The sequence below is a fragment of the Neopelma chrysocephalum genome, unplaced genomic scaffold, assembly GCF_003984885.1.
Source record: "Neopelma chrysocephalum unplaced genomic scaffold, ASM398488v2 Primary Assembly neopelma1_69, whole genome shotgun sequence".
In the NCBI taxonomy this organism is placed as follows: domain Eukaryota; kingdom Metazoa; phylum Chordata; class Aves; order Passeriformes; family Pipridae; genus Neopelma; species Neopelma chrysocephalum.
Window position 1 is genome coordinate 2,500,434 of NW_020897729.1, and position 69,880 is coordinate 2,570,313.

At 48.7% G+C, this 69,880-nt stretch overlaps 3 protein-coding genes across 3 annotated transcripts in view; 2 read left to right on the top strand and 1 right to left on the bottom strand.

Annotated features, from left to right (window-relative positions):
• Nucleotides 1–3,741: 3,741 nt before the first annotated feature.
• PTMA (prothymosin alpha) lies at nt 3,742–12,751 on the top strand. The gene is made up of 5 exons (XM_027685802.1): nt 3,742–3,875; nt 7,934–8,005; nt 8,695–8,788; nt 11,333–11,406; nt 11,870–12,751. The coding sequence occupies exons 1-5, from the start codon at nt 3,831–3,833 to the stop codon at nt 11,915–11,917; spliced, it is 333 nt and encodes a 110-aa protein (XP_027541603.1). The 5' UTR covers nt 3,742–3,830; the 3' UTR covers nt 11,918–12,751.
• A 10,789-nt stretch (nt 12,752–23,540) lies between these two features.
• On the bottom strand, nt 23,541–57,034 carry PDE6D (phosphodiesterase 6D). Its single transcript, XM_027685799.1, has 5 exons — nt 56,893–57,034; nt 30,744–30,832; nt 27,444–27,569; nt 26,525–26,630; nt 23,541–24,166 (listed from the first exon to the last, which is right to left on the bottom strand). Exons 1-5 carry the CDS (start codon nt 56,940–56,942, stop codon nt 24,085–24,087), a joined length of 453 nt encoding a protein of 150 aa, XP_027541600.1. The 5' UTR covers nt 56,943–57,034; the 3' UTR covers nt 23,541–24,084.
• Nucleotides 57,035–61,939: 4,905 nt separating this feature from the next.
• COPS7B (COP9 signalosome subunit 7B) overlaps nt 61,940–69,880 on the top strand; it is an 18,410-nt gene continuing 10,469 nt past the window's right edge. The window contains exons 1-6 of the mRNA XM_027685789.1: nt 61,940–62,002; nt 63,887–64,062; nt 65,266–65,341; nt 66,885–66,973; nt 67,556–67,758; nt 68,913–69,018. Of these exons, the coding sequence (XP_027541590.1) occupies nt 63,901–64,062; nt 65,266–65,341; nt 66,885–66,973; nt 67,556–67,758; nt 68,913–69,018 (636 nt within the window). The 5' untranslated portion in view covers nt 61,940–62,002; nt 63,887–63,900. The remainder of the gene's footprint in view (nt 62,003–63,886; nt 64,063–65,265; nt 65,342–66,884; nt 66,974–67,555; nt 67,759–68,912; nt 69,019–69,880) is intronic.

The following is a 69,880-nucleotide window of genomic DNA, read 5'->3' on the forward strand; positions in this document are numbered from 1 at the left end:
TCGGAGCAGGGACGGCCGTGAGCTGCAGTGCGGGGCCCGCCTGGGCCTTTTGCAATCTTCTGGGGAAAGGCGAAGTCGATGTCTCCATCCCTTAATTAAAGTGCACCACAGGGCCCCGTTCCTGCCTGTTTACGTGGTTCGTGGGCATGGATGGAGGAGCAGCAGCCCGGGACATGGGGAGGAGGGTGGCCTCCTCAGCCTTTCCCTGGGCTGGGGCGGCTGGTGCTCTCCAAGCGCAGTCTCTGCCTCCTGCAGTGAGGTCTCAGCTTTGGCCCCACAGCCTCACAAAGATGGGTTTTGGGCCCATGAACCGGCTCTAGTTCTCTACACACCTCTACTCCCTCCTATGAGCACACATGAAGCTCCTTCCCACCTCCCCTCCAGCCCCCCCAGCAGTGCTCCTCCAGAGCCAACATCCACCAAGCCCCGGCCCCGTCGTGCAACCCTTGCCCATCGAGGAACAGAAGGTGACACAGCCAGGATGTCATCTCTGACGGTTTCATGTCCCGCATCACCAGCCTGACCTAGAAACACTACCACGTCTCATGCGCCGGAGCCCGGGGATGCTGCAGGCTCATCCCTCTGTTTCTTCCAGAGCAGCTGAGTGACAGTCGCCCCTCCCTTGCCTCTCCGAAGAGCGTAATGAGAATTTCCTCCGAGGAGCAGCTTGCCGCGATGAAATAATCGCCCGAGCAGCATGATCTTCGCCGGGGATTAGAGAGGCTGCTACTTGCTGAGCCAGGGAAACGGCCAGCGAGGAGGGAAAACTCCTACTGCCTCCTCCAGCACCTCGGCTGCTTTGCCAAAGTGATCGCCTGCCGCAGACGGAGTGAAGTCCCAGGCAGAGCTCAGCCCTGGAAACTCTTGTCCCCGATGATCGGGCACTTTCGCAAAGTCCCCTTCCACCCTCCTTCTCCTCTCTCCGCTCCCTGCGGAGTCGCTGCCCAGCCCCGGCCACCGAGAGGGGTGGAGAAGAGGTAAAGCAGCAGCTGCCTTTTAGAGGCAACAGTTTTTGTTGTTGTTGTTTCTTTTTGGACTGCTGAGGCATAAAGCGCCGAGCTGAGCCTGCTTCTCCCTGCCTTACGCGCAGGGGCACTCGCCAGCCGGGTTATCCCTCTGCTCAGAGGGACGGCAGAGAGGGCTATACATGGATTTCCGACGCGAAGTGGTTTAAGGCAGTTTTGCTTCCACTCCAAGCTTGGTTGTTTTTTTTCTCTCCCCTCCTTCCCCCTCCCCCCTCCCGCCCCCTGTCCTCTGTGAGATCCTGGTGTGACCATCCCTTGAGGATTCCTAGATTCCAAATTTTCTTCCTGAAATATCCCACATCTCATTTTCTTTTTTTAACTCTTCCTGAAACGTGGGAACCCCAAGCTCAAAGAAACATCCCCAGTTTGAGGAGAAGGCACGAATTAAAGCCAAGTTATAGCAGAAGTGCTTTTTTTTCGGGCTGGGCTTGGGTGGGTTTTTTTCCTTTCCTCTTTCGGACGCATTTCGAGACTCACCGCCCGCCAGCCCCGGCTGGGCTGTGGCAGAGGGCGCTCTTGACTCCAGCCCTGCGAGCAACCTGCCCCAAACCCATAGAGTTCTGTCTCCGGGAATAGCAGCTGCCCTTGTCTCGAACACTCCAAGCGAGAGGCGTAGCCAGCAGCGACCAGAAATCCCGGTTTCCACAGCCCTCTCCTTCCCCTGAGCGCATGGAGAGGCTCTCGCCCTGCTCCCGCCCAGGTCAGAGCGGGACATCCAACGTGAGAAATCCGTCGTCCCCAAAAGGTCCCAGCGTGAGAAATCCATCATCCCCAGAAGATCCCAAAGTGGGAAACCCATCATTCCTAAAATGTCCCTCCTGGAAAAAACACAGGCGGTGCCCCTCAGCCGTGAGTGGGGCAGGGCTGTGCCGACCCATCCAAGGCCAGAGTTGCTCGTGGGCTCGCAGCCCCTGGAGCCGGGAGACGGCGGGGGCAGGGGCCGGGGTCAGCCCAAGGGTCAGCGGGCGCCACAAGGGCTCAGCCACCGCGGTGCTTCCCGCTCCCGCCACCGCCCCGCGGCCCTCGCAACCCCCGCGCCGCCATCCCCTCAGGGCTGCTCCCACATGGGGCGGGACGCGAAGGCTGAGGGGAAAAGCGCTCCGTGGCGTGCCCTGGCAAAAACCAGCCCGTTTGCGGTGCTACTGTGCTTCGTGGGAGGGACATTTTGCCCTGGGAGCGGGGCCCCCTCTCTGTGTCCCCCCCGCCGCGTGCACGTGGGGACGGGGCAAGAGATGGCGGAGCCATGACGCCTCGTGCCGCGACGCCCACTGCCAGGCCGTGCAGGGGCTGCCATGGTTCCTCCGCAGCTTTCCTGAAGTTTTGCGGGATCGACACCGGGGCCGCCCGGCTTCCCCCAACCGGGACCACCACAACCCTGCCCCCGGCAGCCGCCCCGGAGCCCCAACCAGACAACCCCCAACTCCGCTCCAGCGCTCCGCCTCCGGGTTTTCAAAACCGCTTCGCCGTGGACAGACAGGCACCTCAGCCAATAAGAAGCCGCAAAGCGTCAGCACAGCGTTCGCCCGGCGCTGCCGGCCAATCCGCACCGCCCGATCGCTATATCCCGCCCTCCGAGGACAAGATCGGCCTCGCCCCGGCGGCCATGTTGAGTGTGGCAGCCGCGCTGCTCCGTCCGGGGGGCGCTTTTTCGCACCCTTTGGCCCCTTCCTTCGCGCTTTCCGCACCGGAGGACGTTCACTCGCGGCGTTACCTCGCCCGCGGGGCCGTTGCGGGTGGCGGAGCGGCTGCCGGGGGGTGGCACAACCGTGTGGTTGCCCCACGAAGGGCTGTCGGCGCCATCTTGAGTGTGGCAGAACTCCCTCACTCGCGGCGCCAATGCCCCGTTACCCCGCGGTGGGGGGGGTTCGGGGGCAGAAGCTGCCCCGGTGACTGCGGGCGGTGGGAGCACGGCCGTGTTTTAACGGGTGCTTGCGGAAGGGGGGGGGGGGGAAGGTCCTGGTGCGCCTTAAGCTCTGAGCTGGCACATGGCGGTGGCAGTTGAGGCAGCTTGGATGCGTGGGTTTTTTTTCCTTTTTTTTTTTTTTTTACTGTAAAATAAGCAAACGGGTGGGAATCCCGCATTTCTGCGCGGCGGGCTGGGCAGGCCGCCCCTCCCCGCTCCCCCCGGGAGCGGCCGTCGTTGTTGTTGTGCCCAAAGTTTCCGCGGGGCCGAAAACACGGCGCGGTGAGGCTGGGGAGGGGGGGGTGGTTAGCGGGGTACCGAGGAGACAGGGCTGCCCTGCCACCACCGGCAGCCCCGGGGAAGCGGGGTGGGGGGGCGCGCAGCGCCGGTTCTCCCGCATTACTGTTATTCTTATTTTTAACTCTTGTTATTTCCCCCCGCACCCCTCCGCAGGCGGCGGGCGGGAGTGAGGGGAGGGGCAGGGAGGGGGGGGTGCTCCCGCCGCCTCACACGGCGGGAGGGGCGGGGCGGAGGCGGCGGGGGCGGGGGCAGCTCGCGGGGAGGGGGGCGTGGCCTGCGCGCTCGCCGGCGCCCCGCGCCTCGCCCACACGGCTGAGGCCGGGCCCCAACTCATCGCCGCAGTGGCGCCGCCGCCGCCGGGCTCCTTTAAGCGGCCGTGCCCCATTGTTTGCGCCGCGGCCAATGGGCGCCCGGCGGCCGCGGCGCGCGCGGCCAATGGGGCGCGGCGCGGGGCAGCGCGCGCGCCGCCCCCCGGCTCTATAAGAGGGGCCGGCGGCGCCGCGTGAGTCCCCACTGGCTCGCGCAAAGCCATCTTGGCATTGTTCTGCCCGCCCGCCCGCGCCGCCGCAGCCCCGCGCGACACAGCCCCGCACGCCCCCGCCATGTCCGACGCGGCCGTGGACACCAGCGCCGAGATCTCCGCCAAGGTGAGCGACCCGTCGCCGCCTCGCATCCCATGGCTTTTTTTTGTTTTGGTTTTTTCCTTTCCCCCCCGTTTAAATTTTTCTTTCCGAGGGATTTTTGGCGATTTCTCTCCTCTTTTCTTTTTTTTTTCTTTTTTTTTTTGCTAATTTTTTTTTTTTGCCCCCTGCCCGTCCCGCCCCCTCCTCTCCCCCCTTCCCCCTCCGTCCCCCGCGTTGAAGTTGGCGGCGCGGCGCGGTGTGGAGCCGGCGCCGCCGTGCTCGCCGTGCGGGGCTGCCAGCGCCGTTCCTTTGTCTACAGCGTGCGGGAAACGTGCTCGCCGCCCTCGCCGGTACTGCTGAGCCCCTCCGCGCCGCGTCCCGCTCCCTCCAGCCTTCGCGGGGAATAGCAGCCGGCCGTCCCGCCGCGGAGGGACTTGGGGAGCCCGGGGGGGGGACACGCACGGCTGTGCCCCGGCACTCGGCAGCGCTCGCTCATTCAATCTGCGGTACGGGAGCTTGACAGCCCCGTCAAACTTGGGTCCCGCTCGGCCCCGTCCCTGCGGGGGGGCGCGGGGGGAAGCGCTCCGGAACACGCACTGGAGGGTTGGGGGGGCGGTCACTGTTGTGGAGTTGCTGCCGAAAAGGGGGGTGGGGGGTGGTTGCTATTTCGGAGTTGCACCCGGTTGATGCTGGAGGGGCGATTGCGGTGTCGGTGTTACCCCTCGGGGAAGGAGAACAGTTGCTATTTCGGCGTTGCCCCCCCCGGAAGGGGGGGGGGGCAGTTGCTGTATTGGGACTGCCCCTAATGGGGGGTTGCTATTTCGGAGTCGCCCTCCGAGGTGGGGCGGGTGGAGGGTGTGCGCCGGAGCTGCCCGAGGGGTCCGTTGCTATTTTCGGAGTTGCCCCGACGGGGGCACCCCCACGGTGGAGATGCGGTGGGGCTGGGGGCTCCGGCCCGAGCTCCTCGCAGCGGGATAACTTTGCGGCTCGGTGCCGGAGGTGAGGGGAAGCGGGTGGGGAGCGCCGGTACCGGGCGGGAGAGGCTCTCCCGGGAGTCCCCGCTGCGGCTCCCGGCGCACGCCTTTGTCTGCGAGGGGCGGCGGAGCGTCCCCCGGGGGGACCGTGATCCCCGAGCGGTCGCCGTGCGCCCCGCCGAGTCCGGGGCCCCGGACGGGAAAGTTGCGGGGGGACCCGACCCGGGCCGGTGCGTGGGAAAGCGGCGGGAGACGTGCCCGGTGGCCTCCTCACCCCGCGTCCCGGCCGGCTGCGGGTCGCGCCGCTCCCGGGGGAAGCGCAGTTGAAGGGAGAAAAAAACAATACAACGGGGGGGATGGCTCATAAGAAACAGCCAACAAAACGCCGATTTCGTTTTCACTTCTGTTTCCCGCTCCCGCAGCCGTGCCCCCATCCCGCCTGCCCTGTCTCCGCTCCGGGGCCGCCGCTCGGTCTCTGCCGCCTCCGGCTCTCCCGCTGCCGGGAAGCGGCGAGGCGGGTCGATCCCCATCCCTCCCTGGGGGGAACCGGGCCAAGTTCGCCGTTAACCTTCCCCTGCCCTTTACCGCGTGCGGGAAGGGGGCCTTGTCCCTGGCTCGCCCTCCCGGCAGCGGACGGGGGTCCGCGCCGCAGAGCGGGCGGGCGGAGGCGCGCACGGCGGCAAGGTGACCCCCCCCTCCTTCTTCCCCGAGAGGCGCGGAGTCACCGAGGCCGTTCGCCCTCGTCCCGCCTCGTCGTCCGGAGCGCTCCCGGGAGGCGGGGATGGGGCCGGGGGGTCCTGCCCCGCCCCGGCGCCGCCCCCGGCCGGTGCCGCGGGGCGCCCACCACGTGCGGCCCTGGGAGCCGGAGTCCGCCCCCGCTGGGACTACAGCTCCCGGCAGCCCGCGGGGCGCCGCGCTGGCCGCCGGCCAATCAGCGGGGCGCGCAGAGTGGCGCGCGGTTTGAACGGCGGCCGAGCGCGTGGCGGCGCGGGGGTGCCCCCTGCCGGCGGGAGGCGCGGCAGGTCCCGACTGCGGCAGGTCCCGGCTCCCGCCCTTCCCACCGGGATCCTGCCGGGAGCAGGGCCGGGGAGAAGGTGCAGCTCCCCAGAGCGGCAGTGTGCGGCTCCACAGCGCTGCTATTCCGTAGACAAACAGCCTCACCACACCTATAATTAGAGGCTGTGTCCCAGTCTTGGCGCTGAAGCAGCCCTGCTGCTGTACCGGCTCCCGGTCTGGAGGCTCCTGCTCACGTCTGTTTGTGTTGGACTTGGACTGGGAAAGGGAGAAGCTGTGGTGCTCTCTGCAACACTGTTGCTAGCACAAACTTCATGACCTGGCATCGTGATGGTGGTTAAACTGAGAGGGTTTTCAGTGGTGCGGGAAAGGTCAGGGCTGGAGATCTGTCCAGCTAAAATGTCCAAGAGTGAATTGTTCCCTCACTGGGAGAATTGCTTACATTCTGTGAACAACTCCTTTTAAAAAGAACCATCGGGTACAGATGTGGAAACTCTGACTGCTTGATTTGCTGTGTTTAACTTGGGAAATGCTTTACCTCCCTTGTGCCCGCGTGCCTGGTGTGAGGCAGCGGTTGCAGTGCAACGGTGCTTGAGAGGCAAAATGGTTGTGACCAGGCTTGGGGGAATAGGGAAGCTGGAGCTACTGACAGTGTAAAACTGATGGAGCTGGGTAGCATGGAGGAGATGGCCTGGGATTTGTATCTGAGCAGTGAAAAGAGGAGGGAGCTTTTGTGTTTGTTTTACCCCAGACTCCTGGGTTGGTTTGCTTAGGTGAGGTTTGATCAACAAGTGTTGTCACCCCAAAGCTTTCTTCCAGAGAAAGTCTTTCCTCAGCTGGCAGCCTGGCTGTCTCTGGTAACAGCATCTGTGCATTTAAGTACCCTGGTGGTACTTAAAACACCTGTACTGCCTTCCCTGAGCAGCCTGCAGGGGAGTAGAAACCCTCCCAGAACGGAGTAACGTTCGCAGTAGTGCCAGGGCCGTGCTCTTCCCTGCCGATGTTCCCACGAGACAGTGGCTCCACGGGAGTGAAAGTGCTCGCTCGCCCTCCGTGGGCGGCACGGCCGCAGCAAAGGGCAGGCGGGAGGGGGCGAAGCCACCACAGCGGAGCCGGGAGCTCCCAGCAACTTTTAAACACCTCGTGGCCGCTGCCGGAGCTGGCAGTGGCTGTGCCACTGGCACTGGGGAAGGGCCTCTGCTTTCCTTGGCTAGGGTAGTGTTCCTTTGAAGCATCTCGCTCCAGCTGATGAAGGAACAGAAGGGGAGGAGGATGCAAGCAGAGATGCCAGTGTTAAATCCAAGTGTTCTTTATGCGGGAACATAAAGTTGGATCCTCTCAGCCTGTTTGCTGAGCGACTTGGCATGACATTTTGACAGTGATCAATAGCGAAAACACACAAGCTCCTGCTCTCCTCTCTCTGCTCGCTGTGGAGGTTTGAACCGAACTAGCCAGGCACGGCTCTTGGAGCGGTGTAAAAATAGACTTCTTCCCCCACCCCATCCTGTTACACTTCGAGCTGCAAGCTAGATGCCGGAGCCTCCTCTCTGCCACTGTGAGAAAGACCAGGCGTGTAATATTTACTGTGTGCTTTTCCCCAGGCAGGGCAGAGACCACAGCCCCTGCTAATGAGTCCCTGGGATTTGTTCCTGGGGCGAAGGTACCGAGCAGCCATGGCCGCCCGCAGCCCCGGGGCGGCGGAGCCTGTCCCTTGGACAGGGCTGCCGGCTCTCCATGGCATTGCAGGAGCTTGCGTGGACTGTGCTAAGATGGGCAATCAGCCAGCTCTGCTGCTGTTGAGCATATGCAGGCGGCCAGCTCTGTCTGTTTGGGAGCTCAGAGGTGAAACAGAGCAGTCTCTTTTTTAGATAGCTGCTCTCTGGCAAGGCTCACTTGGATTGAGATTCGCCCCCATGTTTTCCCGTTCCCAAGGAGGAGCCAGAACGTGGCGACCAAATCACAGAACAAATCGGTGTGAAGAGAAACCAGCTCCTGCACTCGCTCTCAGACTGTGTTTTTCACACCTGATCTGCAGCTTCTCTGACCCAGGCAACTGGAATTGGGGTGACTTCTCTGCTTTTCTGCTCCTTCCAGGATCTAAAAGAGAAGAAGGAAGTTGTTGAAGAAACAGAAAATGGCAGAGATGCACCGGCCAACGGCAATGCTGTGAGTATGGCTGCAATCTGCAGGGAGAGGCAGCCTTTACACCAATGCCTGTTTGTTTTCCTCTCTCTTCCTACTTTTGCTGCAAGCTTGTCCCCAGCCCTGCTCATGAGACCCCTTCAAATGGCAGCGCTGAGCCCTGCAGAGCCCTCGAACCTTAGGCGCTTCATGTTACACAGATACTCCCCAACCTGTGGGGAGTTCATGTGTGTGCAGAAGGGAAGGGCTGGGCTTGGATCTCCTCCCTGACAGCCCTGTGAGGCTGTCCAGTGCCACCTCCTCCCTAGGGACTGAAAAAAGAGGAAAAAGAAAATAAAAGAACGCCTTGGATTTACAATGTTACTACCAGTTGAGCAGGGAAACACATTGTGTACAAGTAAACCCCTTGGTTTTCTATTTTTAACATGCCAGGGGAAATTCAGTGAACCACATTTCAGTGTGTCACAAGACCCTCTGCAGTCTTTATCTCAAAACTGCAGCCCCAAGTTTTACTATAGGCTTGATCCTTCATGCCTGGGCTGTCTGGGTCAAGTGGAGGCAGGCAGGAAGTGGGACACGCGCCCAGGGCTCCGGTGGGCTGGTGCTTTGCTTTCAGCAGGAAAGATGGGAACACGCACTTGTGCTGAACATCTCTTCCCCCTTCTCCCTTCCCCGGTGCGTTTTTTTAAGTGATGTTTTGTCTTGCCAAGGAGAATGAGGAAAATGGAGAGCAGGAGGCTGACAACGAAGTAGACGAAGAGGAAGAGGAAGGTGGTGAGGAAGAGGACGAGGAGGAAGAGGGTGATGGTAACTTTTCTTTGTTCCTCCCACCCCCATCCCATGGCTGTGTCCTGCCCTGGACAGCGGGCTCCCAGGGAGCAGCATCTCCCCCTCGCGGCTGCGGCCAGACGGCTCCTGCCAGCCAGGCTCGCTCCTTCCTCACTCGCCCAGAGTGCTGGGAGTGAAGTCAGCCTTGAATCCCTTCCAGCAGGTTGAGGGCAGATTCCTTCCTCCCTCCCTCCCTCCCTCTGGCCAGACGGCACCGCACCGCGGCGCTGAATAAGCGCATTAGCCCTTCCGTGCGAGTAGTAAAATCTGCCCTTGACTCTGGTGATCGCAGCGGCTGCTGCAGGTGCGAGCCCCGGCCAGTGGGACAGGGACAGCCCTAGGTGGCCGTACCTTGCCCAGGCACAGAGGATGGCTCACCACCCTTGTTTGTGGAGCAGCGTGCTGAGAGGCTTATGTGGTCCCCTCTCCCAGCCCTTTTCTGGGCTATATGGAAACTGACAGAGGAACCTGTGGCTCTTCCCTGCTCCTCCAACGGGAGTAGACAGGCTTGCTTTGAACCTTCCCTGTCTGCAATGTCCTATGTCTCCCTGCCCTCCCCTGCTTCCTGACCTAACCCAGCCTGGAAGTGGGTTTTGGCAGCAGCGACCAGAAATCCAGCAGTGACTTGCCGAATCACTTCTCACCCTCCCTGCTATTATTTTTTTCCCAAGATCTGCTTGGATGAATAACGTTGTTTATTTTTATCGCTCGTTAAGGCTGTGAGAAAACCATTCTTGTTATGCTGAAATGTACTTGGGGCCCCTGATTAGCTGTTACTAGGTTAATCCCCTGTGAATTTTTGGTTTACGTGCTGACCTACTAACCTGATGGTTAGTTTTAGGAGACAGGGACAGGGCTAGAAATTCAATGACCATTAGACCAGTGACTATTCAAACAGTATGAGTAGGGAAAGCTACCTCCTTTGGAATGGCACTCTCACAGCAGGCTGCTGCGCGCTTTGGTAGGAATTGGCTCACTGGGAAAAACTGGGAATTGTGACCCTCTTCACACTTGAGGTGTTAACCATTGGGGACAGAGTGCAGTGCTGTTATGTGCTGTTGAGCCCATTTACCCTCAGCTCTGCTTTGGGGGTGGAAGAGATGGGGAATACTTACCTCTCCCCACTCCCCTTGGGCAGGAGCAGGGAGGATGCGTGTGCTGCAGGCGCATGTGTGGGGTGGAAGTGTTGCTTGGATACTGCTGTGACAAGCTTGGGGAGCTTCGGTCCCGCAGTGCCAGCCCTGCTCTTCCCAGCTCACCGAGCACAGGCATGATTTGGCACAGAGTGCCTGGAGGTGCTGATGCCTTGCAGGGATCCGGCACGGGCTCTGACCGCTGGCATGGGCTCTGTCTGTCCACGCTTGCTGCCCTCGGGCGATCCCTGCCTGAGAACTGCACCTGAGCGCTGCAGGAGAGAGATTTAAAGGCAGCAAGTACAGCTTGCATCAGCTTTTTTAGCCAAGACTTGCAGCCAAACTCCTGGAGTTTGACAGCAGAGGAGAGCTTGAGGGTATATTTTCCTCACCCATCTCTCCATCCCATCTCATTATTTGCTTTGCTTAAAGCAGCTCAAAGAACTAAAAATGCTCCCAATCAGCTTGGCACTGTCACCTGACCTGCTGGCTGGCCCCATGCATGTGATGGCTGCTGGGGTGTTGATCCATTGCTGGGAGCTAATCTTGGCCCTTCCCGCCACATGGGCCACGCCACGGCTGGGCACACGCCGGGGAGAGGAGAGGGGAAGGGAGGATGGGCTGACCTTAATCCCCCCGGCTGTCCATACGTGTGGCTCGTGGCAGTGATTTAAAGCCAGCTTACTGGCCTTAACGCTCTAAGTTTTAGTAGGGTCTCCTGTTACACAAGAGACTCGTCTCTGCAGCTGAGAAGCTGTTCTGCCTCTGGTCTTGCTCCAGAGCCCCCAAAACTGGCCTAAGGTGACTGACTCAGTCGTTCTGATCCACTGGCCTATTTGAGCTCAAAGTGGGTCAAAGCCCAGAGCTCACTGCTCATCCTCCTGGCTGGCTGTAAGATAAGTTGGAAGCATTTGTTTGCTGTTCTGATAATTAGAAAGTGTTCTGACTCAGAACTAATGCGTTCTGGCTCTCTTAACTCATTAAAGATGGACTAATAGCTGCGAAGGGAAGCAGAAGTAATCTGGAGTGGTTAGGCAGAGCAGCCACTAGAAAGTTTTTTCCTCTCCCTTTTTTCCCCCCTTTTTTGCCGTGATTTCGGTGCTCATGGTAGGTGGTGGTTTTGCCATCCCATTGTCTGTGTTACAAACACAGTGTGAGCCAGACTCGATGCTGCCAATTTCTTATCTCCCCTTTGGTGGGTCACGTAATTTGGGGGATGCCAGGAAAGCCACTGTGTCCTCTCCTGTCCTGAGCAGAGGTTGTGCCAGCTGGGGAGATGGGACATGGCATTGCAGTGTGGGCCTGAGCCAGGATTAAACCCAGATGGGAGGTGCACGGTACTGGAACTCTCCCAGAGGATCTCACATTCCTCCCTTTCTCCTCCGTGCAGGTGAGGAAGAGGACGGTGATGATGACGACGAAGCTGAGGGAGCCACAGGCAAACGGGCAGCTGAGGATGATGAGGTAGGAAGAGCAGGCAACCCCTCAGAGCCACCCATGTCCCTAGAGGGCTTAAAGGGTGTCAGTGGGGCTGGAGAGGCCAGGCTGGCTCCGGGGCTGGGATGCCCTGCCTGTGCACTCTGTGTCTCTCTGGGGACACAGCCCAATTCCACGTATTTATACACTGGCCTGGTTAGTGGGGTGTCTACTCCCACTGAGTGGAGCTGCTGGTCCTCGGTTGGGGAGCCCCTGGGTGCTCATGGCAGGCTGGGACAGGGGTGGGTGTTCAGGGGCTCCCCAAGCTGGCTGTGAGAGAGGATGTTGCCTGAGGGGGGAGAAACACTTGTGTTGCTCTGACCTTGTCCCTGGGGCAGGAGGGGGACCCAAAACCCTCCCTTGCCTCACTCCCTGCCTTTATGTGGCTCTCACCAGCCCCTAGCACCCCCTCACCCTGTCCCCTCTCCTGATGGCTTTGCTTTCCCCTCAGGATGACGACGTCGATCCCAAGAAGCAGAAAACCGACGAAGATGACTAGGCAGCAAATTATTATTATTTTTTTTTTTAAATAAGGAGGAAAACAAACCAACAAAAAAAGGCCAGCGCGTCCTCTTCACCCTCGGGTCCCCCCCTTGGGACTCCTGTTGCAACCCCCCTTTTCCCACACACGCCCCCCCTTCCTCCCCCCTCCGCCGTGGTCATCCTCACCAAGTAGAGTGAACCCCGTTCCCGGCCCCCCGGCGCGGCGCTGCCACTCAACGAACATGAAATGATTCGCCCGTTAGCGGGGAGAGAAAAACCCCCCTTCCCCCCACAGAACCCCTCCCCCCCAAGCACCAAAACTTCAAGGCCCTGCTTTCTTTCTTAAAAGTACTTTAAAGGAGAATTTGTTTGTATTTTTTATTTACATTTTATATTTTTGTACATATTGTTAGGAGGTCCGCCATTTTTAAGTGATCTCGGATTGACCAAAAGGGGGGCTTTGAAGTGTATATCTCTCTTGTTACCTATCTCTGACTTTACTTGTGGTGTGACCAGGCCCAAACCATTATCTCAAAGGAGAATAAAACAAAACCTTGTAAAAAAAAAAATTAAAAAAAAAAGACAAAAATGCAAAAAAAAAAATTTACAATCTTATTCTGAGCATTCCAGTAACTTTTTTTGTGTATGTACTTTAGCTGTACCATAGATCGTGGTTTGTATGAGGTGGCAAGGCCAAAGATAAAAAGGTTTTCTTTTTTTTTTTTTCTGTCTATGAAGTTGCTGTTTATTTTTATTTTTTTCTTTTTTTTTTTGGCCTGTTTGATGTATGTGTGAAACAATGTTGTCCAACAATAAACCGGAATTTTATTTTGCTGAGTTGTCCTAACAAGGCTGCCTCCCAACTGCTGCTTTTTGTTTTGGTTTTCATTTGTTTTAGTTTATTTCTTTCTCCCCTTTTCTCTCCTTTCTTTCTTTGCTTTGGACTTGGGTTGGGAAGAGAGAGAGAGGATAGAGGGGTGCAGGGTGTTGATGGGGAGAGCCTGGGGGCTGTGCTGTCCTCCTGCTGCTGTTGGGACAGGAGAGGCAGCGTGTTTTCATGGCTGTATTCCCGTGGAGAGCTGCAATTGAGTCTCCAGCATGGCCTCTGCATGATCCCGCATGGTCTGGCTGCCCTGGGCAAGCAGTAGGGATGGGTCAGACAGGGAAACCATCAGGGATACAGGCAGTGAGCTGGGGGGTGTGGGAATGGGCTGCTCAGTGATTGTCCCTCTGCAACCAAACTTGTTGGGGATTGTTTGGCTTGTGCAGTGGGGATGAGAAACCCACCCCAAAAATCCTTCCTTGCAGTGTCTGCTGCAGGTGAGTGACCCCCAGGTGTGGTGTGGTGTGGTGAGTGCTCTGGCCGAGCAAATGCCTTCCCTCCCTGGGGGCTTGTTTACAGCATCACTGGCAAACAGGGTAGGATGCAAGTGCTGAAGGAGGCAGCAGGGATTGGATTCAGCCAGAACTGATCCCAGAGGGATATTCCAGCCTGCACTAGGCAACCCAGCAACTTGTGGAGTGCTAGGGTAGAGGTTTGGTGGTGGGACCCCGGGAAGGCAGCTGGGGTTTGTCTGTCTGCTTTAATCAAAGCAAAATGCTGTAACTTAGACTAAGCCTCTGCTGCTTTGCTCCTAATCTTCCTCCAATTCATTTTTCCTCCTTCCTCTAGGGCATTGGAGCTTGGAAAAGCTCAAGCCTGCTCTGCCAGGGGTGTGGAGACCAGGAACCTGCCTTGTATCTGCTCCCAAACCCTCGCCCGGGCTCCAGGGAGTTCCCTTTCCCTGCTGATCCAGGCTGTGCCAAAGCCTGACCAGATGGTCTCGTTTCCTCCTCTCACGCTGCAATCCTGGCAGTCAAGTGTTCAGATGCTGGGAGATGATTCCTATTTTACTTTTTTTCAAAAAAAAAAAGAGGAACCAACTGCATTTAATGCAGTGGCTGGGAGGGTCACAGACCCTCCTGATCCCTGGGAGCAGCCAGGTCACTTACCCTGTACTTACACCTGTGGCAAATAAGCTCAAAATCTGGCTTTTTGTCCTTAATTGTCCCACTAGTTGTGGTGCTGGCTGTGTGTTACTGGGTGATGGGGAGCTCCTGGCAGGGCCGGGGGCAGGTTTGGTTATCCAGTGCTCCGATGTCCGCCATGGGATCTGACATCATGGGAGTGGCTGAGTGTCACCATGCTGCTGGGTGGTGCTTTGTAGTGCAGTGCTGGGAGTTGTGTCTGTGCCCTCACCACAGCTGCCACAGGCACAGCTCCTGCAACCTCGATGGGATGGGATCCCATGGGATGGGCTTCACCGGTGCAAGATTCAAGTTGGTACTTGCAGATTTGCAAGACAAATTATTCAAATAAGTTTCTGCAGCCGAGTAGACAAGAGCTGGCTCCAAGAGTCGCTGAAATGTGAGGACGCCACACGCACAGGATTGAGGCTCCAGTGGGCAGATTTTGGGGAAGCAGTGGCCCCACTGCCACTATTGCAGAGCAAGACCTGTCCTATGCCCTGTAGCCCCCAAAACCTGAGGGCATTGGATAGTAGGGTCCACTTTGGTGTGGGGTGGGGTAAAACTGCAGGCTGCCCCTGGCCTTGCAGCTGGACAGGCTGATGATGGGTAGGGCATGGAGCAGCTGGGGGTGAGGAGAGGATAGGTTGGAGGAGACCCTCAGCCCCACAGCTCCTGGTCTCCACCCGGCTGCTGTGAGCCCCCTGTGGCCACTGGTGATGGAGAGGGCAAACCCCAATCCCTCACCTCCATCTGCCCCGGTGTTTCTATGCCCAATTTCTACTCCCTTGTGGCTCAGTCCCAGGGAGCCTGGCAGGCCCTGCCACCCTGTGACCCCCGGATGTGCTTCCACCGGGAGGGGCTGGGCTGGTCCCAGCTCTGGGGCTGAGTCCGGACCCAGCTCAGTGCATGAGGCACTGCAGGGTCCTGCCCAGCCACTCCCCGCACAGGGCACTGCCAGGCAGCCAATCCCGCACTGCCACCTGTCCCTCCCTCCCTCCCTCCACCAATCACAGTCAAGCAGCACACAGGCCCAGCCAATCAGGTCCTGCCACCCATCTCTCCTCCACAGCCAACCACGTGCTGCCACTTGTCCATGCTCATGTGCTCCCTGTGCACAGAGCCCACCAATCACAGCATGAGGGGCACTGCTCCGAGCCAATCCGGAGCTGCTGCCTGCTGGCTGTCCTGGCCAATCAGGGGTGGCCACACCCTGCCAAGGGGTATAAAGGCCCCTCAGTGCTGGGCCCTGCATTTGCGGTTGGTTGTCCTGGAGTAGAGGGTGGTGGTCCTTTGGAAGAGCCTCCTGCCTGTGGCTCACAGAGGGGATGCAGGTTGGGGTGTGGCACTTTGTCTCGTCTGGTGCCCGATGCCACAGAGGGTGTCTGGGTGAATCCAAAATGCTGCGGGGAATGCTCACCTGGATGATGTCTTGGGGCAAGGGACCAGGAGCAGCAGGTCCTGCTTAGCAGGAGACGGCTTGCAGTGCCAGCTGAAGGCACCTCTGAGGATCTTGGAGATGGTCTCCCTGGTGAGCTGACTTCATGCCAGGGGCTGCCCAGGGTGACCCTGGGGAGTCCCACCTGCTTCTGGTGTGCAGGAGATGATCCAACCACTGCCTGGCAACCAGAGCTGGGCCCTGTGGGGGCTGATGCCATGGGACTGGAGGTGAAGAGCATGAGCCCTCGTGTGCCTTCAGGCATGGTGAGGTGCTGGGCCCTCGCCCAGAAGAGCAGAAGAGCTGCCTGTGCTGCCCCTCACCTGCAGAAACCATGCATCTTGAGGGATCCGAATCCTTCCTGGACTGCTGATCCTGCTGGTTCTGGAGGCCATGGAGGCAGATGGCTGAAGCTGCTCTGGGGTGTGCCAGCTGGCTGCTGGCCACTGAAGGTAGCCAAGGTAGCTCCCAAAAGTGACCATCAGGAGAGCTGCAGGGTGCCTCGTACGAGCCTGGAGGGACTTGGGCTGTGCCGATGTGCACTGGTGGCCTCTTTGGCCAAGGGCAGCCCTTCCCAAGGATTCTGCTGTGCCTGAACCTCAGCTGGAGCCACCTATGTGTGGCTGAACATCCAGGTGAACTGAAAGCAGCCTCCACGTGGTTGGCCTGAAACTCAGCACACCAGTGGAGCTGCTGCCAGGGGTCAAAGCCAGCGAGACCAGTGGAGCTGAGCCCATACCCTGAGGACAACTTGGACTGAGCCTGGACCAGCAGACCTGTCTCCAGTCCTGACCTGCCCATAGTGGGTTAGGACCTGTTGCATCAGCACAAGCTTGTCCTGCACCAGCTGTAGCTTTCAGTTAGCCTCATCCAAAAATTCTTGTTGCATCTTGACAACCTTCATGAAATTTGGAGCACCTTGGGGGCTCGGTGAAGAACCTGCCTGTGGGGAATGCAGGTCTTGGACTGCACTTAGACACAGGCTGGTGTTACTGGTACAGTGTCTGGGCAAACAATTGGCTTAAAGAGTCTGATGAGTGGAACTGCCTTCCAGGCATGACTTCTCAAGATCACAAACCCAGAAGCACTTTTGGATGGTTGCTGTCGAAAATAGACACAAAGAGCTGATCCTCTGGCAGAGCAATTGCCACCTGGCTCAGGGTGCGAGGTGTCCCAGAGGAGCAGACCCCTCGGGGGTAGGCTACGGAAGCCCAGGGTCCTCGGCCAGTCTTGGCTCAACCCACATAACAAAGATGTGCCTCCTAAATGGAGCAGGGACATCAGTGAGCATGGCCTGAGAGCTGCCTGGTGTGGGCAGGAGAGCCCAGCCCAGGCTGAAGAGCAGATGTAAGACATCTAGTTCCTTGTCCTTGGCTGCCACATCCCCCTCGGTGAGCCAGGGCAGGCCTGGGCCTGGGCCCTGACTTGGCAGTCCTCAGCCCAGTGGAGATCCCCGAGCTCTGAAACCCAGGTGGATGTTAGTCCCTGCTGCCAGGTCTGCTTGGGGCCACCACCCCAATCCTTCCCCACTATCAGGTGGGAGCCTTGGAGAGGGAGCAGAGCTGGGGTGCCTGGGGCTCCTCCTGCACAGAGTCCTGTGCTGATGCTGCTCCAGTTTGTCTGGCTGAGCTGATCCTCTCCAAAGACCCAGAGATCAGGAGGAAGGGCTGTGGGGGACCCTCAGCTTTGCTTACCCCAGTGAGGGCTGTGCCTCCTGTTCACAGCTGGCTGGGGAGCCCCAGAGGGAGGGGTGGTGGACTGAGAGGCCACTCTGCACTTGGCTGTGCTACGTGTGGCCCAGGAAGAGACCTGGGAGGAAGTGTTTAGTGCTGCCCTTCAGAGCAGATGGGGACCTGGAGAGGCTCTTGCATTCCTTTCGTAAGAAAGCACAATGCAAGGGGGGCAGCTGGGGGATGAGAAAGCTCAGCTCAATTAGCCCTTGGAGTCTCCACAGGAGTAGAGACATTGGGTTGTAAATCCACAGGGATGGGATCTTCGCATGTGTCCTTTCCTGCCCGGGAGGGAGGCCTGAAGGTGAGGGGCTGTGCCTCTCCTGAGTGCCAACTGTGTGTTGGGTGGGGGTGTAGGTCCTCCAGCATGCTTTGGGCACGGGGGTGCCTTTACTCTGTGGGCATCTCCCTGGGTTCCTCTCCTGTGCTGCAGGCAGAACAGGCTCCTGGCCCTGCTCCTTCAGGGAACTGGAAACCAGCACCCCTCTGTCAGGGCTCAGGGCAGGAGGTGGGAGTGCTGCAGCTTGTGCCCAAAGCCGGAGACCTGAATGCTCAGGGACCCCTGAGCCACGCTGAGGAGGACGACGACCCACAGTGTGTGAAAAGTACCTGCTCCCTGGGCACTGCCAGACTCCGGATCCACAGGCAGAGAAGGGATATTGCTCCCAATTTCCCAGCTGAAGTGGCAGAGAGTATGGTCCTGCATGGAGCTGGGGATCCTGACCAGGGTTGTCTCTGCCACCAAGTGAGGCCCCAAAGGCACACAAGGGCTCAGAGCAGCTGCCATGGGGTGCACCCACCCTGCAGGGATGGGTGCAGAGCCAAACTCCAACAACTGCAGGGACTGGCTTTTTATTCTGGGGCAAACCCCCTCAGCCCTGTTTATCACCCCCAAGGTGAGGATGTGCTGCCTCCCTGGGGACATCCCCCCAGTGCAAAGCTCCATCCCTGGGATGGACTGTGGGACAAGGCTGCAGCTCTGGGGTGATGTCCTGGGAGGTAAGAAGTGGGCAGGAGTGGAAGATGGGACTCTGCTGTGGGAAGGGATGAGCATGAGACACCTGCCCTCAAAGAGGCGCTGAAGCTGGTGCTCCTTGCACCCTGTGCTGCCCCATGAGGTGACCAGGGGCCCTCCACAGAGCGGGCCTCCACACAGCTCCCCAGTAATGGCTGGGAGCTGCGTTTGGCCATGGGGAGCCCCACTGGGCTGTTTGCCGTGGCCTTGGGCTCGAGGGACTTGTGCATCCCCGGTTTGGCAAGGGTAGGGTCGAAAGGATGAAGGCAGGCATGAGGCACGGGGAGGTGCCGGTGCCCGTGGAGTTGCCGGGACACTTCACCCCGCGGCAGGAGCAGACCCAGCGCTCACCGTGTGCCCGCTGGCATCCCCGAGGGCTCGGCGCTGGGGTGTCCAGCCCAGCGCAAGGGCCGCTCCTCCCTTGGGGTAGAGCTGGTGGTATGTCCCATCCCGGATGACCCGCCAGCCTGTCAGGTCACCGAGGCGGTGACCACAACCAGCGCCCTCCCGCTCGCCACCCGCGCCGTGCAGCCCGCGCAGCCGAGGCACCAGCGCTGTCTTGCAGCACCATCTAGTGCTGCGGGATGGGGAAACCCAGCACTCCCCCCGAGAGCCACAGCAGCACCGTGGGGACAGGCCATGGCTGTCCCGTGTCCCTGGGTCCTGCTGCCAAGGCCGACCTGCCAGGGAAGCGAGCCAGGCTGTTGGGGATGGGGATGAACAGGCGGCACAGCGCGGCTGCTGGCCTGGGGCAGCCGGAACTACCTCCCCCGTGCTCCTGCTCTGTGCCAGGGAATTTCCTGCAAGGATTCTGGGAAACATCAAGGGGTGCAGACGTTCCCAGTTCCTGAGTCAAATGTATCTGGCTGCTGGTTTTGCCTCCTCCCCCGATGGAAATTGGGCCTCTGCCCTCTCCTTGGAATACTTTTGCTTTTCCATCAGCCAGGTGACTCCAGCTCTTGTCAGTCCTTTGCCCTCTGGGTCTTCACATCACTCTTGTGGTTTCTTCCTGCATTCCCAGATTAGCTGGTGTGAGCAGGACCCCTTCCCACAATTTGTCACTGTCCCCCTTTTTCACACTTGAGGCAATGTCAGACCTCTCCAGCCTGACTTTGGGGACACCAGGACCATTACACTGTCCTCTCCTTCCCTTGCTCCGTGTCTCCAGCTTGTCCCTTCTCAGCTCCTCATCCCTCCTGGGTGTCTGCCACACTCCTTGCCCTGCCTGGCACTGGGGTGCTGGGAGAGCAGGCAGAATTTTGGTATGGGGAGGACGGTGCAGGCAGGACTTTGGCACAGAGCTGGATGCCATAAGAACTGAATGCTCTTCCAGGGGGGCCATGGTGATGGCTGGTCCCACTCCCAGAGCACTGCTGTGCATGTGGGTGTCAGATATGCAGTCGGATGAGGCAGCTGCTGATCCCCAACAGGGATCACACCCAGGTCTGGTGGCACTGAGGAGCTGGTGGCCAGAGGCTCCCTAGGGCAGGAGGAATTGGGCGGCTTGGACTGAAAAAGGGCCCTTTGAGTCCTGTCTCTACCTCAGCCGCCCTCCTCTCCTTGGGGGCAGCCCCAAAATCCCCCTGTCTGGGCAGTTCATTGCCAGGGTGGTGCTCTGCCTGCACGGTCAGGGTAACCGAGGGGTGGGATCCGTGCCCCACAGAAGAGGCGGAGGGACTCAAACCTTCCCAGCCCTCCTGTGCTCCTGGGGGACAATGGAGCCGGGTGAGGTGGGGTGAGATGGTGCTGACCCCTCAGGCTGCCCGTGGCCACCACGCTGTGTCCGCTGCCACGCTCTGCCCGCGCCGCCGGCGCCCGCAGGAAGGTAAGAGTAGCAAAGCAGACACCGAACGTAACGTGGCCCTGGGCTGTTTGTGCGCCTTTTGTTCGGCAGCACCTTTCATGAATCAGCTAATTAACCACGTTAGGACGGCTCTGCTTCCCCGCCTGAGCTTTATTGGGCAGGGCAGATCTGGGGCACGTGCCAGCAGGAGCCCCAGTCGGCTCTGCCAGGCAGTCAGGCAGCTGAGGGCTCCCACAGCAGCCGAGGTAGGTGACTCCCTGAAGGGGTGCTGGCCATGGGCAGAGGGTGTGAGAGCCCTGTTCCAGTCACCCTCATTGCAGGCAAGAGCCCCATGCACTCGGGGGCAGGGTCCTGCCTTGCAGCCATGCCTGTGTTTCAGGGAACCTTATGGTGTGATGGACCCAAAACCGTGCAGAGAGCTCCCCTGAAGACAAAAGAGTTTTGTGCATCACCCTCCTCCCTCGCTTTTACTCAGCAGCTGTGCTACAGCCCAGCTTGGAGGGTTCCCAGGTGAAGACATGGTTGGAGGGCGGTGAAGATGTAGCTTTACCCCCAATCTCTCTGTGCCAGCACCTGGGCTGTGCACAGCTCCCTCCACTTCCCGGCGTGTCTCTGTGGCCTCTAACTGGGTGCCCAGGCTCTGCAGTGCCGCCCTGCCCTCTCTGCCAGGTTTCCACAGGCTGCCAGTGGGGCTCACAGCCCTCCCGACGTGGGGCTGTCCGGCTGGCAGGGAGCAGCCTCTGAGCACATTCCCTGCCCCAGGGCTCTCGCAGGAACAAATGCCCTGTGCGTGCCGGCGGCTGGAAGGCTCTGGTGCCTGCCATGGGAGCTGCTGAGGCCAGAACACCCCGGCTGTGAACAATGAGCCGGGGAAAGCCGCGGCTGCCGGCCGGGATTCAGCGGCTGCTGCCGAATCCGGCCGGTTCCTCTCCCAAGCGCTGCTTGTTCGGCCAGGAGCCGATGGCTCCAGCGAGCGCCGGGAGGCAGCAGCTCCAGGTAAGCCAGGGTTTTTGTGAGTGGCTGGGCTTTGGGCAAGGCCCTGTGTAGTGAGAGGCTCCTCGTGGCCCAGCCAGGTCCTACCCTCAAAAATTGCCCCTCTCCCACAATACAGCCCTCCCCTTGTGCAGAGCCCTGCATGTGGAACAGGCTGGAGGAAGTTTCCCTGCCAAGGCTGTGAAATTCCAGGTGGGAACTTTTTTGGTAAATAAAAGAGGGAATTGCTGTATTGGTCCCCCAACCCACTTCTCACCCTCAACCTTTGCACAGAGGGTGAGATGGGGCTGCCCTTGTGTCACAGCCAGAACCACCCTAGGGACACGGATGGGTGGTGGCAGTGGTGACACCTGCACCCCTGACCTTCTGGTCTGCTCTTGTACTTTCCAGCCACACTTTTCCCTTTGCTGGCACCTTTGCTGCCCCAGAGCCACGTTGACCGTGTCTCCTGCTCCTTCTCCCAGGGCTCCCAAATCCTGTCAGCCCCACAGGGAGGGGACCTGCAGCTGCCTGGGCCAAGCACAGGCTCCTGTTCTGAGCACAGCAGGGCCCTTTGCCTGGGTTTTGGGTGGTGTCTGGTCAGACCCCACTGTCCCCCCTGCCCTACCGGGGCATTTCTGCCGGCTGGCTCCGGGCCCCTGGTCTCCCCTGGTCCTGCCTTTTGCTCCACTGATTCCGCCAGGGAGGCTGATCCCGGCACTGGGGGACACTGGGAGAGGCTGGTCCAGGACCAGGAGCGGGTGAGCTGCTCCCAGCTATTTCCCACGAAGCCACTGGAGGGCGGCAGTGACCCGCCGCAGAGGGGCCCGCCAGCTCCAACTGGGCAAACTGGGGCAATTCGGGCAGGGCGGGCGCGGGCGGGGCGGGAAGGGGCTCCGGAGGTCCCCCCAGGCCGTCTCAGGGCCCGCGTCCCTCCAGGACCTTATCGCAGGGCTGCTTACCCCATGTCGGTGGTCTCTTAAAGCCCCGCGGAGCCTCCAGGGGCCCCGCAGGGAGCACGTCCCGCAGGCGCCGGGGAGGTCAAGCGGGTGTGGGAGTTCCAAGCTTGTTTCATAGAATAGTTTGGGTGGGAAGGGACCTTTAAAGGTCACTTAGTCCAACCCCCCTGCCATGAGCTGGGACATCTCCAACCAGTGAGGTGCCGATGGGGTGACCTGTTCTACTGCTTCATCACCCTCATTGTAAGAAATGTCTGCCTTATATCTAGTATAAATTGACCCTCCTTTAAAGCCATCACCCCTTGTCGTATTGCTACGGACCCTGCTAAAAAGTCTGTCCCCATCTTTCTTATGGACCCCCTTCAAGTACTGGAAGGCTACAAAAAGGTCTCTCTGGAGCCTTCTCCAGACTGAACAATCCCAGCTCTCAGTCTGTCTTCACATGAGAGCTGTTCCTCCCCTCTGATCATTTTTGTGGCCTCCTCTGTACCCCCCTCCAACAGAGGCAGAATCATCTCCCTTGACCAGCTGGTCATGCTGCTTTGGATGCAGCCCAGGATACAACAGGCCCTTAGAAGAACAGGCACCCAGGGTAGACTCAGTCCCACTGGGAACATCTGTCCCTTTGTTCTGGGTCCTGGTTGTAGCTGAGCTTGGCAGAGGAGGTGCCTGCTCCCTGTCTCTGCTGGAATCTCCCATGTGGGTCTACAGAACATGTGCCCTAGAACACACAGAGGCACCTGCTCTCAAGACCCTCAACCTTTTTAATTTTTCCTATTTGGATACCTTTTGTCCCTCCTCTGACTGAGGTACCACCCTCACTGGGTGTCATTCATGCTGGGTGCAGTTTCAGTTGATGTCTTTGTTTGAAGGCTGGCCCAGGATGGCTCATGCTGCTGCCAAGACTCTGCCCTGTGAGTGCCACAGGCTGAGATCCATCAGTGAGGCTCATGAGAAAGCTGCTACAGTGGCTAGTGAGAATTAGTGGTCCAGCTTCAATCCCCCTAAAAAATATTTACACTGTATCCCCTCCCAAATACACCCAGGGGCTGAATCCAGGGTCTGAAATGATGCCTTTTATGTCCCTGTGACTCCCGAGAAACTCAAGCCCAGCCACAGGACAGGCTGACCAAGGCGTAGAGGGATCATAGAGCTGTCTGGATGTTTAGGAGCAGAAGCTGGAGATGCCCCTTCCCACGATGTCCATGTGCTAGAGTTGGTTACAAATGACAGAGGAAAGCAGGGCTGGAGGAATCAGTCACAGCAAAAATGCTGCCGTGTCATTAAAGCCTCACACACGTGGGGATTGTTGGTGTCATCAACTGCAGCCCCAGTGGAGCTCCAGGGAGCTCAGCCCAACACGGGATTGATGCTGGTGACCTCAGGGGAACACAGGTTTTCCAGAGGGCTTTGAGTGTCCCCAGGCACTTCAAACAGCAGAACAGTGTGTGGTGCTGCTTAAAAACTGGTGACATAGGGACAAAATGCCACGAAGGATTAACAGACAGAGGGGAGGCCAAGGAGAAGCCCTGGTCAGAGCAGTCAGGACACCTTTCCAACGTGGCTAGCTGGAGGAAGAGAAATTTAACCAGGATATGGGGGCTATGGAAGAGGCAGGGCTGTGGAAAGCCCTGTGCTGCTGGCTTGAGTGATGGGAGCTTGTGCCCACTGAGAAGTGTTTTTGTAACAGAAAGGAAAACACACAGAACTAACATTTCTTCCCTTCTTTGGACGGTAGGAATGTTTTAATTGAGAAATTTGTTTTAATTACATTAGGTGATATCACAGTCTATTTTACAAGTTCAGGGTAAGAGGATGTGTGGACCAGTTACACAGAAATCCAGCAAAAGGATAAAAACCTACAACATGAGAAAAATGAGAAGGTTAACTTAATCCCAAAAGAAAAGCATTGAGAGTTTGGTGTGAGTGAAAATGGGAGATTATACCAGGGTCCAGAAAAGTAGAAAGGATGAGACTAACATAATTTACAGTATTGGTTCTGCATGACCATCGTTTGCCCGTGTTCAGAGACAGCCTCTCTTCCCCAGGGCATCTCTGAGCAGATGGCCCCGTCTCTGAGGGTTTGGTCTGGTCTTGTCAGAGGAGAAAGCAAAATAACTGATGGGCAAAGGTCACAACCCACGTTGAGCTGGTCCCCAGGGTCACCGCCTACGGGAGTGTCTTCCACTGGATAGTCGGGGGGTTCTGCACCAAGAACTGCATGGAGGAAAACTAAAACAGCTCCAAAAAGCCCCATCTCAAACGTAGAAAAGTCTCACTCTGGAAGTGCTTACGAGAAGATCGTCATCATAGAATTTGGTTTCTATAATAACATTACCACTGCGGGAGGAAAGGAGGAGAAAGGAGAGGTGTTAGAAGGACACACAGACAGTGGAACACGACTGCTCCTCTCCACATTCCCACAAGCCTGGGCTCACACCCACCCCACAACAGTGCAGCGAGCACTGTGTCCTGGGTCAGTCAGGACTGAAGGATCTCCCAAGCACATTCCTATGTGGAATTTTCCCTCCATCCATCCCTCCCTTGTCATCCCCTCTCTGGGCACAGTACTGCTCAGGCTGCAGAGTGCTCAGACAGCAAACCTCTGCTCACTCCTATTGCTAAAAATAAACTAGCAGTCCCAGCACCTTCAGGCCCCTCTCTCCTGCAGGAATTGTGAAAACCAATGGGAATTCTTTTTTTATTCCCCATCTCTGTCCTCTAGTGCTGAGCAAGCTACATCACCCAATTTAACATGTCATTTCCCTCAAGAAGTGCTTAAATACAAACATGCAAGCATATTTTATACAAACTGCAGTGGAAATGTGGATTTGGGTGTGACAGAAGCTCTGAGGATATAACTTGCTGACTTTGGAGATTTTGGTAGACAAAAGTAAGAACTTTTGAGACCATTACAACACCTGGACACCTGAGCAGTGTGATCTGACCATGTCTAAATAACCTGGCTCTTGAACACCAAAGCAGCAGCTCCAACTCCACTGTGGCTCTTGGTGTAACACTGAGAAAGCTGCACCTGCTGAGTGTAAGGATTTTGCTGTGGTATGGATCGTGCTGGAACTCAAATGTCAGGGAATGTTCTCAATCTGATACTCATTCATCCTGGGAACTCTCGGTGCAGTGCCTTGATTAGCACCAAGTATCACACCTCCATTGTCTCCTGCTATGGGAACACTGAGAGAAATATGAGGTCTTTGGGAATAGCAGAAAGTGAGGGGCTCTCCAAGTCCGGGCAGCTAAAAAGGCTGATTTCTTAGGGCCACAAATCTCCCTTTGGATTTCTTTGGGCTGGGGGTTCTAATGAAAAGCCTCAAAAATTACTTTAGGACACCTCCATTGAATAGAAAGAGAGATCTTGGCTGCCCACTACAAGTGGACATACTTCAGGGAAAGAATGGGACATGGGAAAATCCTCAAGGTCACTTGAGAACTGGACTCTCTTGATTCCCAGTCCTGAGGATGTCTTGATTTCCTGAGATGATCAAAACCAACTTGTCAGGTGTGCTTGTTTCTTTACTCTGACTCCCAAATCTGGCTCCTCCTGTACTGACTGACAGCCACCAGCTCTGGGAGCTGAGGTGTGCAGCACCTCTGAGGTTCTGAGCAGGCTGTGCCAGGAGCACTGTTGGAACACTGATGCTCCCCTGATTCCCCCATCTCTTTGGAACGTGCTGGGAGTGGAAATCAGTGATGGTGCCTTCTCTATGCAACTGGCTTTCCTCCAGACAGGGAGCCAGAGGGAAAATGCTGGAGAGGGAGGTCTTCCAGAGGACACAGTGACCTTGCAGTGAGCCTGCTGCTCCCGGTCTGCCTCTTGTTGGCAGCGGGATTCCCAAACCCTTCTGTCTCTGCTGGCAGCGTGCTCCCTGTGTGCCTGCCAGCACCCATCTAGCACTGCACAGAGGGTGCTTACCCTTCCCAGGGGCCTCCCTCCAGGAGCCTTTTCCATCATCCCACCCAGGCTGGAGCCTTGCTGCCCACACTCAGGGCAATGCCCAGCGTGTGTTCCTGTGACACATCTGAGGGATCACTGGCCTGCTCAGGAGTCCTTGTGTGAAGAGCAGCCAGGAGCAGACCTTCCTGAGGAAGGCGTGTGAATCTTACTACAGGTGCCTGTAAAATGACTCTTTCCTACCTGTTAAGGGTGTTTTAGCCCCAGATACAACTCTGTGTGACTAAATGCATGGTGTATAAGCCAATTTAGAGACACAAAGCTCAGCAGAATGGTACAGTGATGAAACAAATACTAGAGGAGCTACTACAGGTGATATATTGCACAAATAAAACCATCTTGGACAAGAGTCAGTGATCAATAGCTGACTTGAAAATGGCCCAGACATCTGCTGGGTTATTTTTAACCCTGGATGTAAGGGGTATTAAGCTGGAAAACATTTTTAAATCCTTTCATGGTTCACCTTTCAAAAAAATTAAGCAACTCTAAAAAAGGATCAGTTCCACTTTCTCCAAACCTTTACTACTATATTAATGCAAATTGGACCTATGGGAAGGAAGGTAATGAGGTTGGCTTAGCCTCTTTTATCTCTCAACAACTAACAGTCGTGAGGTGATTCAGAGTTGGTAGCAGTTCCCTCTCCTCGTTCCCACTGTGGCCCCCAAGGAAATGCCACACACTGCTTTTGCTTTGCCTGCTCTCAGATTCTGCAAGGCCAAGGCACTCACGTTAAAACATTAGCTGGCATCATCTGTGACTCAGGTGCTGCCTCTATCAAGGACTGCCAAGTGTTTGTGGAGTTAGGAATCACAAAACCGAATTCAAAGAACCATTCTGCAAAGTAAAAAGAAGATCCAGAGGCATTTGAGAGACGATAAAATCCACAAATGGTCCTTTTGCTTTTCACCCGACAGGCTGGGGAACTCCCTAAACTGTCCTGGTGTGCTGCCAACATTTTACATTTAAATTACTTTGTACAGTTTAAGCTGCACTGAACTCTGCTCTCCTCTTAGAGCAGATACTCCCTTTCCAGAATAGCTGATGGTACTGATTAGGTCACACCACTTCCTTAGCATTCAGTGGAAATTTCATCACACCTAACTGGGAACAGGGAAACCACACTCTTCCCCTTGCAGACATCCCTCGGATCCAGTTGAGATTAAGTGCGCAACTGGTTGCCCAGAAGACACAGAGATCAATGTTTTATCTGCCCCTCCTCCAGCCCAGATTAAGAGTCAGTGGGGTCAGACGTGGAGTCAGACGTGGAGTCAGAGGCAAAAAAAGGTGGTGGCACTCCCGTAGCCCAGGTAAACCAGAGGCTCCAGCCTGGCAGTGGCCAGCACTCTGAGGAAGAGGCAGGAATTCCAGTAATAGGGGACTCTGAAATAACCTGTTTCCTTGCCTCAGGCAGCCTGTGGTGGATTTATGCCCTCAGGCATGATTACCCAGCTTTTTTGCTTACATAACAAAGTGTTAACACACTTATGAAAAGCAATCCCTAATACTGTGGCCCATTAGTCCTGACAAGATGAGTGCTTCAGTCTACTCTGAAAAATTAAAATCACCATGTCCAACCCATTTTAGTTTCTCTAATCCCCACCACACTGGGTCAGTCCCTGTGCTGCAGCACACAGAGCACATCCATACCTTCTAGACACTGCCCTTTGAAATAAACTTTCTGTTCCAGTCGGAATTTTTCCATTTGTTCCGCTGAGGAAAAGTTTAACTCCCGAGACACTGCTTTGCATTTCAGGATTTTTTTAGGAACTCGAGCTGTGAAACAGATAAAGAAGCATTATTTGGACAAAATTAAAACAAACCCAGCTGCTGCAGGTACTATTATTCTGTACTTTGAAATAATGATTAGTGCTAGTGAAAGATCATAGCAGCAGGAGAAATGCAAACACAAAGGACTTTGGTTTTACATTTGCAAGAGTGAAATCCAAGATGCAAACAGGTCAAGTACCTTGCCCAGAGCCAGGAATTAAACTTGTGACAGAACCAGGGATACAACACTGATCTCTCAGTCTCCTGGTTCAGTTGTTTGTTACTAAACCCCATAATTTTTCAAGTTGAAATATGAGATGCAACTTAAATTTTTACTTTGGGAAGTGTGTTGAAGATCACAGGCAGCCAAAGGGCTGCTTAGCACACCAAACCTGTGAGCCCTTCCCACTTCTCCTTCCCTTTCACACTGTGCATCCCCAGAGAACCACAAATGGGTGTTTCTCAGCCCAGCAGCACTTCCTGAGCCACCTCAGAGCTCTGGGGAGTTGTCCTGCAGAATTACACAAAATGCCTGTTCCTGACACATTGAGACCTACTCAGGCTGTGAAGCTGGTATCACACCAGAGAGTTTAAGAGAGAAATTTGGCAATCCAGGTTTCTGGGCCCTTGCAGTGGGTGAGACACCAAGTGGCAAACTGTACCTTGTAGATATTTCACAAAATTATTTTCTTGTAGAGGTGGAGGAGTAAGAGAAGGGACAGTTTGGGAGCACTGATTAATATGCTGAAAGGTCCTAATCAGGAGAATATGGTGGAGAGTCAATATAGTAAAAACCTCCCAAGCCCGTCGTGTTTCAGTGGTGTGATTGTGCATAATCCTTCCTGCATATTAGAGAATGTTTCATGTAAATTTATTAGAAATAAAGAGGGGAGGGAATACAGCTGGCATGTGCTTTATGAGCCAAACTGTTCCTAAATGGAAAGCATATCAAAACATCCATGAACAGAGAGCAGGCTGGTGTTTAATAAAAAGAAGAGTCTACCAAACCCCAGGCAAATCCACTTAACGCAGAGCAGTTTAATGGAGTAGGACCTTGATATGAAACCAATCTCAAGAGCTGGAGGGTTAGGGAATGTAAGGCAGCATCCTATCCCATAGAGAAGTACACAGCCCCCAGTTGGTTAGGAAAAAAAAAAGATAAAAGAAGAAATTAAAAGTGTAAGGGAAGAGTGTTAAATGTAAAAGCTCTCTAATTATTTTTAGGGTTCTTTTTTTTCAGCATAGAAATCTGCATGGCACCATCCTTTACTCACAAGTACAGACTAGAGTCTGTTATGATAAATGTCCTTTTGCAGCTAAGTGTAAAATGGCTCGTTAAAACTATTCTGCAGTTTAGTAATTACATTTCTTTCATCCCCAAGACAGATTGCTGAGCGTGTTTGCTTTAATACTGTAAAACTACAAAATAAAGGATTACTTTGAACACAAGTAGGACTGTGTAGTCTTTAAATAACTGCTTTAAGAGATTTTAATTTATATCATCAAGCAGAAAATTTTAATTGAAATTATTTAGTTAAAACTCATTTTACTTTTATTTCTCCTTTTTTCTATTAAAAAGATAGGAAAGAAAGAAGTTTGATTCTCATCAGTTAGGTCCATTTTAAGACATGCTGGAATGCAGGTAAGCATAGACTTAATCCTAAATTTACCACTGCTTTTTGTTAACTTGAGGATATTGTATACCTGCACATTTATTTAAGCACTTACATAGCTAACATACATTTAGTCAGATGCTTTATGCTGATTAGATTAGAAATTATACATTTCTTATTTATCAAGCAAGTCATTTTGGGTCCAACTGTACTTAGTTAGAAACTGCAATTCAGTTAAAATATCCATATCATTATGTTTTCATGTAGTTTAATAAAGCTACCTTAAATACTGAGACATAAGAAAGCAAGCTATCTTAGCCAAACGGATTTCACATTTCAGACTACAACTTTCAACTTTGCTTTAACAGTGAAAGGACTATTTGTATTTCATGAATGAAAGCTGGCTGTGGTGACTGGGAACAACACGGGATTCTGTAAGTGCTACACCTCAGCAGCTTACTCCAAGATTTGTTTGCATATTGGAAGAAACTAAACTTCACAGATTTGCATCTCCCAAATTGCCTCCCAGTTTTGAATGCCCTGTCACTGAATTGAGTTGACGGGAAAAGCTCCTGCTGTCAAAAGCTGGTTTAGATGATTAATTCCAGTTTCAGGTGCTCAGGCAGTGATTTTCACTACTTAAGGCAGCTTAATGTTAAGGCTTCGGCAGCAATCCAATACCACATTAATATTGTTTTTATTTCATCTAAGTGGTAATAGTAAGTTAAGGCAGTAATACAGTATCATGATTTGAAACTTAAGAGTTCATTTTATAAAGAAATCTGTACTTAAATCAAATAGAAGTTGTGCTTAAAAAGCAAATAGAAGTTCTGTTTAAAGGGAATACATTTTATTCACTCTGCTATATATTTGGTTCTTTGTTTGCTATGTCTAGACTGTGATTTGCCCTGAATAGCCACAAAACATACACACACACACAAGTACTATATAATGACTTTAAGACACATATGGCCTTCATTTTAAAACAATTATTCTGACTGCCCTCACTGGTTCTGTTGCAGGACTGTACCAGAACTGCATTTCCTCACACCTTCTTTTAACTCACAGTCAGATTATCCCCCTTTGTTGGATGCCTCTCACCTTTCTCAGCCTATTTATTGAACGTAACCTATCCACCTCAGCTTTCTTTTTTTGCTAAGCCATACAAGAATGGCTTCTTTCCTCTGTTCTCCAAAGGAACACTGTCCTCCCATCCATAATCTTTTCAGTGGCTTCTCTTAATAGCTCTCCTCTGCATCTGTTACAGTTTGCAGTCATCCATCTTCTAGATAGATGAGTGAACTGCACACCAGATAAGGTCTAAACAATTTCTTGTACAATGGGCATTAATCTCAGGCCAGAGTATGTTTTAATTAATTCCCCAGGCTCCTCTGATGGAGATGAGGGTTCCTTTTTAATATGTGAGGAAAATCTGAGACACAGTGAGGTGATATGACTTGCCCAAAGATGACATCTGTCCTTCAGAGTAGGGGTATGTTTGCACCTCAGGTGACCCAGAAATGCAGCACCACCCAGCCCCAAGATGCACAATAAAGTCACACAGTACCTTCATGCTCCACTCCAGGTACAGACAGATCTTCTGTTCCTTGCCAGAGGATTTTCCCTGTTTCTGCATCCCGAAGGTTCATCCAATTTCTGATTGGGAAGCAAATAAGGAAAACAAGCCATCTACACCCCTAAATGCTGCGTGCAGTATTCTTTGCTAAGCTCTGAAATAGGCTTCTCCAGCTGAGTTTCAATCTCGTTTTCCAATTCTTAGGAGGCCAAGGAAAAGAGTTGCTTTTTCCTAGAAAACGAATGAACAAACCAACCCCTGACCAGAATGAATTGAACAAGAGTTGTATAGCCACAGATTTAGTTTTCACTTCAGACTGAAGCTTGTTAATCTCATTTATCATTTTCCGTTGCTTCTAGAGGATAAAGGCAGTGCCACTGAGCTGCAGAGAAGCAAGAGCATTGCTAACAATAACAGATAATTCTACACAAGCAATTGCTGTTCTCCAGCATTTGAAAAATGCTAGAAAAAGGAGTGCTTCCTATAAAACATTTTAAAAAGAGTAACATCCAATCGAGCTCGTTTTCTTAGCCTACAAAATATTAATATCACAGGTTGTTCTATTGCTGTTGACCTTGTAACTGCCACTCATGGGAATTCTTCAGCTGCTGAGAGCTAAGCAGAGAGAGATCTTCTCTTTTCACTCTCAGCAAGTGAGGCTGTGCCAGCTTTCAAAAATCCCAAATCAGTCAGTTAGTCATTAAAGTTACAGGCAAGTAGGAAATACTCGTATTTCCAAAGGGACAATTAACAATGATCTTAAGCACACTTTTGAAAAGTCTTTCTCACAGGATAATTCAGACATCAACACCTCAGAACAAGGAGCCTGCACGCCTGCCTGATGCCATCCTGAATGGGGACAGACCCATCCTTAAGCCTCTCGCCCTCCTGCTCCGCAGCTCACCAGGGAGGCTCCAGGGATTCACCAATGTAAACACCAGAGACTGAGCAGAGCAGGATCTGTGAGATGAGCCCACACAAACCAGCGCCTTTCCAGGAGTTCCCTTGGGCTGGTTTATGGCAGCACACCCCTCGTACTCAGGACTTCCTGGACCAACTGCTCAAGGGACTGACTGGGGAGGCAGAGAAGCAGCAGAGGGACAATATGGACCTTGACGTGGGTATAAATAGGAGCTGTCAGAAATTTGCATGTTGAACTCATCCTCTAACACGCACAGTTTCCAGGCAGACTCACACAAACTCGTCACATTGATCACATTTTTCCAGAGCTCCCGGGAAGAAACAGATGCTTTAGCAAATTTTGCATTACAGGGTAACATTTGTTTTAAAATTACGTGTGTGGAGGAAGGAAGGGAAAATGGTCGCTTCAGACAGATGTGAGGATTCTTTCCCTTCCTGAGGGCTGGCCAGACTTTCCACATCCCATTGAAAGGACAGGAGGAAATGTGTGCACAGGGTCTGTTTACACACAACTTAGCAACAACTTGGAGCATGGGAAGAGGGAGTGTAGGGCAGCCTGCTCATGTCCTTCTAGGCATGTTCTAAAACACATAACACTTTTTGTGGGATTAAGGCAAAAATGAAAGGGGGAGACGACAAAAGCATCATCCTCCATATCCTGGCAGAAAGCTGGAAAGTGGAGTTCTCTCCCCAGCTAGCAACCCAAGGGAGATGGGGGCTGGCACGCAAGTCAGAGAGAGAAAATGAGTAGTAGAATGGCAAGAAGAACCTGCAGCAGGGCTGGGCACTTCACGTGATGCTGGCTGGAAAACCCGAAGTCCTCAGCCAACACAACCTGCAGGATGGAACTGCCCCAACCGTAATTTAAAATGTCCAAAAAAATCCACCATTTTTCCATACATCTTCCCATGGACAAACATACAAACTAGCCAGGGTGAAGCTATTTGCATAGAAAAGCAGTGTGCCATCTATCAAATGCCATGTACGAGGGGAAAATAACAAATGAGACAATGCGAGCATCTCATTGACAAACTCATTTATCTTCACGACGCTCCATGATGCAAACACTCTTGACTATTAGCTGTACAGTAATTTAGCAAATTGGGCACTTGAGTATCAAAAACCTGCTATGTCTAAAAAATGATCCTCACAAGTATTTACTTGAATTTGTTCACTATCATTACCAGTGGGAGTTATGAGCTCATAGGTTTGGCCATTGGCCGTGTCGTGCCAAACTGGGCAACAAACAAGTTCCTCTGAGCTGGAGATGAAGCACTAACCAGAACAGCAAACCCAGCTCTGCACAGGAACTGATCCAGCCTCCCAATTGCTGTATCAGTACTCTAACTAATGGACTATTCCTTTTTCCTTTCCATGACTTGCCTTGCCTTCCTGTCCCTCTTCCCTTATCAATTTCTGGAGCACACTGAAATCACATTTACCATTTTCAAAAGTATTATATTAGGAGTGCCCTTGAGAGGGAAGTAGCCTGACAGCTTAATTATTATCCTTACTTGAAATCCACAGTTATAAAGTGTTAGTGACCTACTGTTTCTGGAGAGAGAAAACACTACTGTAGACTGCTGACCTCTGTCACTTCTCCCTATCAGGATTTGACTCTCAGTCCAGACCAAGAAAGGTGATACAACTTACATTGCCATACTGAACAATGCTAGACATGTTAACATTTGGGGTGTTAGACTTCTATAAAGTGCTATCTGGCTTTATTTTGTATCGATGTTCCACTGTAAAAAGTAAATCCATGCAGGACAGCCTGCCCCATGCTTTGTATTCTGTCAAATTAAAGATGAAGAGTAAATAAAAAGCTCAAGGGTATACCCTCCTGATGAGAGCCTGCCTTATGCATGCAGCAATGCATGCCACAGTTGCTAGAAAATGTCTTGTATTTAAACAGTCTGAATAGGGCCAACCTGTGTAAATTCCACATCAAATGAATACAGGTTTGGTGTCAGCCAAAGGCCTTCTGGCCTTGTCAGGTGCATGTGATGGTTCAGGACATGCTTTTCCAACTTCTGCAAATGAAAAAAATGAAATCAACCTGCTAATCAGAGTGTATACACAAAACTAAAACATGTAGACCCAGACATATTTTAAGGGATCAGAATACTCGAGCCAGTTAACAAGTTTTTTTCCAGTAACTGAGCTTTATTGAAAGGGAAGAACAAATCATTAGATGTTAAAAGCACACACGCACAATCTTCTATTGGAAAAAAACACTTCATGTACAAGAGGTTAATTCTTAAAAAAAAAATAAATCTATGTTTAAAAAGACACAGGCATCCGAAAAAAATCCTAAGTCAAAACTGAGATAATTTATAAAACTTAAATGTAATGGGATTAAAAAGAGGCAGAGCCCATCACAAGTGATTTCTTGACAAGGGAGTACCTGACAAAGCAGCAGCTGTACTGCTTACCTAGTTAGCAGCTTATCACACTATTTCTGTCATCTTGGATAGAAAGGCTGCTACTAGGACATACCCCCGAGTGAGGAAAATGGAGATCTTGAACCAAACCCACACACACTGTTATCTTCTAATGTGTTTAATTGGTTTAAGATTCTTCCACCTCAGCATGAGAGATATTGTTACTAAAAATAAAGAGTGCTCCATTCCTGAGCAGCAGTGGAGATCTGCAGGCAGGATGAAGAGGGCATTTTAAGTATTGTTGAAAAGGAGAAAGTAAATTAATATTGGTTTAATACAATTACTCTTTTTGAAGAGGCTCATGTCAAGCCACCTGGCAGGCGTAGCTAAGAAGAGCAACTAGAAAGCCAGGCAGTTACAGCTTTGTTAGTATATGTGGGGGGAAAAGGAAGGACAATAGAGTACTTCTAATTCAGTTTATCACTCTCAGTCACAAGAACACTCTTACACTATTAAATTTTCATTCACCTGGATCTTGGTGGTTTTGGTGGTTATTTTGGAAACAATGTCTGATTTAAGACTCAATAGATCAAATGCTCTTCAATCCTGAAGGCAAGAAAGGATTAGGCAGAACAGCAGAAGGAAGGGTGTTCTGCTGATCTATTTATATTCCACCACCTATTGGGTCAGCAAAGTCTTACATAAAAGCTTTGTAGTAGCTGGAATTCAACTTGCTTTATATACATGACATGAATTAGCTTCCTCACAGACCTACTTTGCTTAGCCTGATGAAGGGAAATGGTTTGTGCATTTCTAAATTCAAATTTTGGTGTCTTGAATACCTCTGATGTCAGAACAGAAATTCTTTCTTTTTTGTATCTGTCACAGAGATCACTTTGTTCAAACAAATCAAAATGTACATCCTTATCTTTCAGTGCTTTAGCATTGCAAAAGATTCCCTTGTATTACCACACTTGTAATTATGAACAACCTTGAAGGAAGAAAGAGTAGAAACAAAAGTAATCACTGAAGTAGTATAAAGTTAAAAGAAGTTTTGCCTCAATATCCTTGACTGTTACTTATATGGTGTAATGTTTAGCACTTCTTGAATATCTCAGGCTGCAGCAAACAATAGGTGTAATTTCTTTCGTTAAAATGATCCATTTTTCATTTTATTCCTTGCTGTCTACACCTTTCTAAAACCTTAGGAACTGCTGCACTCTTATTGTTCATAATAAAAGTAAGCCTAATGTTCATAACCCCTTCCAGAAAGAAGGTCTTTCATGATCTTTGCCAGCTTTTTTTTTTCCCCACATGAAATGCAACATTAAGAGACTTGTCCTATGGGACAAATGACAGAAAGAAAGTGGAGCTGAAAGCCCTGACCAATTCAGACTTACATCTCTGTTGAAGACCCAAAAAAGCCTCTGATCTGGACTGATCAACTTCCACTCCTGATTTTACACTGCCGGTCATGAAAAGCAGACACAACCGGGCGGTTATGACATGGGTGAGCAGGTAGGTAAAGAGCAACCTTCAGGGGTCATATTTATATCAGACATATTTTCCCAAAGGAATATTTGCATCTCAGTTGTTTAAATCCAGTCTGAGGAGTAAGGACCAATATAAATTACCCAAAATAACTACCAAACTACAGGATTACTAAATAGACCACCCAAATGGCCTTATGCCTCTCCTCCACTCATGCCATTCATCCTCTAATCTTTCCAATCTCTAATCTCACTTTTTATTACAACTCCCAAATCCCTCTTCCACAGAACTCCTAATTGTGTGCTTAAATTTAAGCATATGCACAGACATTTTGCTTGATCAGGCTCTTGAATTCACTCCGTTCACACTCAAGAGAAATGCTGCTGTTTGGTGTTTAATAAACCACAAGCACCCATGCTGGCAGTGTGTTAAGAGAAAAGGAAACTGTCCTCCCAGCCTAAGGACGAAATTCAGTGCAAAATCCTATCTATTGAATGAGCATCCATTCATTCTGTGTAGTAACAGAAACACCAAAGCAAACACTCCAACTGGAAGCTATTCCTCAAACATTACTGGAGCCTTTGGGTATAGCACTGTCAACTTTTCCTGCTTTCAGACAGCAGCACACTCTCTTGAGTTCCAGATTAGACAGAAAACATGCTATGACAGCTCTTACAAAAGCAGGGCTTTTTAAAAACTCCTCTATTATAAACCAACTTTCCTGGAGTGACGCACAAGATATGGGTTACTGTGCTTCTCCAAATGATGGGAGGTGCTGAGGACTGGAAAGGTGCTCTATTAAATCTTCAAATGGAAGGAAGCCAATTATCCCTTCAAAGCACTCCTGACACTCCTGTACTTGCTGTAAAAGAGCCTGCTTTTAAAGTCTCCTGCACAGAACAAATTGCTGTGCAACAGAAGCCAGGGAGATCCACAGATTAATGCAAACCACATGACAAAATGCAGCAAAAATCCTCAGCAACCAACAAAGTCATTTCACAGCAAATTATGTAATCAGAAGGATATATTTAACAGCTACAGCATCACAGCAAAAAGATCAACACAATATCATACACTTGTATACTTCATACTTCCCTTTATACTTTCTGCCTTACACCTTTGTGTGCAGATGTGTCTACACAGATCTAGTATCACCACAACACATTTTCAGCTAACATCCATCAGACAATCCTGGATAAGGCTGCTCTTGGCCCATATTTGGAAAGACAGTCAACAAGTTACTGCATACCATGTCAATCTTACCTTAACTGTAATAAAAAATGATGCTATTCACTATTTTCATCAAAATGAACAGTTAGCACACTATTCTATAGCATCCTGCTGACATCAGGTAACAAAATAAGGCACAGAGTTTGTTTTAAGTTAGTTTACATTTAATTTTCACTGTTGTCAGTTAACTGTAAATATTCAGAGTAAATATCTCAAAATCTTACATATTTAAACCAGAATTGGTGACAGCTATAGTAGTCTTAACAAAAGCAGGTACTTTGTAAAAATCAGTAAAGATGGAGAGCTCCTAGAATCTGGAAGAAGTGTCTGGCATGGGCAGGCAGGGTGGGAGAATGTGTTTTGCAACACTGCAAACTAAGCCAGGCTTCCATTTCACCAACTTTTCCTCTCTTCCTCAAACGAAAGGAGCAAGAAACAAATGGATGTACATTTTGAAGGAAGGAGTTACAGACCTAATGTCCGTAACTGTAGATGAAGCTAAGGGTCATCAGGAGGGGAAAAGGTAAAAAAAGAATAAATTACAGTGGTTTGCAAACAGCTGAACAAGGGATGCAGACACTATTGCTTCAAGGCTTATATCTCTGTCCAGATGAGTCTAGTGTTGTAAAAGCTTAACTCTTAGAAATTCCAGCAATTTTTGTCACTGCTGAGTATTAGGAACCAATTTAGGCATTTGCAAGTAACCTTTGATTTCTTCAGACAAAAGCAACAGCTGAACAGCTCCTGCCTGCAGCAGATGAGGAAACTGCCCTGTTACCCTAACATCCAGCAAAGGCCACAAGACAAGGCTTCCAGAGCACATGCCAAGCACTTCTCTGGGAACTAAGCTCAACCCAAAAAGACTAACCACTTCTAAGCTCTAAAAATAACCCCACAAACCTAAGATTTGAGATCCCTAACAACAAAATTTAAAGTAAATCCCAAAATGCACTTGTGGTACAATGAACACAACATTGTTTAAAGTGGGAATAAGCTCCAAATCAAATCTACACACAAATCACTGGCTTATGGGACGGGTTCCTGTCAGGGGGAGCAAACTGATCCGTGCAGATCTGTGGAGGTGCTTTGTTTGCTACCATTAGAAATGTGCTTTGTTTCCTCTAGAAATAGATGTTAAAATGGTTTCTAGAACCATCTTGAGCCAAATAGTGCCAAATAAAAGCAAGCTGAAGCAATGTATTGGTTTTATGCTGCTTTCCGCTGCCTGTGTTTTTTAGGATTTTCTTTGGCTTCTCTGAATAGCCTTGACAGAATTCCTTTATACCAATGCCTTAGCAGGAAAAACAACATAAGATCGCATCTGGAGATTGGTTTACAACCTAGGTAGTAAAACAATCAATAACTTAGAAAAACTCATCATTGCTTGCAGGACCATCTCAGAACCGTGAATTGCACAGAGAAAATTATATTCTCTTTTCCAAAGCAATAACAGCCAACTCCTCCCCATCTCCCCAGCATTTTTAAATGGATCTCAAAAATTAGCATGTTAGAAAAGCCTGAGCTCGTGCTAAGAGCCCTTTGAATATTAACATAATTAATGTCATCAGTAATACTCTGAGTTTGCAGTAACAGCAGGTGAATCAATGGGAATGATGTATTCATCCAGGAAAAGAATGTGACCTTTAAAATCCATAGGGCTTTATCAGGACGCAATTTTAAAGTGGGTTGCCTGTAGCTCAGTGGAAAGAACAAAACTAAATGTAACTAAGGAGAAAGCTAATAGACACAGCACATATACAAGGGCAACTGAAAATACAATTGAAACATAATCCACTGGAACCTCCTTATAGAAGATGCCTCATCTGTATCAAAAGGTGAGACAGGTTACAGGACAGTTTGAGGAGCCACATCCAGAATGCTTAAAATTAAGTTAAATTTTTTAAACCCCAAACCAATTTGGAATAAGTTTGTCCACTTTTTAATTTTAGCACATCAATTTTCCTCTCTGCAAGTGAATGCTAAAACTGATTCAGCGATTGAAACAATTTTGTCTTAACTACTTCAGAACATTCAGTCATTTAATCACAGATGAACTATTATGGTAAAATTTCAAGGGTCTCAGCAAAAAGTGAACTAGAGGGATTTTCATGGAAATAATCTGGGGTTTCTGGTGAATAACTTCATTTTCATAGATAAGGTTGTAACCAGAAGCCCTCAGAGGAATTTACCTCCCTGTAAATTGTTATGGCCTATTGTTCTTTAACAGAGTTGAAATGGAGGATGCCACAACAGTCATATCACAAAACTAGTTTTAATGGAATTAGGTATTTTAAACCTTGATATGCCTCTTTATTTTATACAATTATTCAGTTGTTTTAAAATATGCATTATATTGGCTTGCTTATAAAAGAAAGCTTGGCTTGATCTCACGTCATTTTTGCAACACTGAAGGATTGGATTTTTTTTTACATGTCTAAAAGGATCCTCACACTTCCCCATACTGACAGGGCACAGACCTGAGCAGAGGAACAAAGACTTCTTTGATCAAATTTTTAAATGGGATAAACATGGCTGCTTAGCTGGCATTTTCATATAGTTTCACTTGAATGACCTGTAGCCTTGTGTGAAAAGTGGAGAAAAAGCAAATCTAAAAGGTTCTAAAGAGGCAGTTTTATCAGCACTGCTTGGGGCCAGTCGATGCCTTTGTTCCTCGAAGGCCTCTGCAATAATTTCTCTATTGAGCAAAGTGATGTTTATTGAGAATGGCAAAGCTGAGCATCAGCAGGTCCCCCCGCTGTTCCGTTTATCCATCCTCTGAACTCCAAGCAATATTTCGGGCTGAAAGTGTCCCCCTGGTAAAATAAGCAACTGACAACACAAAAAGCCTCAATGACTTCCAACTGCCACTGCTTATCTTGTGACTACGTGCTTTTTTCCCCATTAATGTTTAATTTCTTTTTTCTCTCCTTCACTTCATGTCTCTCCTCACAGAGCTCTCTAGCACACCAGCCTACTGAGCTCCAAAGACTACTTCTGATAATCCACTGACTTACCAGTTCAATGTATTTTAGAATAATATGTAATTTATAAGAAGTATTACTATATCATGTACTTCTAAGCACAGATCTGCAGATTGGAAATTGATGAGAGATTTGGCTTTTGTATGAACTGTGTTACCCATTTGCACAGCTTCACACTGTCACTGTCATCTGCCTTGGGCTACCCCAGACAGGAGGCAAACCCATCAATTAACTAGAGACAGGATGTCCCACTGAATAAGCAATATACTACAGCTCAGTGATTAATAACTTAAACCATTCCTAGCATTACACTGTGCTTCAAAAACTTCAAATCGTGTTCTCAAAGTAGATTTTTAATAACTGCCCATTGTAGAGACTGGGAAATGAGCATGAAGACTTGCCCACAGCCACACAATGAATCAGTAAGAGAAAAGGAAAGACGTCTCAGGAGGTGTTTGGCTTCAAGACTTGTGCTTCAACAGACAAACTGCCTCTCCCCTTAAGCAGCCAGGAACTGTGTTCCCTGGCTGATGGAAACTCTTACTGTATCTTGGAGTGACTGCAGAAGCACAGATTGCTGCAATCATGCTGTGGGGTGGGTGCCAGTGGTTCCCTTCACTCCGTGTTTCTCTTGCTTCTGGTGGTTTCTCAGTCACCCTGTCTCAAAAGCAGGGTGATTCTGAATCACTGCCAAGCATTACTAATGGAAGTGGGGAGCAGGAAGGAAATAATGAGGACTGCTTGCAGTATTAGAAGGACTTTTTAGTGTCTAAAATGGTGTTTTAAAGCAGGACAGCAAAATGGCTGTATTAGCTCTGACAATAGAAGCAAAATGGTTCTAAGCTAGAAAAATGTTTAAACCTCTGAAACTTATCAATAATATTCTTGTTCTTTAAGACAACATAAAAACACCAAAAACATAAAATAGGAAAGTCATGGGGGAAAACACCACATTTGTTCCTATCTCGGTTCACACTAATTCAACCACAGTTCCTGTGAAAATGCTTCACTCCCTCTTCCTTTTCAAGTCTGGACACTCAAGTATATTTTGAGCTCAAAGTGCTTCAATGAAGTCCATGTATGGGTCACACTTAATAACACAGGTTGTTTCTTTGCCCATTTAAAGCAAGTAGCCACCTTAGTTAAAAAATCTCCACCACTTCAAAAATTAGTGATGCCCCTGACACAAGGTTTCTAACATCCTCTAATATACACCCTTTCCTTCCACAGCATTTCACTGGGTGTGAGGGGGAGCCCAGTGAGTGAGTGGAAACACAGAATACATTTCATGTGTTCAAACTGTCCTCAAAACTGCCAGCTCTGGGAACTGCAGCAATAATTTTGCAAAAGGCAGTCAGCAGTAAATCTGAAAGGACAAAGTCTTGGGACAAATGCTACGGCTGTTCACTGCTGGCAGGGACAGGCAGGCTGCTCCATTTGTACAAAGGGACCATCCATTTTGCACAGAATGACATTCAGAGATGACTGTCTAAAGGACTCCTAAGAGATGAACCAATATAAACATATTTTGCTGAAGTAAGTCCAAACAGCCTGGTACCACCTCACTCCATCAGCCCCCTCAGATTCAGATTCCTTGAACACAGGGTGTCAGGGGTCAAGTCATGAAATTTTGGAGAAATTGCCAAGTCTTGAAGATGTCTGGTTAAAACACTAAAAGTAAACTCTCTGTGCTAGGCAGAGCGGTGCTTCCAAATTGAATGCCACCAGACCAGCTCTATTACAAGGGTCCACAAATGGACTCATAACACTGAGATATTCCCTTACGCTGTATTGTAATGAACTATACTTTGGGATTAGTTGTTTCCATATCCATTGAAGTTTCCCAGAGTTGGACTGGAAGCAGGCAGTCACTGTGTGGAAATGTCCACACTGTTGCATCTTGCCTTGTTTCCCCTTTTTTATTATATTCTTTCAGAATCTTTTGAGATCAGAGCAGGACAAAGTCTATGCACAGTCCTGGAATAAAAAACTTCGAAAAAAGCAGTAAGTTCCAGCAATAAGCTTTTTCTAACTTAATTTGCTTGAAAAAGTTTCCAGTAGTTCCAGACTCACCAGATCCAGCTGAGAATGGGCAAGGACTCATTTTTCTCTTAATTATTTTTATGCAACCTGTTATCACAGACAATTTACCATTTCAGTGGGAAATCTTTCAAATCTTAGACATCTACCTGTAGTAGCTGAACTCCTAAACATCAGGCTGCCATCCTTCCTTTCACAAAATGCCATGCAGAAATGTGTATTTGTTTTGTTGGATCTATGTGTGAAGGATGTCTGAACATCTGACAGCCCTATTGCTCCACACAGGCTGAAGAGCAGACCTGTCAGCAGTGACACTGTGACTGTATCCCTGGCACCTGGAAAGACAGAATCAGCCTGGATGGGTCTGGCAGCCTCTGCCCAGATCAACTCCAACGCACAGGCCAGGAATACAGGATAAGGACAACGAGATGGGCCTGCAGACAGCCAGCCCAGAAGTGCTCAAGCTCCCTACTGAACATCAGCAGTGAAGTTTTGAGCCTCTTTGCTCTCTGGGAGCCATTGCCCTTATCTGTTATCTCCACCAGAGGAATAACTTGTAAAAAATATTGGCTACTGAGTTACACAGAGAGGTAAAACATTTCAGAAAAGGATGCAAATATACTTAGAAGAGCCTCAAATGAGCTGGCAGGATACTCTGCAAAATGGGAACTGAATCTTACCTAGGAGAAACAAATCTATGGGGAAGGCAGTTCGTGGGGAGTGCATTTTAGTTCAACCAAGATGAGCTGCTTGGTTTTCTAACACTTGTTCTATTTATTCCTCTACTCCAATCTTCTCAGCGTGACGTCTTTAACGAGGAGATCACAACATCCTCTATACTGGCCAGGGAGATTAAGCGACACACAGACACACACACACACAGCTAGAAAGCAAGAGTCTTTGAGATTTAACACAAAATCTGTGCTGGTTTGCCATAAAGATTTGACATTTAAATGACTGAATAATGTTAATCTTCCACTAATGCTAGACTGCTGTTATGAGCAGGTATTACAGGATAAACCCAAGCCATTTCCTTTCGAAAATATATTTCCTTATCGCTATATAAAAGATGTCTGCTGATTTTCCCTAGGGGATTTTCTGCTCCTGGGAGATATGAATTAAATGATGGACTTGCCCATGCCTAGGTGGGACTTAGACCACAAGCTAGGGACCAAGGGGTTTGTTTTTCATTTTCATAAAGCCCGATAAATACACTATTCACTACCAGAATATCAGCTGATATACACTGAGAGAAAAGTCCACCTATTTTTGAAATTAGCAGTACCAGATTCTTTAGTGTTTCTTTACAAGGTTCACTGGAATAACAAGGATCCCAAGAACACAACAGAGATAATTAACCTCTCATTTCTATGTGCACATTCATAAGAGACTGCGTTAGGATGAGAAGCAGGAAGAGAGAAAAGAAGATCACAGTTGAAACAAAAAGAGAAAATTTATCTCTTGTCAGTAGTCTGGCCACACTACAAAGCAAGTACAGACAGCAGCAATTTTTTTTTTAATAGAAAAACTAACCAACAATCTTAGCTAGAAGTGCATAGCTGAATGATCAGATTTGTGGCATTTCAATGACTCTGTTTTAATTGCTTATTTTCTATCTCTTTCCATTGTAAGGCAAACAAAGATGCCATTGAGGATGCATCTCCCCTGATAAGGCAATCAGAGTATGAGCCTGCAATTACAGTGATATTTTGCATAAAGGATTCCCTTATTAATCCAAAAGAGCTCTATTTCAAAACCCACTATTTTACTATGCTTTCATCCTCAATAGTGCAAAAATTCTTCTGGATTCTTTGTGCCTGAATTCCAACCAACTCCACTGGGCTTCCTCTCTGTAGAGAACCGTTATTTGTTCCATTTCCAAGGATAAAAAAGGCACAGTACAGTAGCATCACTGGATGTCCACCAGTTCAACAATATCTGGTTCTTCATACTGCCATTCCTTTGGAGTGCTGCCCATGCCAAAGATCAGCACCACATAGTTCACATATACGGGATGCATGTACTACCCAGACATCTCTGTTTGTAAAGCCTCCTGTCATCACTCCTGTACTGCCATAAATTAACACTAATTAGGTGATTAGAGTGTTAGCAGGACACAGTCCTGCCAGCTTGGTTACCTCTCTCAGGTGGATACTGTTTACTCAAAAATTTAATTGTAATCTCTGTTGGTAAAAAATATTCCACAAAGAACAAATATATAATCCATCTTTTAGTGGAATCCTTTTTCACAGTCCTCATTAAACAACTAAACCCAAACAAAACAAAAAAATCCCAAACTTTGTGTTTGACATGACAAGTTGAAACGTAGAGCCATATTGGCAAGGACTGTGACACAGGTCCTTGAACATCAAATCTAGCAACTGGGAGGGACTGTCACTTCCTAAAATCTTCTACAGCAGAAAGACTGGGCAGGGCAAAGTTAAGGTGTACAGATTTTGCATATTTGAAAGACTTCTTACTTCTGCCCAAAGACTGGAAGAGGCTACAAGCACTGTGCTATTACTGGGGAGAAATCCTGTTCTGAGCTGGCCCTTAAAACACCCCTCCCATGCACAGGAGGGCAGATACCCTTAACTCTCGATATACAAGCTACTGCAGCTACCACAAAAGTCTTCAAGAGCCATAATTTTAAGGAACTCGAGTGGTAGTTTGTTGTTCTCCAGCAACCTTACATAAATGGTGAATGTTTGGTACACGAAAGCAGGCATCTTTCATATGAAGAGCTGTTCACCCACCTCTTTTGCATAAGGGACAGATAAGTAGTCCCCGGAGAGAAAGTCCTGCCCTTGACTTTTTATGTTTCTGATAAAGTCGCTTTTGTTTGGCTTTTGCTTTTGTCTCTTGCTCTTCCAGGGAATCGGGAAAGAGCAGAAACAAAACTGTGTTCAAAAGCATACTTTAACTTGTGCTGCCGAGAACAGAAACTAGGTCAGGGGAGATTTCAGTGTTGCTGTCAAGTGAGGCTTCCACCTAGGTCAGGGGAGATTTCAGTGTTACTGTCAAGTAAGGCTTCCACCTATACAGAACAAAGTAAAAAAATCACTATTGAAAAAAGACCATTCGCAAAAACTTTCGGGGAAAATCTGTAGCTCAGTCTTCAGACAGACATGTCTCGATTTCAGAGAGGTCTGTAAAAGGGGAAGAATTCATTTGTGCAAAGGACTTCAGAGACTCAGGGATTTTTATTTAGCCATGGAAACCTGAGGCTGTCTGCTGGCCCTCCAAATCCCCATCAGATCAATAAAGCCTGCAGTAATTACGTCTGATCGCTCCCGCCTTCCAGGAAATGAGCTCGTGAGTTTTATTCTAATTGTTAATAGGCAGGCGTTCACACCACCAAAATCAACTGTAACAGGAGCACTTAAGGATTCTTGCTAGCAGTCTCAAGAGAAGGTACAAACAAAAGGTCAAGCACTGGATTTCTCTGCATTCACACACTGATTCTGCCTAAAAACCCCTTATCAACACAATGTTAACTTTTAAATATACTTTTCTCTGGCAACTGAATTAACTCGGAGTTTGTCAGTGCATGGGAGTCAATCCAGATAAATGCACGGAGTGAATTTAGAGTTGAGCTAACTATTCCTTATTTAACCTTTGCCTGAATGTTCTTACTCTGCATCAGACAGTCCAACTCCAAAGGTTTGAAGTAACTTGGAACTGGACACACTCATCCAGGGATAACAGTGTGCACGGTGGGAAATCAAGCAGAAATAGTTAAACTGGAGTAAATTTTAAGCATATAAACCATGGGGTTTATCTAGACTAGAGCTTTTTGCAACAACACAGCCACCTCTTCTATGACACTGGGGAAGAAAAGAACACACAGTGCTTTATCTCAGGGCAGTACATTTACACTGTGTAGCTACATCTGTTCAAAAACTCCTGGCACCAACAAGCTCCATATTGACCAAGCCAGTTGGCATAAAGATGCCGTGTATTCCCTCAGGGTGGGATTACAGCTCTGTGTGCTATTCAGAAAAATAGGCCAGACAACTGAACTTCCTTTTCCAGGTGGGCTCATATGCCCTCTCTCACAAGTAATGCTAAAAAAAGACAAAAATGAATTAAATCCTGAGAAGATCCTCTTTATGTAGCTTTGAAAGCAAATGCCACTTGCAGCCTTCAGGGAACAAGTGCTACTGCTGCAGTAGGTCTGTTAATTAGTCTGTAAGGATTTGTGTTTATGACAAGAGTGAAAACTAACTATTGCAGCAGAGGAAATACTGGCTGAACACAGACCTGCTGCTTTGTTCAGTCTCACAGGTGTGCTCAGCGGACCTGCTCCAGCAGGGATGTGATGCTGGAGCTGGGAAAGCAGAAGTCACTCTGTTCTACTAAAGGTGGTTCACTCAAAGCACCTGATGCCTTGTTTGAACATCTGCACCTTTAACTGTCCCACAATATCTCACACAGAGCACATCCCTTGCTGTTTCAATCCAGAGCTGTTCTGTAACCTGGGACACATCTACAGATCACCGCAAGTTCTCTGGGAAAGCAACTCAGTATCCTTGAAATTAATTAGAGAACCACAAGGGGATTTAATCTTGTTGAGATTTGATATAAAACAGCATTTTGCCCTGGCACTCACACTCTACACCTAATAAACAAAATAAAAATTCAAATCAGCCAGAGAAACAGCTACAACAAGCACTTTCATTAAGTCCACAATGACAAATGCCAATCTCCTATTTGCTGACATGGCACAGCCGGGGAACAAGTCACTGTTTTCCTGGCATTAACTTAAACAGTTCCTTGGATACACAATCCCTGTGGATAGTACTGGCCTGAATTTCACTGGAGCTACAAATACTTCAGTTTTGTTTGTTGTTTTTTTTAACTTGGGCTGTGTGTGCATGAGAAGTGGGCATTCTTAACCCTTGCAAACTGTACAACCCTTACAGCCAGGGGCTCCTGGATTAAACAAGAAGAGCATCCGCAATGCAAGTTATTTTTCCAGGCACCAGTTGGCAAAAAATTACTGTGAACACCCTCAATGCCAAGCTGAGGGAGTCAGTAAAGGTGTGAATACTTAGGCGGATATCAGTGGTCCTCTACACTCACAGGAGAAGACCACAGTGAGAATCAGACGAAGTTATCAAAGGGATAAGAGGAAAAAAAGTCATGGATCTGAGACACTGAAGTAGTTATATGTCTGGAGCACTGTGCAGGCAGGACCACATGCTGCAATATAGATCAAACAATTTTTGGTTTTCCACTTAAAACTGACAGGACTAAGATTATTCAAGGAAAACAAGTTCATCATCTTGTCTCTTTTAAGGAAGGGAGGAAAACTTAGAGAATACAGACCAAGTGGAGAATCAAAACAAAATGAAAATACAGCCAGGAGGGAATGATTGGCAGTTGCACGAGGAAACTAATCTCGTAAATGGACCCGAAGCTGCTGAAAGCGGAGGCAGAGAGGAGGAATAAAGGGGGATTTACGCAGATTGAAGCAGAACTCTCAAAAAACAAGGACTCCATATCAGAATTATTGTGCTTTTTTTAGGAACCTACTCAAATATGAGAAGTGCTTCAATTTGCAGTGTGGATTAGGGATTTGACAATTTACCATCCCAACGTTTTAGTGTTCAACAGTATGGCAGTTTGAAAAGAGAGTGAGTTTTTTGGAAATGCAGTACAGCAAAACATGGAAAGTACAAGGAAACAATTCAGTTTCAAACTAGCTGAGAATAGGTAAAATACCATTATTTTGTTCTGAATGCTGTACTTTAGTCAACCTCCACAGATTTACTAATGTGAAATATATTGATGTGAAACTCTGAGCATGTGACTGTGATCACCATGACCTCTCGAAGATGGAGAGTCTGTGCCCAAACCAGCATCTCTCTGCTTTAGCACGCACTGGAATTCAGATGAAAAACATTATTGTGGGGACACAGTAATGAAATCTCCACTGAAATGACAAAAAAATCAATGACCTCTATTCCTCTGCACTGCTTCCAAGCAGCCCTTATAGCTTTCATTGTTAATAAAATCTATGGTAATGTTTATACTAAGTTTTAAATTTTATTATTTTAACAAGCTTGTAGCTGCTAAATTTTCAGAGTATATTAAATCAGATTTTTATAATTTTAATCAAAATCTATTCATATATTTTTCAGCTCAAGCAATGGAATATCTTATTTCTGCTGTGAAAAAGAACAGCATGTATAAACATAATTAGCTGTAGTTCGTAAGATGATTCTTTCAGCACAGGTATTAATAATAAGAAATTAATAAAAAATTAGTTATTGGAAAGCTAGAGTTACACACAGCTGATAGAAATATTATGTTTATAAAATATTATTCTGGTCTTTCAAAGTGTGAACTTTATAAGCATTTATGTTAAGGTGAATGCTGAGGTGGAGAGGTTATACACAAAAAGCTCAGAAATGCCATAATCAGCATTATCTGTACCCTTTACAGGCGTACCTACACTAAAATGTAATATTTTTTAATTTTAATTTGCACCTTTCCAAACATTCCATTGCCTCAGTCACTGCATTTACTATTTCAGAACTGGCAACACTAGCTGCAGACAACGTTATTAAGCAGGAAAACAAGAACTATTGCTTTATCAGCGCAAACAAACGCAAGAGACCTTCTGAACTGTGAAAGATTTTCAGCTGGCCACTGGCAGGGCTGTATCTAAATGAGAGAGGACCTTAACAAGGGCAGCACGGCTGGAAGCCTTACAGGAGTAGAGGTCTGTGCTACAGCTGCCTGGTTAATGCCTGGGGACAAGGTGGTCATGGGGGGATTGCCAGTGGTGAGATGGAGCTTTGCTCTTCCTCTCTGAAAAACAGACCTTGAAGAGGTAACCTTACAACTGGTTTTGGGCAATCTTTGCTTTTGTTTTGCCAAGGGGTACTTTGGTTCAGGCAACTTTAAAATACATCTATAGGTTTGTGGGGGTATTTTTGTTTTGTTTAAAATTCAGAGGAACTTATTCTAGTGGCAGAATCAAAGATGCTCAGAGAACCAGGGAACCAGTTTTTTTCCTTCTATGAAAATAAAGCTTGAGATCAGTGTGGTAGTACTACAATGCAGTTCCCCTTGAAGGAATTACAGAGGGAAGTGCATAAAATAATTCCTTTCTAGAGCTGTTTAAATACCGCTTTTTATGGCAACAGTGTAACTGTAATGATTCCTTGTGGATTAATGAGGGTGCCATAAATGAACAGCCCAAACTAGACTGGGAAACTTACTGGCTTCTCTGTCTCTTTCTGGAAGGAGTATTTAAAAAGTAACATGTGTTTGCTCTCCAAGGCTGCACAGGCTTTTTAGCCAGTCATTTCCTATGTCTGGTTCATCGAGAGCTGCAGGAGAATAGATCTCTAATGTTACTTGCTGCGTGGTCCCAGACCGTTTGTGACTTTGCCTGGTGACTGGGTAGTAACTTGTCACAACAGCTCGACCAGTAAACCTGAAAATGAGGTAACTGGGGATGGTAACCTGTGCCCTGCACAGCTGCTATGACAGGAGCCTGCATCAAGAAGAATGTAACAGCAGATATTTTTTGCATGTCCTCTTTGCTCAGAAGCAACATACTACTTCCTGGACTGAGATTGTTTTTAAATGGCATTTAAAAGCTAATAAGGTTCAAGCAAAATAACAAAGAGAAGGACTTTTCACCTCTTTATTTCAGCTTCTGGGAAAGGAAGTAACTTTACTAGAGGAACAGTGAAGTCTTAAGTTGGACTGTGATTGACAGGCAAGTATTGTAAAGCACTAAAGAGTCTACCCTACAAACTTCAACTGCAAGTCAAATGTCTAAAGTACCTTCAGAAGATCCCCCCTGTCAAAGGCTGGCAGGTATTTCCTGGTGTCCCATTTCCAGATGGGTTGGTCTATTCCACCACATGGAGGTACATTAATGGGTACAATGGTTGTTGTTCTAGACCCCTCTCTCTCGCAAAACTCTTCCTTGAAGAGCAGTTGAGGGTGTTGCAGAACTCCCTTTAATGACAGTTAGCAACAGTCCATGCCAATATATGAATGAAAATGGGATCCCTCTTAGAGAGGGTTTCTGTAAGCATTTTCCCATACACAGAATTTTTATTTAAAGCAATGCAAATAGCCAGTTTTTCCACTGCCTCCCAAAATAGAATTTCCTTTGACTTTCAAAACCGAAGTGACTTGACATAACTCTCTGCTTCCTCAGCAGGCTGTCCCTGATCAGCAATTTCTGACACTTAAAACATCAGATTATTTCTTGGTTCCGGGCACGTGTAACCTTCCTTTTGAAAAGGCTTAATTTAAGTCACCTGAAGAGAGGAGGGAAGAGGCATGCAGACAATCTGCTTAGGTGGGATGTACAGTCATCGGTGAGTGAATTGTATGATCCTCCCCATTTTCTTGATCAATATGAAAAGATGGATGTAATCAGCTGTCCCAAGGACCAAACAAGCTTCTGACTCCCTACAGACTAGATGAGGGTTATGTACAGACTGACCCATATAATACTCCTCTATAGAATTACCCACTATTATGCCCTGCACTCTCAGTCTCCCTAATGGAAAACTATTGCTCCTAGTTAGTTATGCACTCCTTTTAATACAGAAGTGGATAAATTTAATAACACTGCTTTTGTGCACTGCTATCCCAAAGTCTGACTGAAAGTAAAAAAATATTTTCCTTTCTCTTTTTACCTAAGTCTACCATTCTCCCAGTCATGATCATAATCAATTCAAAGGCTCACTCATGGCTGAACTAATCTGATACTGTTTCCCTTAAGTCTCTTCTACACAGAACATTTCTGTCACAGTGAGAACTCTGCTCAGGAGAAATGTGACAATGGAATCTCAAGTTAATAATCACAACTGAAAATCCTGGCTGTCAATTAGGATTTAGCAGTATGCAGTTGAGCTCTGGTTCCTATGAGAACTTTGGCTGCTGTCAGGTGTCTTCTAGACAGAGCCTCCAAAGAGTCCTCCTGTGTCTGCCTGGACATGAGGCCAAACAGCTTTGGAAGCCTCAGGATAAGGCCCAACAAGTGTATGGGGATATTCCCTCAAACTGCTCTGGGAGTGATGCTATGAAGATGACAAACCTCTTGTTTCTGTGGTGCTCCTGATGCAGTCTCAAGGTAAAAAGGCAACACCTGAGAATGGTTTTTAGTATTTAGTGCTTGCCCAACTCTGAACTGTATCTGTTTAATTTGAGGATTTTTTGGATACCTCCCCTGCTTGTCTACATCTGTGTAGGCTTGGCTTTTTTCCTACATGTTCGCTGTGAAAATGCGGGGGGGTGGGTATGGAAGAAGCTCTATCAGTTCTCACTTGATGGATTGAATTACTATCTTCTGCTCTGTGGAAATTCAAATACTGTAACAACAGCTGAAGCATAAGGCACCAATGACTTTCAAGGGTGCAAAGAGTAACTGATATCTTAATATGATATAAAGGAAATAAGGGAAAATAATTTTGCTAATGACAACCACATTATTTTAAGTACTTCATTAGGTTGGCACCAAGCAAGCAATAAAAAATACTGAAACCGTAATTCCAGTGAAATGCCGGATGGGAAGGCTTTGGAGAGATGAAAGAATAAATCTTAGAAATAAAATTCTAACTACAAATTGCTAGAGCAATATTGCTGATTGAAAAGAAAAACCTGAACACCAATGTCAACTTACACTTTCAAGGTGACGTCAGATGTATTCTGTGTAGCACCTGGCAACTCCTCTGTGTCCTGTGGCAGTAGAGCTCTGGATGCCCCTTCCAACGGCAAGGGCACAAAAGCCCCACTTCCAACACAACACAAGTATTGTGTTATATCTGACACGTAGACAACTGACTGTAACTCAGTCAGATATCAAGTTAATGCAAATCACAGGTTAAGTGTAGTTAAATATTTATAGTTTTTCAAATGAAAGTTAACAAGAGGAAGACATGAAGTTTTTTTGGTGTTCACTGAGGAACCAGCCAGGTAAAACCAAATCTTGTGAAACTGCTCCTGTTTTGTCTGCAGGTGTACCTCATGACTCAGTCATAAGACGCATTAGGAGTGTGTGTTTAGCATGCCAGAACTATAAATCATTGCATACTGCAGAAGTTCTGTCAATGCTGGAAATAATTCTGATATGGGAAAGGTACCTTGACCACAGTGACACTTAACTACCAACTGCAACCTGGCTAAAGCTTCTCTGTGAAACTCTGGCCTCTGAAACAAAGACCTCTCTATGCTGCCACGGTGGGAACTTGTTCTGCAGTCAGACTAACTGGGAACGTGGACAACTCTTGCTTGTAAAGTATTGTAAGTTTTGTAGAGAGTAAGATGGTTCTAAAAATCAGAAATATGGATGGGGAAGCACAAACTAATGTTTTCCAGGCTGTTTTAGAACTGCATAAGCACAAGCTACAAGCAAGTTCTGCTTTGGTTCTCTACAGAGCATACGGCCCAGCTTCCAAGCAGTTCTGTTCCTTCTTTTAGCTGGCCAATGTCTCCTTGTAACCCATGAATTTGGGGGGTTCATCTTTCTATTCCACTGCAAGAAGTCTAAACAGAGTGAGATCTGAGGAAGTGCACAGAAGAAATCTCAAAACAAAGGGAAATCTTTGAGCCAATTAAAGCTGCTACCATGTTAGTTTTGTAAACACTGCAACAGATAAGCATTTCAAGTGAATAAGCAGCTAAAGATCTACCAGTTTAACAGGGAAATAGGAAACTCAGTTTGTTGTGGCTTCCACAGATTTCTCAGCTTCAGAATGCTGCATCAAACTAGTTCAAAACTTCAGTGACTATTCCAGGAATTGATGGACAGTTCCTGTGTGTACAGAAGACCAGGCAGAAGTTGGAAGTCTCTGTCTGCAGAGTACTATAGAGTTCAAAGATGCTTTTAATGGTTTCTGGTGTAATTGTATTTTCACTACAGCTCTATCCATCTTTTTAAGAGGGTAATGCTCTGCTAGAAAGATTTCCTAGACAGAAAAACAATGGTGAGAAGACTGGAAAAAGGTACTGCGAGCTAGGAGGATGCTGCACAGGGAACTTTGAGGACTGCAGAAAGTGGGCCAGCCTTTGACATGTAAAGTTTTGCCTACAAATGTTGGAGTGCCTGAGTGTATGTTTATACTGACCACAAGCACTGGTTTCATAACCCTGTAATTGTTCTGACCTACAGTTAATGTTGTCTCTTCATGTTTATGTTCACCATATTAATTTGTTTCAGGAGACTTCTGAAGGACAGTAAGATAGACTGCATGGCCTTAAATGGAAGTTCATGGAAAAACTTATCTTAAAAACTAATAAATATTTACAGGGCAAGTAACACTATGGAGATCCCATTCTGATGAGACTTCTCTGTACAGAAGCAAATAAAATAGGTGATATCTTGTTTGACTTGTAGGATTTAAAATAGAAAGCGGATGTGCTTACTCATACGTTGAGAAGCAAGACATGGCACTACAACCATGCTGTGAGAAACAACTGAGTCCTTTGGGTTTTCTCCTCTTTGCTGTTCTGGCTGAAACACCACAGAAAGAAGCGCATAAAGAAGTTGGACTGTGGTCCCTCAAGAGCTGGATGTGAATCTGCTGTTGCAAGCCATGACTGGATATTTCTAATCTACAGCATGGATGCTTTCCAAATGCTGGCAGACCAAATTAAACAGGACAACTGTCTACAGTGTCCTCATTCTAGTGAACTTAAGTGCGTAGAAAAAAAATTTTTGTGCTAGTTCATCTCAGAACAAAGGTACACAGGCAACCCACAAACTGTCAAGGGAGTTGTTGGGGGGAAGCCATCAAAAAGCAACAACCCTGAGCTTTGCCTGTTAGGGAAGTACATCACTGGGGTAACTTTCTTATGATAAAGTAAGTTTATCTTATGATAAAAGATGCTAAATATGTACATTTAATAGTACACACTAACTCTACAGATAAAATGACAGCCTGAGATCTGAAGAATGTGCTGAAAGGGTAAGTGAGGGTCAAGTAAAATGCTGTTCTGTAGCTTGACAGAGTAACTGTCCCATCTTCCGGAGAAAAGAGGCATAATCTAATTTCATGCAGTTGAGATCACAGGACCAGATGTGCATAAATACTTGCAGAAATAAGACTTGGCTAATACTTCACAGGAATGGAACTTCAGTTACCAAGTGAAGTGATGTTGCTTATAGTCAAACCACGACTGTATTTTCATAGTACTAAACTACCTGTAGATATTCTGTTGGGTGTAACAACTGCTGCCCAGGTGAGTGACTTCAGAGCAGGGAGCTGATGAACATACAAGCTCTGTTAACAAATACTGTCTCTGAAGAAGTGACAAGTGTTTGCTGTCTGCTATCAGTATTTTTCTGCACCACACTTACTGGACTGTCAGTGTTCAGTTTTAAATGGTGCCATAAAAATTCTTAGGACAAGTGTAATTAGGTACAATATCCTCATTTGCAGGCAAGCATCAAATATTTTTTCCTTTGGTTTTAAGATTTTTAAAATAGCAAAATCCATTAGAAGAGGGAGCAAATGTTTCTGGCTTGAATTTTGGGACATTAGCCACAACATGTTTCTGCACTAGTGTCATAGAGGAAGGAAAGCCTATCTTTGCATTGAAATTAGAGGGTGGATTTGGGCTATGATTTAATTTCCACAGCAGCATGTCCCAATCAGTTGGAAAGCTTGTAATTAACCTCTTCTCAGGAACCACAAGTAAACAGAATTGTTTGAGGAAACACTGATTACTCAATGTGAACTGGACATCCAGCTAGAGTGCCTGTTCCTGTGTTAAAGTTAGCAAGTATTTTGGGAGCCTGCTTCCTCAATGATGCTTTCTGCCCTAGCAACTGATCTTGCCACACAAGGAATCCAATGCACACAGCCCCTGGGGGCACTGCTGTGCTCGTTTCTTGTGCTAAAAGCAAGTTCAGTTGGAAGTGCCAAGACTGCAGGCTGTGCTTAAGTTGGTAGAGTTGAACTCCCTCCCTCTTGGGAGTGGAGGAAAAAGTTTTCAAGTACTCAAAGTATAAACTTAACAGTATTTCAGAACACATTTCTCTCTTCCTTTCTATTAATTAAATGAGTGCACACAGCAGTGGGGTGGGTGGAAGATGAAGCACCTCTAAAATGCCATGGTCCCCAGAACACAGGCCTGTTCTCGGACAAGGAAGGGGAAGTCTGAGCTGCTCTCTGCCTTACAGGGAGCCACAGCTGGGCATGAGCAGTTTCCTGTGGGGATGGTGTGGTGTCTCAAGGCTTCCTCATAAATGAGGAATGTCTGCTCAGCCACTCTTCTGGATTACCAAAGGCATACATAGATGTTTTCAACTGTTTCAACTTGCTAAAAGTTCCAGTTATGAAATGCTTCTCCAAACTTTCCTGTTCGTAAGACTTTGTACTACATGGCCCTGTGGCAACTATCAAAGTACTCAAGCATGTTTTTGGAGAAACATGTCAAGGCTGTGCCTAAAACTGTCCTGTCAGAAGTAAAATCAATTTTTTTTGCAAGGACAAGCAAAGGAAGACTAAACTTGAGACAATTCAACAGAGACTACAGAGTACTCCTAATAAAGCCACACTATGGCTGCTTGATATCATAAAGTTTGTTGTCTAAAATCCTTCCTCTCAAAGACCAAAATGCATTTTCTGCTTAAGCCAACAAAAACCAAAAAGGGTTATTTAATCCAAAGTTGGACAAAGGCCTTGATGTAAATTCTGCTGTCCACCAAAGACTATGTACAAACACATGCAAAAAGCATGCAAAGTTTGTTCCCTAGGCTTAACTTTCCAGGCACTCCTCACTTCCACTGACAGCTTAGTCTGGTCTTGTCAGAAGCTTATTCTTCTCCTAATTGCCAGCACAAAAGGTTTTTAATTTATGTTTTGACAGCTAAAATACTGCATCTTCATAAATACAAAGAGCTGCCAATAGTGCCAGCGCAGAAGCAAAGGAACCAGATGCAGCAGTAACAGCTGGGGGAGACTGCAGTGATTCTATAAAAAGTTAAGAAAAGCATCTGCTTATAGTTTGATAACAGCTATCTGCCTAAATCCAACCTAGAAAATCAGATCCTGCTACAGCTGGCATAGAGATTATGAACATCTCGCTGAACAAAAAAAACCACCACCCTGTTTAGAAATAATAGGTTTAGATAAAGAGGATGTTCCCTCCACTTCTGTCCTTTTCACTGTAAAAAAGAAAATACAAACCAACCAACTCATAACAATTTTCTTGTGCCTAAAGGTCAAGATAGCAAGCTTGCCTTTGCCTTCTAAGGTTAGAAGAATTTACTACAGTAAAATATACCACATGTAAAATAATCTTCCACCCTTAGTTTGAACATGGGCCTTTAGGTTGAGCCTTTCTCCACTTCACTGAAATCCTGGGTTGGAAGGGTGCACACAGGCTCTCGCTCCTCTTCCAAGCTCATATCTCTCTCACTTCATCAGCATTAAATCCATATTCAGATAACACAGACATAAAATGAGAATGCTTTTTGAAAGCCACAACATGAAAAGTTTCAAAACGAGCTGCACAGAAAGGCATTAACACCTAGAATACGTCAGCGTTAGCAATAAAAGACACTGCACGACCAACACATGTGCCAGTACCTCACGGTATGACAACGAACAAGATGTTTAGTTGCTTCTGGACCTGACGACCAGGTATTTCCTTTCCAGACAGAGGTGCTTAAGAGGGAAGGGATCAGATCCTCCTGGCGCAGAGCTACTCCACCTGCCCTCTGTAAAGCTGTCCTGGCTGCGGGCGGGGGGCTCCCGCTGCCCGGGGCCGCCGCCCCCGGCCCAGCCCTGTCAGCCCGGGGTGAGGGCCAGGGGGGCGGTGGCCGCCGCCGCTACGGCCGCGGGGACCCCCCACCCCTCCGCCCCCCGGGGCAGGGACGGGACCCCGGCCCGGCCTCCGGGGGCTCCTTCCCCGCCCCCGCTCCCCAGCCGGCCCAGAGCCGGTCCCAGTCCTGCGGGACCCCCCAACCCTCTCCGCCGCCGGCGGACGCCATTGAGAACCACTGCGTTTCCATGGCAACCCGCCTCCCGCCCCAGGGCCCTCGCCACAGCGGGGCGGCGATTCCCGGCCCCTCCCGCCCCGCTTCGCGGCCCCCCGCGCGGAGGATACAGCTTGAAGCCGCGGAGGATCTCCTTGGCCCGCTCGTCCGTGGCCGACATGGTCCTGCCGCGCCGCGGGCGGGCGGACGGGGCTGGGCCGGGCCTGGCGGGAGCGCGGTGGTGACAGCGGCGCCTCAGGACCCCCCGCCCCTCCCTCCCGCGCACCCGCCACTGCCCGGCGCAGCCAACCCCAGCGGCCGCCCGCCGCCGCCATGGCCAATCACCCGCTGCCGTCAGCTCTCCGCCCCTCCTTCTGGCACTGGAGTGACAGCGCGGCCGGCCAATCAGGTAGCGCCCTCCCGCATTCAGGGGTGGGTGCGCAGCGGTGGCCGGGATGCCTCGGCCGGGCTCGAGGGCGCCGCGGTGGAGCCGCCGGGGGACGGGCCGTGCCGGGGAGCGGGGGGTCACTCAATGCCCTGGAGACCTCGGTGGGGCGAGAAGCCACCGCGGGCCTGGTTACTGCCCGCCCGGCAGCGGTTGAACGTCCCGAGCCGCTGGAGCTGTGCTGGGGCTTGTGCTCAGGGGTGGCGGGTCCCGGGGGCTGCTCGGCGGAGCTCCAGCCTTGAGTCGGGGTGGTGCCGGGGACCCCGGCGCTCAGACCCAGAGCGGCTTGTGGTGGAGACATTCAAACCCCACCTGGACGAGTTCCCCTGTCACGAGCTCCAGGGTACCATGCCTTGACTGAGTGATCTCCAGAGGGTCCTCCCAACCCCAACAGTTCTGTGATTCTGCGTGTCCCGAGGCTGGAGCCAACGGGAGCAGCGTTGTAGAGAAGGTTTAAAATAAATAGTATGCTTCTCTTGGAACAAAGGCAGCCTTCTTTGTGCTGCAGAAATTTGAATCACAGAGTGGTTGGGGTTGGAAGGAGCTAAAATATATCCGGTTGCACCTCTGCCGTGGGCAGGGGCACCTTCCACTAGAACCTGCCTCATCCAGCCTGGCCTTGAACACTTCCAGGGATTCGGCATCCACAGCTTCTCTGGGCAACCTGTGCCACTGCCTTACCACCCTCATAGTAAAGGATTTCTTCTTTTAATCTAATCTAAACTTGCTCTCTGTCAATTTGGAGCCATTCCCCTTGTCCTGTCTTTACATGTCTTTGCAAAAGTCCCTCTGCAGCTTTCTTGTCCGACCCCTTCAGGTACTGAAAGGCCTCAATAAGGTCACCCTGGAGCCTTCTCTTCTCCAGGCTGAACAATCCAAATTCTCTCAGCCTTTCCTCATAGGAGAGGTGCTCCAGTCCCCTAATCATCTTTATGGCTTTGTTGCAGTCATTTGTGGGGGAAAGTCTCGGGTTTTTTAGCACATCCCAGGAGACAGGCCATTCTTTAATGTGAACAAATTAACCCTTCTGTTAACAATCTGAGTGCAACTGATACAAAGCATTAAGTCATGATGAAGGCAGCAGTTGTAATCCAGGTTCAAAACAGGACCAGTGAACATTTAGGGTGACATCAATACACTCACTCATAGCTTGACTTGCCTCCAAATCAGCCCCTGTACAAAAGTGGAGAATGTGAACATTAATAAAGGCTGTGTTTAATGCATAAGGACAAGGCCACTGCCAGTATCACCAATAAGAGACCTTAATAAAAATAGGCAGCATTTATTTCCATGATGCGTGTGATTCATGCTCAGTTCCACACCACCGGTTGAAAGTGTATGAAGGGATCATTTTGAGTCTGGGCTGAGCGCCAGGGGTGCCCTATGCTAATATATATCTATCTTGTATTAAAGAGTCTTTCCTGGGTTTTACCTAAGCTGTGGAATTGCATGCTGTCTAAAGAGAAGGGACTAAAGGCCAGCGGGGAGAAAAGACTGATGAAGATAAAAGGCAAGTGAGAAAAAAGCAGACTTGAAGAAGGCAGAAACAAACGGTTGTGTGGGGAGGAAGAGCCTGCCAGGTGGAAGTAGGACATGCTGGTTTACACAAGACATAAGAAACTCAATCTTGCCTCTGTTCAGGCTCCTCAGAGATGAAGGAACCGAGGCTAAATGGATCTTGAGATGACGAACTCTTGCAGTGTTGAAAGGCTTCTGTACCACAGGGGTAGGAATGTTCCTGGAATTTTGAGTTGGAACCTTTGTGTTTTCTGCCAAGTCTCAGAATTCCCAAGTTTGCCTTGCTATGTAGGGAAGCACAGGCCTCTCATTTTTGAACTTCGGAAAATCACTAAAGAGCTCATGGCTGAAGTGTGAAGCTCTTGTGACTACTGCAGGCAGGAGCAGCAGTAGAACATGTGACAGCACAACTCAGAGTGACAGAAACCCCGGGATCTCCTTGCAAAATCCTTGGGCTGCATTAACACAAACAGCACTTGTCTTAACAATCTTTGCAATCTTAACAATATTTGCAAGAAGGTTGCTGCAACTCTCACTATCCCTTGGTGCTACTTTGAACTGAAAACTTCCCCTTTGCTTTCACGTCTCTGGCAGGTGTGGCGGTTTCTGAGCTGCCCTTGCAGGTGAGAAGGCACCTCCAGCCTGCTTTCTGCTTCCCCAGCAGCTGCTCTCTCAAGGTGCAGGTACACAAACTGGTGTTTCTGCAGAGCAGCATAATTGGGGGATAGTGTAATTAACTGGGGCTTCATCTCACCCCACACTTGATGGAAGAGGTTGTACAACCACACACATGCAACCACCCAGACATCACTCTTTGCCTTGCCAAGGTGTGAGATGAGAGTCCAGCGAGCAGCTGAGTGTCTGGATCCTGGGAAATGCAGAGAGTTTGACAGCTCCTATCACTCCATGCTCTGGAGGTGTGTGCTGGCAGCTGCAGGGGTTACGAGGCTGGAAGGAGTGAGGACGAATGGATGAAGCATGGGGGAAGCACACACAGATGAGGAATAAACTGCATCTGGGATGATGTCAGCATTTATGCAGCCAAGCTTTCCCCTAGGGCTACTGGCCATTCAGTCATGTGCAGGTGCACTTGCTCCTGCTCCAACAATGCCACGGTGCCAACAGTTGATTTTATTTTGCTATAAGTTGTTGGGAAGTAAAATTATTACAGACACTTTAGGAACCAGGTCCTAATCCTGGCAGCTTAATTTAGTCTAGTGCACGAATTCTGAATATAATGTGGGTTATTGGTAAGGTCCTCATGTACCTCTTTTCACAAGAGTTTTTTATTTAAACCACCTCATTTAGGAAAGATAAGGAAAACTTAAAGAAACACAAAAGTACTTTCCCTGTCAGCCCTCTCCTTGGTGAGGCCAGGTGTTCTCAAAATCTGGGGGTTCACGACCCCACTGCTTGAGGACGTTACTCTGGATTTATGGTTTCTTTGCTCAGGCAGTGCAGGGAAATTAGTTGAATTATCTGCTGCCTGAAAGAGACCTGGACTGCAGAATCACAAGGGGAAGAGATGGGGTGAGTCAAGAGATAATGCCAACATTAAAAGATAAAATGGATTAACATCTCCCTGCGCAGGACAGGCCCTCCTGGCTGACCTACATGGGGCTTACAGCTGATTTTTACCCACAGGCTCTAGCAAGAGGTTGCAAAACCAATCCATGAAAAATAGCTCACAATCATATATTTCCATTTCTATTTCAGCCTGGGATCTGAGCTTTAACAAGACTGGAGACAAAGGAGGCCACGCACTGCTTGTCCAAGGCCACTGTTCCAGTACGTCTGGGCCAACACAAACCGTGGGGAAGGGCCTGGTTAGGATGAGATTAAAGAGGTAATTCTCCCTCCCTATGCAGATGGGAGCTAAGTGTGGCTTAAGTAAATTACTGAATGGCTTGTTATAGCCCTGGCTGAGTTCCCTTGCAGCGCAGGGCCTGTTTTCTTTACATCCAATTTGCTTTGAAGCCCAGAGTGTCACAACAGCATTCCAACACCTGTATCTCTGTGCTTGTCTGGCATCCCTTCTCTGGACGATGGGACCCTGGGGGACCTGCTGTGGGTGGCTCTGAGGCTCAGGATAAGTCCCATCAGTTTCCCTAATAATTTCTGATGTTCATTCCTTGAAAGCTCCCCCCTCCTACTGTGCTGGTCCATGACTTGATCTTCAGGCACTGGCTGACTGAAAGCCAAAAGCACTTTGCTCTTGGCTGAAGGATTTTTAGCAGAGGCACACTTTATTCACAGCGTGGCATGGATGAGCCTACAGGCCTTCATGACGGAACAACCCCCAATTCCCTCGTTTCCACCCTTGCTCTTGTACCCTCTCAAGAGTCTTTTGGCTCCTGATCTGTGTCCTGGAGAGGATCTGAACCCTTCTAGCTTCCTCCCTGCTCCCTCACATCACAGCCAGAGCTCTGCCCTTTGGCTTGTCATTTGTATGGACCATTTTTCTATGGAGTTTAAAAATCACTTCTAGCACCATGTCATCTTGCACCCCATTTCTTGGCATTTCCCAGGAGGACTGGCCTGAGAGGCCTGGCTGGTAGAATCATAGAATATCCTGAGTGGGAAGGGACTCACATCCTCAAGCTCAACTCCCAGCCCTGCACAGGACAACTCCAAGAATCCCATCACATGCCCATTAACCTCCACATAGAATCACAGATTCATAGAATAACTAGAAATAGAAGGGACCCCTAAGGATCATCAAATCCAAATCCTCTCCTTGCACAGCCCCAAGAACCCCACCACGTGCCTGAGAGTATTGTCCAAACACTCCTTGAGCTCTGCCAGGCTCGGGGTTGTGATCACTTCCCTGGGGAGCCTGTTCCAGTGCCCCGTGCAACCATTCCATCTAACAATGGCCCCACTTCCAATGACCAAGTGGCCTGACCAGGGTGACCCTTCGCACAGGCTATTTTGGGGCTGCAAACCCCCGCGATGCCGCCACCGCACCCCGTATCCCCAGAAAGAGGGGCGGGAATTTCCCTTGCTTGTGCTGAAACAGCTGCTCGGTGAAGTTTGCTCCAAGGGCCGCCGGACCGTGGCTCTACGGCCGCCAGCACACCCATCCCGGTATCCGAGGGATGCCGGGAGGTGCTTCCCGGTCCTTGCGGCCTCCCGGGCTGGGGCGGAACGTTCGGCGCGGCCCGCGCGTTCCGGGGGGGAAGGGGCCGCGCGCGGACACCGGCGCCGCCATCATGGCGGCCTGAGGCGCGGCGGGCTCAGCGCCGGGAGCGGCGGGGCGGGAGGCCGGGAGCCGACAGGTAACGCCGGGGTCCGGGGCGGCCGTGAGGGATCCCCCGTAAATCACCCCCTGCGGAAGAGCTCGGCCTGCTCGGTGGGGCCCGGGGGCTCTGCCGGGGGACGACAGGACCGGGAAACCCCCGCCTCCCTGTGCGGGGTCTGCGGGCCGCTTCCCGCCCTGAAACCCCCCCAGAGAGGCCTGACCGGGAGAGAAGCCCGGTTTGTCCCCGTGCACGGGTTGTCTTAGCCTTTGGCCAAGCTCCGTTGGAGTGTTTTGTGTATTTCAGTCACTTCTCACCAGGATAAGGCGCTTGTGGAAGCAGCGAGGTATTCCCGGGTGTGCGGACAGGTTGCAATAGCACCGCTGTTGTCTGAACGTGTACTCGGGTAGGGGCAAAGCGTTGGCATTTCTTCCCTGTCAGGGCATGGATGCAGCCAGCCAGTCCTTTGTAACCTCACGCTCCAGCGTGTGGTTTGGTTACCTGTGAGGGAGAAACAATGGAACCGGGGAATCTGAATCCAATTCCCAGCTCTCCCAGTCCATGTGCTCTCCTGAGGAAATTGTCCTCTGTGTCTGTTTCTTGTCCATGAGTAGGGAGGGCAGCACTGGTGTATGAGGAACCCACACTGAGTGTTACTGTATTGCAGGGATTTCTCAGTCAGAACGGAGGTGCTGTTCTTGTGTTGCGCTTGTGCCTCTGACGGAAAGAGGATTTACACCGAGAGCTGAGACATCTCTGTGTGCAGAGTGTGAAAGGCTGTCTGCTCAGGTTGAGACCATTGAGGTGTAAAATAGCAGGGTAAAATGTATTTTTAGAAGTTGACTAATACAGGAAGTTGTGATGGCTTCACAAGCCTTAATTTGGGTAGGCCTGGCGAAACAGTGAAACCCCTGTGTGACTGTGCTCCCCCCACGGGGGAGGATGTGGGCCCGGTGGTCACACAGAACCAGACACAATCTCTAGTGTTTGGTTCTCTGCTGTTTGTTTGGTTTTCTTCACCAGAGTAAAGGTTACACCCTCTACTTGATACTTATCCCATACAAACATAGCACAACTCCCCCCCCTCATCTGCCAAGTTCTTTGTTTGGTGTCTGAATAACATGCTTGGGAAGTTTTGTCTCAGTTGTTTGTAAACAAACAACTCGTTTTGTGGAACTTGTTAATAAATAGTGGTTTAGGTTTCAAAAACAACATGTTGGTGCTGGGAGACAACATGCACACCAGAAATGTCAGGCAGCAGAGGAAGACAAAGACCTCTCTTTAGAGGGACTTAAATAGAGCCTTTGTAGACAGGGTATTTTTATCACTTGAGCTTTCCAGTTAACCCAAAACACTTGAACTGTGCAGTGCAGACTGTTGAGCTGCTTTGCAGGCCAGTTCTCTTTGCCTTTTGGGCTCAGAAAGCAGTAGGAATTATGTGCACACACTTTATCTGTAGCCAGTGTAAAAGGAAAAGATGTAATGTGTGGGCATACAGTGTGGATCAGTCCTTCACAGGGAATTATATTAGTGGCTGTTTTTGGGGTGTGTAATGAGGAAGGAGGAAGCCTCAGCTGACCTCTAATAGATGTATCAATAAGCATCTTCACAGTTGGCATTATTTGGCAGAATCAGTATAAGGAAAAGTCTGAAAACAGCATGAAATCTAAACTCCTTTTCTACTGGCAAGACCAGATCCTTTTAGGGGACTGAGCAGACAGAAATTTTGCTCAGATACTGTGTGAATCATTTTTGCTCCCCAGATAAATCAGCAGCTGAACCTGCTGGGTTTGTGGCCTGCCCCTGGGTGCTGGAGAAGGACCTGGCTCTGCTGACACTGAAACAAGCTCAGCAGCTCCTGGTCCACTGCCAGGACTCAGCAAAGGAGGAAGATGTATTAATATTATGTTCTTTTATTGACAGATTGAAAACTGAGAATGGCAGGAGAACAGAAACCGTCCTGCAATCTTCTAGAGCAGTTTATTTTACTGGCCAAAGGTACAAGTGGCTCAGCTCTGACTGCTCTTATAAATCAAGTGCTGGAGGCTCCTGGGGTTTATGTCTTTGGAGAGCTGTTGAAGTTAACAAACGTGCAGGAGGTAAGAGATGAGTTTCCATCCTAATGCCCTTTTCTGCACTTCCCCAATATGAGGGATCCCCAGAAACTTCCACACACAGTCTGTGCATGAAATTTCTGTGCCAGGAAGGGCCTGATGCGACTTACCTTGGTTCTGAGATGTTTGTGTGTGAGAGACTGATGTTTCTTTTGCCTTGTATATGTTAGGTGTTAAAAAATACCTATATAAAGCTTTGCTACCTTGATGCAATTGCTAACACAACAAAAATCTGGCAACAGCACAGTAACAGTTTTAGGAAGGCACTTAGCCAGCCAGCAACAAAAAAAATCCCTTTCTACTCCTTTGCTGTCCTGGAAAGCAGAACTTCAATGCTCTCCAAGAGTCTTTGTGAACAGATGTCTAGTGTATCAGGCCTGAGTGGTAACCAAATCCAAACCATTTCAAACCAAGATGGAAAGTAAGTTCCAGAGCTTTTGCTGAGAATGCCTTGCCAGCCCCTGCCTCTACTCCAATGAGGGAATCTAAGCTGAGTATCTCTGCAGCTGGAATAACGCAGTGTGCAGCGAGTTTGGCTTTCCAGACAGGCTCCTAAATATGCCCAGAAGTACCTCTATGGTTATTCAGCATCAAATCACAAGGACTTTTTCCCCTGGATTTGTGTGCAGCAAATTTTATTAAAAAAACCCAATCAATAAAAATCACTGCGTGGTGCTGCTGTTACTCCAGTGAAGTGTTTGCAGGCAAGGAGTGCTGTTACATTTGAGTGTTCAAATGCATTCAACTCACAGCGTTCCAGCTTGCTTTGCTTTGAAGCTGTGGTGGCTCTGCAGGTGAGCTGCCTTAGCTTTCACAGTCATAGCCAGGATGCTTAACCAGCCATCACCATTGCCTGCTTGCTTATCACATGAGGAGAAGAGCTGGCCCTGTAGGTTGTCAGCTGAAATTAAGATTTGCCTCTTTCTTTTACTCCCTGAGGTGCTGTACAAAGCAGTTGACAGCCCAAACTGTAGTTATGTTCTGGTGCACAGAAATGGCTGGATCACCTTGACTCTAAAACTGTTGAAATTTGCTTGGAAAGGGTCCAGCTCTTTAAGACCGAGATGTAATTGCTTTTCTGGCTACTTCTTGTCCTATGCAGGCTTAAACCATTCTCTGGAGAAGTTGATTATCAGGGTTGTGTCGACTGTTCCTGTTTAATGTGAAGTTTCTTTTCTCCCCACCCAGCTTGCTGAAGGGTCCAATGCTGCTTATTTCCAGCTGCTGAACCTGTTTGCATACGGAACATACCGAGACTATGTAGGTAAGATACTGCTGCCTGATTGCACAGGGCAGGGCTGGGCTGCCCTCTGGGATTGTCAGAGGCAGTTCCTTGCTTTCTGTGATGCCTGGTGGAGTGTGGCTGGGGGAAAGTGTCCAAGAAAAGAATTTGCTTGGGAGAAGAGTTCTCCGTAGGGGTTCTCTGGATCATATGTGCTTTTTAATTGCTAAAATTAAAGGAAAGGCTAGAGAGCGTGGTGTGTTACTGGTTTGGATGGGACTGCAGTGCTGGATGGAATTGGTCTGTAGCAGAATTCATTGATGTTCACAGACCACTTACCTCTGCAGAGGGCAATTTCAGACATCTGTTTGGAAATTTAGATGACACCGGTTAAGGAAACTGCAGAAAACTTAGACAAAATTGTTCTGCATTATTTATAAAAACGTATATGGTTTATGAGGCAACCTTTTATTCCGTGACAGCACTGCTGAAACAAAATAAAGAATTTCTTAGCTAAAATAGAAGTTGAAATAATGACTTTTATACAGCTTCAGAAGGACTATGTGTGAATCATCTTTGTATCTGTCAAAATGTGCTTTTATCTCTGGTGCTTATGCTTCCATTCTGCTACAATTTAATGCTTCATTTGTGAGTAGCAGCCTCATCCAGACCATTACAGAGTGTGACAAAGAATTCTGTCATAGTGCTGGCTATCACTGTGGTAGATGAGCTATCTAGTTCCTGTAAGGAGAAGTGGCATCTGTAAGTGCAAGGACTGGAAATTCCAGTGGCTGTGGAGCAACACGAGCCTCATGAATTCTGTGACTGATTAGAGGATGTGTTTTCTCTTCATGGCTCTTTTGTCCCAGCATGTGACAGCACAGATCGTTCTTCCTTTTCTAGTGAAGAAAGAGAAATGGGTAAAAGTAGTCAAAATGTAGAGTATTGGATGAGGTGGGATGGATGGGAGAACTTGAGTGGCCCTGAAACATTAATTTCCATTAAAGTAGATATTTTAAAGAGTTTTTTTGCTTTGGAGAGCTGCCAGTTTCCTTTCTGTTTTTAAATATTCATGAGGCACATAGATATAATACAGTGACAGTGTGGCCATCTAGATTAATAATTTTTCCTCTCTTCCTCAGCCTGGTACTTTACATTTTCAACTCTAAATTCTGCAGTTCTTTAGAGAAATAAGACCAGCTGTATTTGCAAACAGATTAGCCAGGGAGGAAGATTTTATTCTGTCAGCTTGTTAATGAAATAAAAATTACTTGTTAGAAACAAAACATTGACCAACTGTTTTGGCAGGGCACCACTTGAGAATTACCTTCTAATTCCAGAACCAGAATTACTAAAGAAGCAGAGAAGCATGGAATTGTCGAGTTGTTTTTAACTTTTTCCCTCTCTCCCTGGGTGTGCCAATCTGTCTGCAGCAGCAGCACTCTCTGCTCACCAGCACCCACAGTTGCTGGAGGAGTTCAGCCTTCCAGGGTTTAGTGTAGCATAACGTGCCTGAAATTCTGCAGCCCTGGATTATGTAATTTCTGAAGTAAAGTCTTGAATCTTGTCTTTTTGGCATTAACAGCAAACAAAGACAACCTGCCTGAATTAACAGTGACTCAGAAGAACAAGCTGAAGCACTTGACGATCGTAAGCCTGGCGTCCAGAATGAAGGTAACGTGCCTGGAGTGTGACAGCACTTGTCTCTTGGTTTAGTTTTAGAAAATATCTTCCATTCCATAGCACTGAAGTTGTTTCAGACTGCATAAGTACTCACAAAAAAACCACTGTACTGGGAAAGTACCTGCAGTGTACAGTGTTCTCTCCTGGTGCATATGGGACATTAGCCCAGTGGAATTCCATGGATGAGGTATAAGCGTGTCTGAACTGACATGCAAATTGGTCAGGAAGGCCTGGGAAACTTTGTATGGTTCATTCACTGCTGGAAACAGAGAATCATACTTAAAAACACTGACTTTTTGTTCTAGAGAAGGCTAAGCAACACTTAATTTCTTCTACAATCCCATTACCTTTTTTCTTCTGTAATGTGCTAATACCAAAGCTTCAGGAATTACTGAAGTTGTGACAGAATGGTTCATGCCCTGGCAGGTGTTTGTTCTGCCACAATCAGTCACTGCTGCACGTGCAGGTTAAAGTGTAGGATACAATAAATATTTGAGTCTTGACCTTCTGAGACTTAGCTGTTCATTTTTGGCTCTGGGACTGTTAACTTATTCTTGGTCTTGCTGTTTTTAGTGCATTCCCTATTCTGTGTTGCTGAAGGATCTGGATATGAGGAATCTGAGGGAGCTGGAAGATCTGATTATTGAAGCGGTTTATACAGATATTATCCAGGGGAAGTTGGATCAACGAAACCAGGTGTTAGAGGTGGATTTTTGTATTGGTAGAGACATTCAGAAGAAGGACATCAGTAACATTGTCAAAACACTCCAGGAATGGTGAGGCAGTCTCTCTACCTTTCTTGTTCCTTGTACATAGCTTGTCCTGTTTTTAGCTTATCCTCAGAGTTTCAAGAGCTGGCTCAATTTCGCCATGTTCCATTAATCAGGAGTCTTGTGCTATAAATCGGCACGTGGAGGAGGAGTCTGTTGGGCAAGTTTTCCAAGATCCCATCTGAGATTCAATTTGTGTGATGTATCAAGCCAAACTACCACATTGTGAGCTTCTGCTCACAATGTTGCTTTTACATGGCAAGACCTCAGCGAGGAGTAGAGGCCTTTGCAAAGAGAGGTGCCAAACTGGACTCAAGGTCCTGTGGTGGGAGCTACTCCCCTTCCTGCTGTTACACTTGATAACAAAAACAGAACTTTTCAGCCTTTTTCACTGTGATGAGAACGATGTGGGCAAATTCTAGAGAATCACTGCTGCCTGCAACCCTAGTGGGACTGTGGTATTATCATTTTGTATCTTTGCCAGGAGTTGCTTCTCATCTTTTTTTAGGACTCCTTTCCCACCCGGAGATATTCCCCTATAGACTGTGGAGCCTGTGGCAGGTCTTGAGCTGACTGGGAATTGCTTCCTAGTTGCTGTGGTAATGAGCGCATGAGAAGTAATTAAACTGCTGGGTAAATACACTGTCCTGAGGTTGGGGCAGGTTTTTTGCTTCTCTACTCCAACTCTCTCAGTCCCATCATGGCAGGAGGGCTCTGGCAGCTTCCAGGACCTTACAGCCCTATTTGGAAGGTAACAGTGAACCCACTGCCAGTTCTCTTTTTGTCTTTTCCAGTCCCGAGTTCTTGTCATTTGAACACTTATTTCAGTATTACTTTTTTCTTTAATTTTAAAATTTTTCTTACTTTTAAATAATACGTTGCATCCCTGTTTAAGCCATAATTCTGACTGAAAAGAAGGGTTGAAAGTACATTGAACCTGCCGTTACTCTTTGATGGTAAGAGTAACACAGACTCTCTAGAGAATGCTGTGAAACGTGTTGAGTGTGCAGCAAAGCTTTTCTTGCCAGCTTTTTGCAACTCTAAGCAGGAGGTATAAATTTAATAATCTCTTAAACTTTTGGATGAGTGTGACTTTTCAGTGCCTGACTGAGCTGCTCCAGAGAGAACTTGTAGACACTGGCATTGTTTGTATCTTGCAGGTGCGATGGTTGTGAGGCAGTTCTTTTAGGAATTGAGCAGCAAGTACTTAGAGCCAACCAGTACAAAGAGAACCATCACAGAACTCAGCAGCAGGTAGAGATGGAGGTGGGTACAGATTAATTTCAGGCTGCTCTATGCTATTTGATAAGTGTCTGTTTGCTGAAGAAAATGATCTGGTAACACCTGGTTGGTTGATGGTCATGGCTCTCTGAAGCAGGCTGGCAATCATGCAAACAAGGTGTGGGGTAGGAAGAAAACACGGCTGTTTCTGAGTGCTAGTAAGACCACAAACAACACATTTGCCCACTATGAGCAGATTGCATCTTTCTTGATACATTTTTATAAATTTAGGGTGTGTGACTACACTAACTGTTGTCCTACATTGATTTGTGTGGAAAACTGTGCTTTCGGCACAAAGCTTTGATACAATTCTGTTCCTTTCCTACCAGGCAGTCAGGAAGGCAAAAATAAACCAGTTCTCTTTGTTTTGCACCTGAAAGTGCGATTAACGAAATTCTCTCGAGGCTCGTTGCTTTTGCAAAAAGTGCCCCCGGCAGCTCCCCCGGGGGTCGGGGCGGCCCGGCCGGGCCCTGCGCGCTCCCGCCCGTAGGTGGCAGCACGAGCCCGCGGTCCGGCCCGGCCCGTGCCACCAAACCCGGCTAAAGCCGCCGGGAAGGTGGGAACGGGCCTCCCGAGGCTCTGGATCAGGGATTATTTCTTGGAAAGTGCTGCATCCCTGCAGGTTTATGTTTGCATGTGCTTGGCGGCTCGATCGGCGTCCATAGCACGTTTGGTTTGCCAGATGCCTTTGGCCTGGTGTTGGTGCACCTGACTCCCAAACCTTGGGGTTTTTTTTTTTAAAGTTGCCTCATTGTATTTGTAGTGAGCCCTACAGAGTTCCAGGGGACAGAGGATGGTGCCTGGTGACATATCTCTCCTTTTCAGCCGGAGTAGCAGAAACATTACT

Excerpts from the sequence above, each read along its gene's own strand:
- PTMA (XM_027685802.1), top strand. The coding sequence starts at position 3,831 with ATGTCCGACGCGGCCGTGGACACCAGCGCCGAGATCTCCGCCAAG. Across the intron at positions 3,876-7,933 it reads GCGCCGAGATCTCCGCCAAG|GATCTAAAAGAGAAGAAGGA; the intron begins GTGAGCGACCCG and ends TGCTCCTTCCAG. Across the intron at positions 8,006-8,694 it reads CACCGGCCAACGGCAATGCT|AATGAGGAAAATGGAGAGCA; the intron begins GTGAGTATGGCT and ends CTTGCCAAGGAG.
- PDE6D (XM_027685799.1), bottom strand. The coding sequence starts at position 56,942 with ATGTCGGCCACGGACGAGCGGGCCAAGGAGATCCTCCGCGGCTTCAAG. Across the intron at positions 27,570-30,743 it reads ACCTGGAGTGGAGCATGAAG|CTCGAGTTCCTAAAAAAATC; the intron begins GTACTGTGTGAC and ends TCTGTTTCACAG. Across the intron at positions 26,631-27,443 it reads CAAAGGGCAGTGTCTAGAAG|AATGGTTCTTTGAATTCGGT; the intron begins GTATGGATGTGC and ends TTTACTTTGCAG.